At 46.4% G+C, this 72,089-nt stretch overlaps 1 protein-coding gene across 1 annotated transcript; it reads right to left on the reverse strand.

Annotated features, from left to right (window-relative positions):
• Nucleotides 1-12,975: 12,975 nt before the first annotated feature.
• On the reverse strand, nucleotides 12,976-40,585 carry MXRA5 (matrix remodeling associated 5; the record flags this gene model as incomplete). Its single annotated transcript, XM_079726937.1, has 7 exons — nucleotides 12,976-14,884; nucleotides 18,599-19,499; nucleotides 22,836-27,827; nucleotides 31,965-32,355; nucleotides 32,599-32,728; nucleotides 37,866-38,081; nucleotides 40,539-40,585. 7 exons carry the CDS (start codon nucleotides 40,583-40,585, stop codon nucleotides 12,976-12,978), a joined length of 8,586 nt encoding a protein of 2,861 aa, XP_079583063.1.
• Nucleotides 40,586-72,089: the final 31,504 nt, after the last annotated feature.

The following is a 72,089-nucleotide window of genomic DNA, read 5'->3' on the forward strand; positions in this document are numbered from 1 at the left end:
TTATCATGTCCCCATTAACTTTCTTGAAGCTTCTTAGCAGTCAAAGAATCTACGGTATGTCGTCAAAAACAAACAAAACCCCTAGGACTATTCCATATCGACTGTTCCATTCATCCTATCATGGACAATTCGTCATAACACAGCACAACGGGCATACTCAGCTTCCTCTTATACCCTACACTCCGTGAACCTCAGCCCTAAGCTAAATCGAACCATTCACTGTTACTCAGAGACCCAGGTATGCACATCCTTGTGTCTTCCTCAATATCATTTTCTTCCAAGGATGTTTGTCTGCCATCTGTGCTTGATCAAATCGTAGCCCTCCTTGACTGATGCTTCTTCTAAGACCCTTTTCTCATCCAGTTGTATACCCTCTTTAAAACTCTTTCAACTACCCCTGTTAATGAGCATTTAGTTGGTGGTCTATTCTGTCCTTGGGGTCACTGGGTTATCTCATTCATTTTTCTCCACCGAATTGTGAATCGATGATCAATAGTAGGTCTTCACTAAATATGAGAAGACATAAAGCAATGTCACTGATACATACGTAAGGACATGGAATTATCATATCTCTCTAAGAAGTCCATGTAAATCTGACTGCCCGTGGACCTCTATAGCTAAGAATAAAGGTTGGATCTCAAAAGGAAACTCAATTCGTAAACAAGTTGGCACGCCATTTTATCAGCTATTTTAATAGCAAACACAATAAAAATGGCACTTCTGTCACATAAAGCTAACATAAACAACAATTGATAGGGCAAAACCTATTGCTACCTTGTACTGCTTATAAACCCAAGACACAGAGTCAGGGGGGAAAGAAACGTTTCCAAGTTCCTAAACACAGACACATGCAGAATTGGGCAGTAAGTGAGAGAATATGAAGTATTCCAAGTTATGCTTTTATTATTTTGCTTCTTTTCAAGCCATGTGGAACTCATTAGATTTCTTTTCCATGCAGCACTCTGCTACACAGAGACAATAATGTATCTGGGAACCCAAAGGACCAGAACTGGTGGTAGGTTAATGTGTGAGAATTAGACCTGGGAAGCTTTGACCTGGAGGATCTTTCAGGAAACATGGTGGGTTCTGAGGATCTCCTGTGGAGTCCTCTATAAATGCTCTATCCCGTCCTTTGATCTCAGATCTCTCCCATATGAGTGAATCTTTATTATTCAATTTTGAGGCTTGGATTGCATACTGAGGCGGGTTCTGTTTATTGTGGTAAGCTGTTTTTTAAAAAGTGGTCTCTCTGCGTTTGATGTAGGGAATTCCAGTCAGAAAAGAATTGTTTATGTATTTATGAAGTCCAGAGTCCTGGTGAGTAACTCGGTCAAAGCCGAGGCGCCATGTCCTCGGGGAACACTTGGGAGCTCAGGTTTGTCGAGATACCTGCTTTACAAACTCTGATCGCGTCCTGTTCTTCTTTATGAGATGTATCACGACTGTGTTTATCCATGGATTACTGTGTAGTTATTCCTTAAATTTTTGCCTCCATTTTTGACGTTTTTATTATGCTCTTTTCACCTTGTTTGGCACATAAGATATGCTCAAAAATATGCATTTAATGAATGCATGAAGGAGATAAGCTATGTAATAAGTGGTATGTGAAGTGGACTGTCTTTCAAACACATGCACTCAGATTTGTAGAGCTTGACAATTTCCATGGTGTAAATACTCCACTAGAGTTGAGGCCAAGCTATCCATGGTTGACCAGATGGCTCTCAGAATTCCTGGATGTTCGACTTGGCTTCTTAGAGCCAAGGTGAGCCACTGCATACACAGTTCATCCACAGTGTGTGAGAAAGGTCTTTGGGGCATGGAAACACCCCTTCTCAACAAAAGAACATGGTTAGTAACTCAGGGTCAGAACGATTCTTCTTGATTTAATTTTTTAATTGGAGTATAGTAGATTTACAATGTTGTGTTAATTTCTGCTATATAGCAAGGGGATTCAGGTATACATATATAAGCACTCTTTTTAAAAATATTCTTTTCCATTATGGTTTATCACAGGATATTGAATATAGTTCCCTGTGCTCTACAGTAGGACCTTGTTGTTTATCCATCCTATATATAATTTGCATCTGCTAACCCCAAACTCCCAATCCATCCCTCCCTCCCCCCTTCCCCTTGGCAACCACAAGTCTGTTCTCTATGTCTTTTCTTTCTTTTTTTTTTTTTTTGCGGTACACGGGCCTCCCACTGCTGTGGCCTCTCCCGTTGCGGAGCACAGGCTCCGGACGCGCAGGCCCAGCGGCCATGGCTCACAGGCCCAGCCGCTCCGCGGCACGTGGGATCTTCCTGGACCAGGGGCACGAACCCGTGTCCCCTGCATTGGCAAGCGGACTCTCAACCACTGTGCCACCAGCGAAGCCCCTGTTCTCTATGTCTTTGAGTCTGTTTCTCTTTCGTAGATCAGTTCATTTGTGTCATATTTTAGAGTCCACGTACAAGTTACATAATATTTATCTTTCTCTTTCTGACTTACTTCACTCAATATGATAATCTCTAGTTGCATCATGTTGCTGCAAATGACATGATTTCATTCATTTTTATGACTGAGTAATATTCCATTATCTATATATATATATATAGATAGATAGATATAGATATAGATATATCTCACATGTTCTTTATCCATTTATCTGTCGATGGACATTTATGTGGTTTCCATGTCTTGGCTATTGTAAATAATACTGCTATGAAAATAGGGGTGCATTTATCTTTTTGAATTAGTGTTTTGTCTGGATATATGCCCAGGAGTGGGATTGCTGGATTATATGGTAGTTATATTTTTAGTTTTTTGAGGACCCTTCATACTGTTCTCCACCAACTTACATTCCCACCAACAGTGTAGGAGGGTTCCATTTTATCCACACCCTCTCCAGCATTTATTATTTGTAGACTTTTTTTTTTTTTTAAATATAAGTGTTTATTTTTACTTGTTGACAGTTTGCTTTATTTATTTATTTATTTATTTATTTATTTATTTATTTTTGGCTGTGTTGGGTCTTCGTTTCTGTGCGAGGGCTTTCTCTAGTTGTGGAGAGCTGGGGCCACTCTTCATCGCGGTGCGCGGGCCTCTCACTATCGCGGCCTCTCTTGTTGCGGAGCACAGGCTCCAGACGCGCAAGCTCAGTAATTTTGGCTCACGGGCCCAGTTGCTCCGCGGCATGTGGGGTCTTCCCAGACCGGGACAGGAACCCGTGTCCCCTGCATCGGCAGGCAGACTCTCAACCACTGCGCCACCAGGGAAGCCCCTGTAGACTTTTTAATCATGGCCATTCTGACCGGTGTGAGGTGATACCTCATTGTGGTTTTGATTTGCATTTCTCTAATAATTAGTGATGGTGAGCATCTTTTCATGTGCCTATTGGCCATTTGTATTTCTAGAAAGATTCTTCTTAGATAAATATTTGCTTTGTGTTGCCTGATGCAGATTTTCTTAAGTAGAAAGCCCTTGTTTCTTTTTTAGAGCATCTGTCAGAACCAGAGTTTTGAGCTTTACCTAAGAAATGCTGCTCCAGACACATTGTCCTTCTGTTAACAATCAGAAATGTTGTCAACCGGTGGCTTTGGGATGTATAGTCAATAGAACAGAACAAGAAACATAAATAAGAGATCTAGCAATTGGGGAAGAGAATAAGCTATATTTTTTCACAGACAATGTGATCAATTAAGTAGCTCTGCTGAAAATGATATATGTAAAAAAGACCTCCATGAGAAGATTTAGCAAAAGTATTCAAGACTTCCATGAAAAAAAGATCACAGCTTTTCTGGTGGATATATAAAGCAGCTTATTAACAGGAACAATTCATGTCCTTGTGTGGGAAGACTCAATCTCATAAAATACAAATATTGCAAAACTACTTCATATTTTTAAAAAATTCCAATTGAAATGTCGATGACTTTTTGTTATAAAATCTTGGAACATAAAATTTATCTCAAGGCAAAATTGGGCCAGAATACAGATGGCAATATGGGATATACTAAGAAACTAGCCCTGTCATGTTAAAATATGATATAGAATACCCTGCAATAAGCCAGAGAACCAAAACCCACAGGGGTTTTAAATGTGAGGGAAACTTCTGATTACTGGGAAAATAACACATCAATACATGATATTAGAAAAATTGGCTTAATGAGTCAAAAAAGTTAGTTTTTTTCATCTCATACCATAGAGCCAAGTGAGTTACAAATGTTTTGAGTTTTGATATTTAAAAATGAGAAATATTTTAACAGTATGTAGGAGAATACCTAATCTCAGAATGAAGAAGGACTTTCTAAACATACAAAAGGATTAACAAAAAAAGGGGGGGGTTCCCTGGTGGCGCAGTGGCTGAGAGTCCGCCTGCCGATGCAGGGGACACGGGTTCGTGCCCCGGTCCAGGAAGATCCCACATGCCGCGGAGCGGCTGGGCCCGTGAGCCATGGCCGCTGAGCCTGCGCGTCCGGAGCCTGTGCTCTGCAACGGGAGAGGCCACAACAGTGAGAGGCCCGTGTACCGAAAAAAAAAAAAAGTATGAAAGACAGAAAATACAGAGCCACCTTTGAGTATAAAATTAGGAATTGTTAAAGTGAGAGCAGTTCTGAGGCATTAAGGGTGGAAAGATAGCATCCTTACATGCCAGTACGGTGGCCACGGGAAGTGGAAAGCCTTTTAAGGTTTTCGACAGCACTTCCAAAACGGTTTGCAAGAGCCTTAAAAATGTTCACACCCTTCACTGTTGCAATGATACATCTCAGAATTCAAAGATTTATGGGACTGTCTTTGCAGAGACAGCCAAAAATGAAAAACAATGTAGATATCCAACAAGATAGGATTAAATACTTAATGGCACATCCATTGAATGGGGTATTCGCTTGACTAATGACATGGGGAGATGCAAATCATATTGTTACGTGGAAAATAAATGGACTTAAAACCATATAGTTTGGCTTATAAATAGAATATATATATATAGAATATATATATATATTTTTTCACAAAATCTGAACATGTTCAGAGAGTTTATCCTTGGGTAATGGGATTGTGAATTTCTGTGTATGAATAATTTCCATTTGTTCCTATATTTCTATATTCTTTTTAGTTATTTATAAAATTTATACTATAAAATAAGGGTTTAAATCTCAGTAGAGTACAAGCTTGCTACGTGACAACATTAGAAACTTGGTCTTTTCCTCCCAAAAGGCCCCCAACTCCCAGATCCACCTTCTTTCTGGCCAATTCTCACTGTCCCGTCAGCAACCTGGCCTCAAGGTGGGTGGCCTTGTGTGCACTTTTCTGGTTTCTGCTGGAAAGACGTCAGGAAAGATTATTTTCCTCCATTTTGAAACGTACTCAATGTGGTATTTTCTGCAGGAAAAATCTGTGGTTATTTTTTTTTTAATTAGTAGCTTAAATCCCAGCTTTGACAAAATGTCTCATTTTCCAGAATCAACAATAAGAAAATGAAAAAGCAGTGGATACTAATCCAGTTCTCTGAAAATTGTGTTTTTAATCTCTTCCTTTAACTATTGATTTAAAATAGACCTCCAGCTCCTGCCATCGTTCAGAAAGAAAAATAGAAAGAGAGCTTTTATACAGAATCTATTTTTATAATCATTCAGAGCCAAGGAAGTCCATAAACTCCAATTCTTCATCCTGACCCAGAAAATGTATCATTGAATTATTTTGACGTATTTCATAGATGCTATACAACACAAAATAGTAAAAAGAGACTGCATGAACCTTCATGGTACACATGAATTCTCTTAGATGTGCTTGTTTGTGTTTTTTTATCATTGTTTTTCAATGCACGTTGCCAGACATTAATGGAAAATTGCCTTGTTTTTTCCTTCCAAAAGCAGCATGTCCACATTTTTAAAAATTTATTTTATTTTTTTTTTTGCGGTACATGGGCCTCTTGCTGTTGTGGCCTCTCCCGTTGCGGAGCACAGGCTCTGGATGCACAGGCTCAGCGGCCATGGCTCACGGGCCCAGCCGCTCCACGGCATGTGGGATCTTCCCGGACCGGGGCACGAACCCGTATCCCCTGCATCAGCAGGTGGACTCTCAACCACTGCGCCACCAGGGAAGCCCAGGACCAAGATTTTTAAAATTCATTTTTGGGGGTTGAAAATGTCCCCTAAGTTATGTGTTCCCTCCTCTGTGTGACTTTTTGGATTATCCAACTCTACAGTTGGAATCCCATCTGTTTACTTCTCCATGTGTCACTACAGACACTCCAAAGACAAAGAGAAAAGACATTTAAAATAAGAAATAACTTTTAAGATGATGTTAGGACGTGTGAAAGGGCCTGGATACTATGAAGGATTGTGGCATTCTCTTCTATGGATGGAAGAGTTTTTGTAAACAGATGAGAAGCTGTAACTGGGACAAATGGATCCTGTATGATATTTTTATGGTGTGTGGACCAGGCCCAGGCGGGCAGTGGTGAGCAGAATGTGAGATTTATGTGAATATTTTGTGTAGTAAACAATTCGGCCGGTAATTTAAAATTGATTGTATAGCATGCTTAAATGTGAGTCCTTGAATCTTGAATTCCAATACATATTCACATATACAATTTTATATTAATTTGTATATACTGTATACATTTATATATTATATACTATACCTGTCTACCTATATCTATCTGTCACCTATCTATCAATGTATCTATCTGTGTCTATGTAAGTATGTATGTATGTGTCTGTGTAACTATCTCTATCTATGTATCTATCGTCTATTATCAATCTATCAATGTAACTATCATCTATTTATCATCTCTCTCTCTCTATTCTGATTTCCTGTTTGTGTCCTCACTACTTTGCCCTCTATCTCAACTTCCTTCTGACAGTCCAGCCTTGGGAAACTTTTTACATAATCTAAAAGTGTCCTAGCGAGTTTTCTAAAACAAAAACATATCTTTCCGATGATTTATGCTATCCTACTTGGGGGGGGCATAGCTGTGGGATTTTTTAAAATATGACTTTTGATCTTTGTTCCACCATCCATATGTTATCTCAGTGGTTTTCCCAGTAATCCTATAAAGTGAGCGGTATCATTGCCATTGGACACATACAGAAATGGAAGTTCATGGAGATGACATGAACTTCCCACAGCTGTTAAGGGACAGAACCTAAATTCCAGCCCACTTCTCAGCTACTCAAAGTTTCGTTGGTTCTGCCATAAACTTCTAATCAGCCTCATGGTTGAGCAGAGCCCAGCACAGTACACAGGTTGGTTCTGATTCTGATTCTGGTTCTGCAACACGGCTTTGGATGGACAAGTCACAGCCAATGTCGCATGGTGTAGGATCGAACCATATCATCTCTAGGAACCTTTCCCCAGAAATCAACTCTTCCAAGAGCAGTGGTGAAGCTTCACTGGAATACAGTGTGAAAGTGTTCTGGAAACCATAGCTATATATTTTAAACCCTGGAGAAAGATAGCAAGCATCATGGAAATAGCAATGCATACTAAGAACAGGCAATGGATCGGGCTGTGTTCTAAGCACCTCATTCTCTACCTTCACAATGACCCTGTGAGGTGGCTGTGCAGTAATTCATCTTTCTCAGAAGTCTGGAAACAGAAGCATAGAGAGCTTAAGCAACACACACCAAGCTTCTGATTTCTGGATGGAGAGGGGTCCTACAGTATGGTGGAAATGAGCACATTAGAATGTCCCATGGAGCATTCAACCATGAAGAAATGCAGTGGATCCTGGTACAGATTTGCCAAACCATTGCCAGGATCCCAGCACTAAAACCTCCACACGTTCATCTCAGCCTCGATGAACATATATTATTGCTGGGGCTTCTCTCTCAAAGATTCTGGTCTAGTTAGTCGGGTAAACAGTGGACTCCCAAAAGATATGTCCACATCCTAATCCCTGGAAACTGAATAGGGTTTTACTTTGGAAAAGGATTTTTGCCAATGTAATTAACTTAAGGATCTTGAGATGAGGTCCTCCTGGATGAGGGTGGCCCTGAATCCAATGACAGGGTCCTTCTAAGAGACAGAAGAGGAGAGACACAGACACAGAGGAGAAGCCCTGTGAAGACAGAGGCAGAGACAGGAAGGATGTGGCCACAAGCCCAGGGATGCCTGGAGCCCCCAGAAGCTGGAAGAGGTGGGAAGGACCCTCCCCTGGAGTCTCCGGAGGGAGTATGGACCTGGGACACCTTGACCTCAGACGTCTGGTTTCCAGGATGGGGGAGGATGAATTTCAATGGTTTTGAGCCACCTGGTTTGTGGTCATTTGTTCCAGGAGCTGCAGGAAATGAACACACCAGGGCATGAGAAATTTTTAATGTCCTTAGGTGGTTATAACAGGAAGCCAAGGAGAACCACTAGCTTGCCACGTCATAACAAGATTAACATACAGTAGAGTCTCTTAGGAAGGAGGCTGAATAGCCAGACGCTCAGGATGGAGCTAAAAGGACCTTTGGGCTCCCCCCACCCCCCGACATACCCCCCATAACCTCAGGTCCTCTTGGGATTCAGGAACTCACCACGCTACCCATCCTCAGTCTGGTCTTACACGATTAAAAGTGCAGAAAAATCTCCTGCAGCGCTCGGCATCTTGCAGTGTGAATTCCGTAGCAGGTCACCCCTCACCAGGACTCAAGTCCTGTCCAGATTCTTCAGAATGAGAGCTGCATTTGCAATTACACACCAAATCTTAAAGAGTGGGTTTAAACGCCTGGTTTGGGTTTTGTTTTTCACTGAGGACCTGGGAACAGTCGAAGAGTGACCATTGACTGCTAACCGAGGATTTGTGCATGTGCACACAGATTTACAAGCACATATACCAGATGTGAGAAGTCGGTCATGTGGGAGGAAAAAAAACCCCTATCTTTTAGTTAGTATATTATTTACACATCACAACAGAACCATATGTGATTGCAATGAATGATCTCAAACCACATACACCTCCATTCTGAGCAAACTATTTAAAAAGACTCTTAGGATGACTAAATCTCAAAGTACTTGAGTACCTCTCATTGTGACTGTCTCTACTAGAAAATTTTTAAGATTTGTGTTTGTTTCTCACGGATGCTATAACCAATTATATCAAACAGGTTGTCTTAAAACAAAAGGGATTCATCCTCTCTCAGTCCTGGAGATCAAAAGTCTAAGATCAAGGAGTCATCAGGGTCAGTTCCTTCTGGAGGCTCCAGGGGAGGGTCCTTCCCGTCTCTTCCAGCTTCTGGGGGCTCTAGGCATCCCTGGGCTTGTGGACTCATCCCTCCCATCTCTGCCTGTGTCTTCACAGGGCTTCTCCTCTGTGTGTCTCTCCTCTTCTGTGTCTTACAAGGACCCTGTCATTGGATGTAGGGCCACCCTCATCCAGGAGGACCTCATCTCAGACCGTTCACTTCATCATGTCTGCAAAGACCCTATTTCCATGTAAGGTCTCATTCTGACATTCCAGGCAGACATGGATTTTTGGAGAACATTATTCAACCAACTACGATATCATAGCATTTTCAACCAAAAAGGAAACGCTTATTTAAACTCTAGTCCAAATATGCCTATTACTTTATATCTGTTGCTCAACCCGAGGTCACCTTGCTGGAGGCTGGAACTTTCTTCGAAATGTTTTTGCTGCAGGGTGAGCACTCCTTCCCTCCTATGTATGTTACCCTGCCCAGACATCCCTCTTTCTTAGCCCAGTAAAAATGGCTTCTCCATCAAATAACTACCCCTTAGACTTCCATATGACGTGGCCTTTTGAGTCCCCTGGGACAGGAACACCCCCTAGAACCACCATTAATGCTTCTGAGTGTCTCAGCCTTGTAGCAATCTGACTTGTAGTCTTATGTCTTTTGAGAAGATGGAGAGTGTAGACCACCATGTACCTCTTCATGTCATGCTACCTCACCTACATCAGGACAAGGCAAGTCCTTAAGAATGTATGTTGAAGAAATACCTGGCAGTCCAGTGGTTAGGACTTCATGCTTCCAACGCAGGGGGCGCAGGTTCCATCCCTGGTCGGGGAACTAAGATCTTGCCAGCCACACAGCGCGGCCAAAAAAAAAAGAAGAAGAATGTATGTTGAGTTCACCCACAGAAGTTTAACACCAGTTCTTAACCTTATGTGAACCCAGAATGATGGGACAGTGAGATGCTTTACCATTTTCTTTCTAGGTGATGTGTATGTAGCAGCCTATGCCTTGGTTGCTGTACCATCCTGGGTCTCATTTTCTGAGGCAGTCAGTCCACATGAATCTGTTTCCAAAATTCCTTGCTGCATTTATTTCTCTAGCACAGTGGTTTCCAACCAGGAGTGATTCTGCAACTCAGAGGGCATGTGGCAACGTTTGGAGACATTTTTGGCTGTCCGTCTCGGGGAGAGGAGGGTGGAACGTGATACTGGTACCTAGTCGGTGGAGCCCAGGGATGCTGTTCACAGCCCACAGTGAAGGACAGTCCCCACCATGGAGGATGATTCAGTCCCAGAGAGCAAGAGTGATGAGGTTTGGAGACTGCCTTAGCATGAGAGACTCAATCTGTCGGTCTGTCTCTCTCTACGCACCTATCCATCCATCCATTTGTCATCTATCTTCCCTATCTATATATCTATCATCTATCTAATCTATCATCACCACCATCATCTAGCTATTATCTATCTACTATCTACTGATGTATCTATCAGTCACCTATCTACCTATCATCAGTCTATGTATCATGTATGTCATGTATCTATCTACAATCTATCTTCATCATCTAGCTAGCTATTATCTATCTACTATATATTTACATATCTATCAATCATCTATCCATCCATCCATATATATATTTATCTCTATCATCTATCTCATGTATCTTATCTATTGTCTACCTATCAATCATATCATCTATATTTATGTACATATCTATCAATCATCTATCCATCCATCCACACACCTATTTATCTCATCTATCTATCGTTTATGTCTTATCTATCTACCTATTTTCTTCCTATCAATCATCTATCTATCTACCTATCTATCAAATTGTATCTAGATCTACGATGGTGGTTCTCAACTAAGGGTGATGAGGGGGACATTGAAAATATCTGGAGCCATTCTTTGATTGTCAGCCCTGGAGGGGAGGATGCTAGTGGCATCTCGTGGATATAGCCTACAGATGCCACTAAAAACGCTACAGTGCACAGGACAGCCCTCACCCCAGAAAATGATCCAGCCCCAAATGTCTGTAGCGCTAGTGTTGAGAAACCCTGTCCTGGATGAAGGGTTTGTCTACAGAGGATGAACTCTTCAAGCAGGATGTGTTTCCTACACATCAGGGTACCCTGGTGCCCACCCTGGTACCTGGCACACCCCAAGGGGCTGTGTAGTTATCCTTAAGCAAATAAATGGATTCATGAGAGAGACAGTGTCCGTGCTTCCCACACTCCTGAAAAGCCAGGCTCTCTTTCATTTCAATGACTGCCATCCTTTCCAGATTGGCAGCATGGTCAAAAGCCACATTCTTCCCAAATATTTATCTTGAGTTTGCTCTTTTCCTTCCTCTCGGGGGAAGCCAAAGAATGCATATTTGAGGAATACTGCTACATGCACCCAAGAGGTCTCTTCCCTAGAGAAAACTGGCTGCAGGATTGCTGTGGCACCCTTTCTTCAGCCTCAAATTATCCTGCTTCCTACTGGAGCTGGTCCCACCTTACCTTCCTGTCAAAGGCTCTGCTGGAGTGGCCACCTTGGACTTAAGTTTCCTTGCTGGTGAAATACAGAGAATAGAATAATTCCAATGTGGTGGATCAAAGCAGTTTTTCAACCAATCTGATCTAAGCGCAAACTCACTTGAAGTGCCTTTGCCTTTGAAAATATCACTGTCATGATCGCCTGGTTCTTTGGAAAATATTATTTTATTATCCAATGTACATTATTTTGACCTTAAAAATACAGTAAAGCAGTCATGGAAATAACAGATCTATTTTTCGTGGACACAAACTGACAGGAGGAAAGATATTTCTGGGCTTCTCTGGAAGGCTCTGGGTTTATTCTGTGCGGTCACAACTTAGCTTTTTCCTCCCTCTCCTGTCGTCTCCCCGGTCCCGCACCGCTCTCTCCGGATAAATTTTATCATCAACAAGGAAATCCAATATCTCAGCATCCCCTACCGGAGGGTCGCTGGGAAAGGTACTATAACAGTGGTTTACGAATTTGAAGGAAGTCGGGAAGGAAACTGGTTTTAATTGCATTTCCGTGCCTGCTCTAATGTATACAAGCCTTGTAAAGACCAATAATTTATTATTTTTAATGAGACAGAAAGTATGTCTTTGTCTTTCTACTCTCATCGTCTGATCAGAAAGAAAAAATATATATATATATATATAAAACACTATATAAAAAGTGAGTTCCAGGGAGAAAGCATTCTTTCCTATAAAATGGGAGCTGTACTGTAGGACACTTGTACACGAAACACAAACAAACAATCCTTCTGGTTCTCAGCCCTTGTTGGGCAAACTGGAGTTCTGAAGTGACAGAAGACATAACGGAAAGACGGATACTCATTCTAGAACGTTCTATCATGTTAAAACGGCAGCGGGTTAACTAGGTAATGCATCTTCCGTGGGGGTAGCAAGGCACTGTGAATCTCTACAGCTTCTCTGCAGTGAATGCTCCTTAGATATCCTACAGACGCCCGTTCAAGCATCAGGATGGTGCCAGCAACACAGAATTTGTAATTTGCGCCCAAGTCCTGTGAAATGCAAGGCAAGCACATATGGCATCCTGTAAACATGAAAGAAAGTCCCCCAGAGAGGCGGACACCGGCTTCCCGTGTCTGCGTTGCTTCCTTTCGTCAACAAGCACAGGTCGAGGTCGACGTGAGCCTCAAACCCAAAGCCGGAGGGGGTCACCGTGCCCTGGGACAAATCCTTTTAGAGCCCTGACTCTCCGGCCCCAGCTGTGAACCCAAAGGAGGCTTTGTTCTAACTTCCGAAGCAGCGGCCGTGGAGTCCACGGTGTCCTCCCGGGGTTTCAGTAGACGTGGACGTAGGTTGTTTTTGAGTCACGGCCCAGGAGGTTTTTGGCAGTGCACTTGTAGAAGCCCGCGTCCCTCTGGGTGGCCTGCTGGATGATTAACGACCCCTGTGGGTGAAGAAACCTGTTCCCGTAGAGACGGGGCTGCGTCCCCGCGGTCAGATGCGATTTGTCCGGCAGCTCCCAGCTGACCTCGGCTTTGGGAATGCCCATGGCCATGCAGTTCATCTTCACGGTGCTCCCGGGCCGGGTGTAGATGACAGGCGTGGGTTCACTGGTGATCCGGGGAGGGTAGGCAATGACGATCACCGGGACATTCACGATGGAAGCTCCGTACTCTGTGTCCGCCTTGCACACGTAGGTGCCCCTGTCGAAGACGGATGCGTCTCGCACGGTGAGGGTACCGTTTTCCTGAAGGGTGAAGCGTCCCCGGACCTGGGGACCCTCCAACACCATGCCGTTGGGCAGCGTCCAGGAGAGGCGGGTCTGCCGGGCCCCCGGAAGGATGCAGGACAGCTGCAGGGTCTCCCCGTTGATGATGCTGACCAGGTTGTGGTACTGGTTGCTCGTCTCGGGTTTCAGCCCCACCTTCAGAGACACCAGCCTCTCCGTGTAGCCCGCCGAGTTCCTGGCCACGCAGCGGTATGCCCCGGCGTCCACGGAGGAAAGGCCGCTGATGTGTAGCATCCCGTCGCCCTTGTGGTAGAACCTCTGCAGCTGGTGGCCACTCTGCAGCTCCGTCCCGTTGGGAAGGACCCACAGCAGCGTGGGCGTCGGGGTCCCGGCTGCCGAGCAGTTGAGACTGATGGTGTGGCCGGCCATGGCAGTGATCTTCTCGTTGACCGGGTCGTGGAAGACGGGCTTCTCCGCGGGCTCCAAGACCGTAAGTTGGACAATGAGTCTGGCTTCCCCACCTTCGTTACGTCCAATGCATGCCAGATGGACAGAGTCGCTCTTCCTCAGACTCTTGATGTCCAGGGTACCATTGCGATGGATGGTGATGCGGTTGCCATAGTAAGGGGCCGGCAGGACCACGCCCTCGGGAAAGGCCCACAGCACTCTTGGCGTGGGGACGCCTTCCGCCTTGCAGTCGATGAGTTTGCGACTCCCTCCTGGGGCAATCTCCCGCACCGTGGTGATGGCATTGGGGTGCCCGTTTATCTTGGGCGACTGGACGTTGACGTGAATCCAGACCATCTTCCTGTCCTCCCCGGCGCTGTTCCTGACCACGCAGGTGTAGTTGCCGCTGTCTGAGCGCTGGGCTTTCTGGATGAGGAGAGTGCCGTCCTGATATATCTGGTACTTGTCAGAGGAGGTGGGGATTAGCCTGTTGGCTGGAGAAAGCCAGGTCACCCTGGGCGTGGGTTCCCCTTTGGCCTCACAAGCCACGGTGACCACATCCCCGTAGGGGACCTGGACCACGGAGTACGTCTTATTCCGGATGACAGCGGGCTCAGTCACTACCTTGACACGCACCCTCATCTCGTCCTTGCCGACCTGATTTTCGGCAAAGCAGGTGTAGTCACCTTCCTCTCGCAACCCGACCTCGTTGAAGTAGAGGGTTCCGTTGTTGAAAACGACGTAGCGCTTGGTCCGTCCACCGCTGTCGTCGGACTGCATGAAAGAGTTGACCAGGCTGCCGTCCGGGAGGCCCCAGGAGATCTCGGGGTTGGGGAGCCCGGTGGCCATGCAGTCCACTTTGAGGTCGCCCCCGTAAAAGACCCTGTGGTCATTCTCCTCCTTGCGCTCGATCTTGGCTGGCTTCATGACCACATTTACCTTGAGCATGACGAAGTCATCACCAACCTTATTCCGGGCGACGCACAGGTAATCGCCCGCATCTCTGTCCGTGACGGATTTCACCACCAGGGTCCCGTTGGCAAATGCCTTGATCCTGGTGTCAAAGCTGACCGAGAGAAAGAAAACAGAATAAGATGTCAGTCTCCCGAACGCTCTCTCGCCCGGCTTGAGGTCTCACCAGAACGAAGCAAAAATTTGTGGTTCTCAGAACTATCGGTGCACAGGGCTGCTGCTCAAAAATGTTAGATGGATTCTGCAGCCCAGAGGGGACAGCCATCCAAATGCAGAAGTGATTTATTTACCACAATTAAGAACTCCCCAGTGGAGCCTGACCTCTGGCTGGCCTGGCCACTGATTCGAAGATGTGAAATGCAGTCTAAGACGTCAGCCCAGTTTGTGTGGGTGTGCGTGGATCAAATATTTGCCTGGTTGTCAGTGTGGAGCTTGTTGTAATGATAAAATCAGATAAAATTCTAGAGTCCTGGACAGAATGAATATGCATTAACCTTAGGAAGAGGTGAAGTTTTTCCTAAAAGTTTTATACACAGTTTTTACACTTGACAATTTTTATGATGTTGGTCCCATTATGAGGCAAACAGGCAGCAAAGTAGCTACAGTATGGATCACATAGCTGTGGTTATACCCAGCGTTTTGATGCTACAATTGGATTCTTCAGAACTTGGTGCTATTGGTGTAAACGCTTCTTCCCTAGAATCTGTAACGAAAGCTTCATGACCCTCACCAGCTCGTAGCCTCCTGCTGACATTCCATGTCTCCACGTGGTAGACCTAAACTCACACACTGCTGAGTTAATATTTGAGAAAGATTTTTCAGTTTAAAAAGGCAACATGGAAAGAGAGACAGAAATATGTTCACTAGGCGTGTGACATTTTTATCAATATATATCGGTATGGCCTCCAGCAATGCAGAACTAATGTTTTGAACAACAGGGCAAAGAGATTTGGGAGGTTCCTACTTTAAGCGTGTCCAGATTGAAAATCTCAATTACTTATAAATTATAATTCTGGCATCTGCAGGGAGAGCTTGCCTATTATCCTTCAATATTTCCTGCACACTGTGTCATTCTAATAGCACGTCTGGAACTGTGCCACTGATTTAAAAAAAAGAAGTGTCTGCCTCTGATGGAATTCAACCTGATTATTGTTCATCAAAGCACCTACGAACAAGGACCACGGAACGTGTTCTGTTGGCCATGAGTGAGCATCAAGTCAACCTGAATTAGTAGGTCATTCGATAGGCATGGAGCAGACCAAGGTATTTTAATGAGTCTTGGAGTTAGAATCCAAAAATGTATATAGTAGCACGTCTGTAAACATTTAGAAACTTCTATAGCAGCAAATCCTAACCTTGATCATTATCTGAATCAACAGAGCAACTCTGAAAAAGATGCATGGCTACACGTTACAGGAGACTTAGCTTCGAGACATGAAAGTCCAGTATCTCTGTTTTAAAACAGTCCCAGTGTGTAGGCAGGGCAAACAGCCCGTTCTTTTAAAAAACTCACATGGGCTGTTTAATTACACTTTTCTAAGAATGTAATTAACCAGAATCTAGGAATAATGAAGCCATAGAGACTGTGGCTTATGATTTATAGCGAGATACTAGTAGAATGGCCACCCCAATTCACACTGGAACTACATTCTTTCACTCCAGTGTTCAGTCAGCACTGCCTCAGCCTCGCCAATATCAATGGAAAACAATCCTCTGCATGGCAGGACACTGGCTCGGCTGGAAGATACTGTGGGGAAAATTGGGTATGTGGTATTCTGGATCGATTGTGCAGGGTTCACTTGGCACCACCCAGCCATCTGAAGTTAAAATACGGGCTGTGAGAAGGCGACTTGGCCCTTTTCCTGCATTGGAAGGAGACTGGGCAGACCAGACATAGCTGCGCAGAGCCTTGGATGCTGCTTTTGATCACAGCCTGGGGAGGAACCCGTGCGGAGGTGGGTTCCTGTCTGAGCTGCCAGGCTGTGTGGGCTGAAGACACACCATCAGCCAGGGGGTTTCCAACATGGCGCCACTGATGTGTCTTTGCTTCCATGTTGCCAATCATTGTCTCTTTCCTCTGCATCTTGAAACACTTATTAAAGAGACAATGGCTTTTTGGGAATCTACCTCAGGGTTTCTCAGCCTCGGCACTTCTGATCTCAGGGGCTGGATGACTCTCTGTGGGGAGGCATCCTGTGCATGGTGGGGTTTTGAGCAGCATCCCGGGTCTCCACTAATTAAAGAGTAGCAACCGTTCCCCACAAGTTGTGACAACTAAAAATATGTCCAGACATTGATGAGTGCCCCCTGGTAGACAGGACTGTCTAGTTGAGAACCACTTCCATAGGTAGACAGGTGATAGACAGAGGATTAGAGATAGATAAAGATAGATCATAGAATAGATAAATGACCGATATACAGATACAGAGAATACATGATAGAGACAAATGGAAAGATACTATATAGATAAATAATACATATCAGATAGGTGATGACAGATAGATAAAAATAAAAGATAGATAGACACAGATGACAGAGAGAGAGAGGTAAGGTGGATGGATAGGTAGGTAGATAGAGCTAGAGATAGATGAAGATAGATGATAAGATAGATAAATGACACATGATATATATAGATACATAGAATAGATGACAGGCAGATGGAAAGATACTAGATAAACGATAGATATCAGATAGGTGATGTTAGATATAGAAAAATAGATGATTGGTAAATAGGTAAAGAGTTTGAGCTAGATATAGAAAGGTGAGGGATGACAGATAGATACATAGAATAGAGGATAGATAGGCAGATGGAAAGATACTAGATAGATGAATGATAGATATCAGATAGGCGATGATAGATAGATAAAAATAAATGATAGATAGATAAATAGATAGATAGATAGTTTTCCTTGCTAAGACAGTATCTTGCAGCCTCAGCACTACTGATATGTGGGGCTAGACGACTCACTGACGTGGGGCTGTGCTGTGCACCGTGGGGTGTTGAGCAGCGTCTCTGGTCTGTACACACCACATGCCAGGAGCATCCCCTTCTCATTCCCCAAGTCTCATCAACCAAAAATGTCTCCAAAATCTGCTCAATGTCCCCTGGGGACAAAATACCGCTTGGCTGAGACCCACTGTTCTAGATTCATACATCTGCGAATTGAAGACGGGGCAAGGCAAGCTGCTTTTTTTCCTAGCCTAGATGAACTTTTAGAATTGCAGATGTGCTACCTTTGTGTTGCCATATGCGTTTAATTTTTTTGTTTTACCTCCTTTCCTTCTATTGCTAACACATTTTAAGATACGATCTGCAGCTCCTATGTGTTTTCTTGAGATTAGAATGAGAAGACAAGAAATTGTTTTATCTAATTATTTAAATACAGTTAAAACTATGAGCATGAACACAAAAGCTATTGCTTTATCTTTCTTTGGAGGCGGGGAGAGGCGAGGTGTTTGCTCTGCATCTCAATTGATAAAGACAAGATTGGGACTGCCCTGTCGGTCCAGTGGTCAACACTCTGCGTCCCCAGTGCCAGGGGCAAGGGTTCGATCCCTGGGCGGGGAACGAAGATCCCACATGCCGCCCGGGCGGGGCGGGAAACAAAGAAAAAAGACAAGATTTCATCGAGTGACAAAGAAATGCCCCCCACCCGGCCCACACAGGAAGCAACGTCTGTGCGTCAGCACTGCCAACAAGGAGTCATTCCTTTTTCTGCTCGACCCCATGAGGAGGTTTCCCCAGCACCCAGAGTGGAGACAGGCTCAGGAGCCCCGGGACCGCTGGCGAGGCGGGAGCGCCACGTACCTGAAGAGCGCGTCTATCATCCTCTTGGACGGCAGTCTCCAGAGGATGCGCGGCCAGGGGTCTCCGGAGGCGCTGCAGTCCAGCTGGAGGGTCCCCCCATAGCGGACGTTGGTCCTGTGCGGGGAGGTGCCGGTGATGCGCGCGTTGGCGGTGGCGCGCTGCACGGTGAGCTGCACGGTCCTGCGCGCCGAGCCCACCAGGTTGGCGGCTACGCACTCGTAGCGTCCGCTGTCCTTGGGCGCCAGGTTGCGGATGTAGAGGGTCCCGTTGGGGAAGACGAAGAGGTTGTCGCGGATGAACTGCGACGGGCGGATCTGCGTGCCGTCCCAGAGCGCCCAGCGCACGCTGGGCAGGGGCGCGGCCTTGGCGGTGCAGTGGATGTGGATGCTGAGGCCGGGGGGCAGCGAGATGTTCTCCAGCTTCTCCTGGTGGATGACCGGTGGGAGGGCCGCCACGTGCAGGCGGATGGCCAGGCTGTCCGCACCGGCTGCGTTGCTGGCCACGCACTTGTACACACCTCTGTCTGAGAAGGACGCCTCCTTGATGGACAGGGTCCGGTTTTCGTGCAGCGTGATCCTGCCCTCGACGGGGGAGACGGTCTGCCACACCCTCCTGTCGGGGAAGATCCAGGAGATCTGGGGAGCTGGGGTCCCCTTAGCCAGACACTCCATGGCGATGGTGTCGCCCAGGTAGACGGTGACATCCTTGTAGTGGGCAGCTAGGATCTGAGGCTGCTGCACCGTGACTGAGAGCAGGACCACCATCCTGTCTGCCCCGTGCAGGTTTTTGGCCGTGCACAGGTACTGGCCGCGGTCCTGCACCTGTACGTTTCGGATGATGAAGGTGCCGTTCTTCAGGACTTCAAACCGCTGTACTCTGGTGTTGGGGGTCATGAGAGCCCCTGGAAACCAAAAACAAGCACCATCAGGTTCAGTGTAAACACGGTCTTTCCAAAGGGACGAAACAAGGATTATGAGTTCATCTGATTCTCCTCTTTATGTCCAGACAGTGAAAGCAAAAGACCCACCACCCAGGTCCTCTGATATTCTGCTTGACTCTTACACTAATCCCCAAATCAGGGCATATGCCACCTTCAGGCCAAGACAGCAGGTATGGATTTCAGAGAGGGTTCTGGAAGCCGTCATGAACCCCAGCGTCTCCCAGGGTGGCCTCTTCATTTACTTTAGATACTGGAGAGGCAGCCCCACTTTGCTCAGCCTCTGCCTAGTTGCGTGGAGGCTGTCCTCCTGAGGTCCCCAGGTCGGCTGCAGGGATGCCCCAGGTTCGCAGTCACTGTCCGCCTCTGTCCGGCCAGGCTCCTGAGAGCGACATGGGGCTGGTGATTCTGTGCCCCGTCTGGTTGAGTTGCGCTCTGACTCAGGCTTCGTGACGGTGCCTGAGAGCCCCACCTCTACAGTCAGGGGACACACACCCGTCCTTCTCCCCACTGTCTATACTCTCTGTATTTTATAGCCCATCTCTCAGGACGCTGCCACAGTCAGGGTCTGTAATAATCAAGTGTTTCTGATGCTTTGACATGTTGGGGTCTTGCTGACCTTCCAGAGATGGCCAATTCCTAGAGATAGCAAAGGACCCACCTTCCAAATGCAAACTGACCCATCCAGAGCCTACCCCCCACTCCCTGCTCTGAGAGGCTCCCATACTCTGGGCCACCATCCACCTGCCCTCATCCCCCCAGGACAGGGGGCAGCCCTTGCACCCAGGACCTGCTGGAATTATTCACGCCAGCCCGTCCTAACCCCGCTCACCCTGGCTCACCTCTTCCTTCCTGCGAAAATCACAACAAAGGCTCTTGTCTGGTTTCCCCCTCCCTCTGCTTCCTGACCGACCCTGGTGCTTCCCCGTGTAACCCTGCATGCTGTGCTGTGCCCCCTCCTCTTGGCAACCGTGAGTGACCAAGTGTCTTTTCAATGGCAGTCATCTCCTGACCCGTTAGCCTTGCCATACCTGAATAATAACAAATCCTATATTGAAAAACTAGAAAGCCCCAGAAAACCCTGACTTTCAGTCCTCCCACCCTATCCCATGCTGCTTGGTTCCTGGGTCTATGCGCCCATCAATGGGCTATTCATTTTAGTCTTGACAAACTTCTCTGCTTCTTTTCCTAATAATTGTCTCAAAGCTGGGAGTCCCGCCTTTGCATGGAACCTTGGAACCCTGGACGCTGTCCCCAGCCCCAGTGCTGAGGATTCATGTCCTCGACCTCGTAAGTGACCTGAAACTTCCCACGACAAGGCTTTCCGCCATGCATGGGGTATTGCAGGTGAGTCTTCCCAGACCACCTGGTCATAGGGAAACAGGTGGTGGTTGATGACAGTATAACCTCCCTGCCTTCGAGGTGATGCAGGTCCTCCTGCTCCGGGTCCAAGCCCTCCTGAATGACAGGTGACGGTGGGCGTGGAAAGCCTCCTGCTGGCCCTTAACCACTTCCCCATTGAGGGATTTTATGATGCAGAGATCCCAAAGTGCTTGTCTATTTCACTGGGTTTCAGGTGGGAGGGAAGGCCCACGAAAACCTCCTGCAGACCATGATGGGCAGGTACAAGGTGGCCTCCTATTAGCACTCAATGAGATGATTTCGTTTACTGGGTAGAAAAGGTTCAATAAAATAAGAGCCGTCGTGCAGCTCCAGGACCACAGAAAACAATGCTGGCTGGATGGGAGACTGTCTGGTTTGGGCATGAAATGAGGAAGAACTTTCTAAAAACTGGAGCTAGCTAACAAAGGAGAAGCCAGCAGTAGAAGCAGATTCCTGGTCAGGTAGAGGAAGGTGCATGAATGTCTAGAGAGGGGGCATGGTCCAGGGATGCTCTAAAATGGCACAAGGTATAGAAGACCCTAAGGATGAATGCAAATGGGATCTCCCAGGGGAGGAATGTGCCTTCCTTCAAAGGCACAATCCTTCTAGAATGAAACCCCCGTGGTGTTCCCTGTTTGCTATTTCAAGCAAGTTCCTTATTAGATCATTACGAAAGCGTTTGCTGTCAAATGCTGAGCTGATCAAAGATGTTGGTAATTTCCCTACGCTCAGTGCTCTCTGCTCACCACTGGGACACAACCAACATGTGTGAGATGAGCAGAGAATGTACAGCTCGCTCTAGTGATATCAGCACTTGTCATTTCCTGGATTATCTAAATGGTAACCGAAAAAAAATCCAACCCTCTGAATAGGATGCGAGCCTGACGGACACAGCCATGTTGAGAGAGAAGGGAAGAGAAAGGGGAAAAGGGAGGTCCATTCGTGGAGGCTGTAGGTCCTCCGCTATTACTTTCTTCCGTCACCTAGAATCTCTTTCGCCATCGGGAAAGCCGATGGTCATTTTATGAAGCAAAGTGGTCTCTGGGCATCCCAGCCTGCCAAGTAGAGACCACCGTATAGAGCCTTGTTACGGACTGAATTGTGTTCCCACGACAATTCATACGTTCACGCCCTGACCCCCAGGACCTCAGAATGCGGATGTATTTGGAGTTGGGGGTCTTTGAAGAGGGGGTGAAGGTAAAATGAGGTCATTAGGGTGGGTCCTGATCCCATAGGACAGGTGTCCTTATAAGAAGACGGGATTAGGACACAGACACAGACAGAGGGAGGACCCTGTGAGGACACAGGGAGGAGATGGCTGTCTACACACCCAGGAGAACGGCCTCAGGAGGAACCAGCCTCGGTGACACCTGGATCTTGGACTTCAACCTCCCCAAACTGAAAGAAAATAAATTTGCGGTTCCAGCCGCACCATCTGTTCTGGTGCTTTGCGATGGCAGCCCGAGCGGACTCATACGATCGTATCTCTAGGTTCAAGTCAAAGCAATGCCTGATGAGCTCACGCCAAGCTGCACCGACCTTTCAAGCCAGTGCGAGGACCAGAGGGATTTGCACAATTCCCCTCACGCCCCTCTGCACTCCGACATGGCTTGTGGCTGACTTCTGTACTGGACCTCTTGGGGCAAGAGTGGGACAGTCCTGAGCCTCGGTTAGGGATCCAAAGAACCTCGTACGTGTTTCCGTGACTCCATTAAAACCTGACACCCATTTTAATTCCTTACTTCCTGTCCCCGTAAAGGAACACACCTGTCGGTCGGCAGATTCTCAGATGTCCTTTCCCATCCCATTTACCTGTCCCTCTGCCCAGAATCTCAGGTCCTACCTGCACTCAGAGACTCCAGTAAGCCCCTCCCCTACACAAGCCCTGGTTAAAATGCAGATGTGTAAACACCCTACCTGTGGACAGCTTTGTCCAAGTCACGAAAGGCTTGGGTTTCCCCATAGCCTCACACGGGAACATGACATCTGTCTCGGCAGTGACGGACACGGTCTGGGGCGATTTGGTGATAATTTGGGGCTTTTCCCCAAGCGTCCAGAATTTGGATGCAGGTGGTCCTCCGGAAGAGAAAAGCTTTGAGCCGCTCTGATGGAAGCTTCTGGAAGGCTGGGCAGAAGGTGTTACGAAAGGGATGGAGCTCCGGGTGGAGTAGACCGGAGGGATGTTTCTTAAGTTTGTTGAGGGTGGCGCCGTGGTCCGGGCAAGGTGCAGTACAGGAGGTGCTGGGGGACCAAAGTCCACATGGACGATGCTCTGAGAATGTATCCTATTGTAGGGACCTGGGTTGACTTTTCTCCCTCTCATCCCTGGGGCAGGAGAGGTGGGGACCTGAGGCTTCGGAGTGACTGCCAACTGTGGAAAAGAGAGGGTCCTGTTGAAAAAGAAAGGGAATCTTCCATCGGGATAATGAGGAACTCTCGAATTTGGAAGCTTGCCACCTGGGTCTCTTGGATCAGGGATGTTATTGTCTCCAAACAATTTGGAGCTGCCGTTGAATGGGTCAGTTCCCTGGTCAGTCGACTTACTAAGAATGCTAGGTTTGGACCTAGGCAACGGAACCACAGGAGCTGTTGAACTTGGTAATTTTGCAGTCGTAAAGTGCTTATTCTCTGGCGGATGCCTCGATGGATATGCAGTGATTTCCAGTTTGCTGGTCAGGTGGGGCTGGAGAGTGACAACGTATCTAAAGGAGCTTTCTGTGGCCGTGTGTGGTGGCCTCATGGTTCCTCTCGGGGGGACCGGTGTGGCAGCAACTCTGGCTGGTTGGTGGAAACCTTGGACCCCCCAAGCCTCATGGTGACTATGTGGACCCCTTGGAGGGCTGTTTTTGGTTGGACCATCAAAGGCTTCCTTTCGCAACTCCTGCTTTGGAGGGAAGGTAAATTTGTCCTGGTGGGAAGAGGGAGTGGATAATTCGTTTGGCCTCGATACATGCTGAATTCCTTCGTTATTCACTGAAGGTGCTCTGGTTGCTGGGGTCCCCCCAGCATAATGGAAGAAAATGTTTTGTTTGGAAGCGTTTGACGTTGGCAGTGTTTCTGACGTAAGAGGTGTGGGCTTTGTGGTGGTTTCTGCCAGAGACACACGAGTTGTGGGTGGGAATGGGGTTGCTGGCTCCCCCACCAGGGCACGTGTGGAGACTTCATTCTGGTGTCTAATTGCAGAACGGATAACGGCTGGAGTGGTTTCACGATGACTCTGACCACTGAGGGTGGTTTCTGCCTGACTTGAAGATGCCTCTACTTGTATGATGGCGAGAGTAGTTGAAGGGACCACTTCTTCCTGTTGCAAGAGCATAGAGACTGCAGCAGAAGGTGAAAACTCAGAAGGAAAACCTAGGTCCTCCAACTCTTTTAAAAAGGGTGAGTCTGTAAGAGCTTCTGAAGAGCTGGTAACAGGTGGGTCTGTCTGTAGCCACTCAGGCTGGGCTGCCCTTGGAGGAGTCCACCTTGCACTTCCTGGAAAGCCAGAAGGAGGGGATGCCTCCTTAAATACTCCCGCAGTGGAGACCTCGGCCTCAGAAGGTGATGCCACATGAGTGACTGACTCGCCAGGGACTAGACGGTCGGTTTTATAGTCCTTGATGTTTGTGACCTTGTAATCCTTAACTTCCTTTCCGTCTGATACAGGCTCGTATGTGACTGGAATTGTCTCTTGGAATTTATCAGGAGATAAATGTGTTTTGGTGGTGGTTGTCGTATAATCTTCCACTCTGATTATCTCACGTGGGTCTCCAGTTGTGAGAGAAACGGTGGTAGGTGAAAGTACAACTTCTGAACTGGGGGTGACAGTGTTTTTATATTTATTTTCTGGGGAAGGGCTGGGCTTGGACACAGACGCTATAGAGCTCACGGTAGAGGTAATGTATCGAAGTTTCTTTGGCCTCTTCCCATGTTTCCTGCGTGGGGTTCCCTTGGATACTGGTTCTGCATGCTTCTCCATGTCCATCTGCTTTGGAGTACCAACTGTGTTATCAACCCAAGATGTAGGAACCAGCAAGCTTTCCGCTTGGCTTGGAGTCTTCACTTCAGGTACCTGAGTCAGTGGAGTCAAAAAAGTGGCCGCTGGGGCAAAAGTCGTGGGTGGGGTTTGTTTATGCCGGTGCCGGAATCGATGGGGGCGTAATCGCCTCCTCCCGTTGGGTCTCCTTCGGGAAGGATGAGTGGTCAGTGCTGATGGGGAAGCGGCCTTTTGGGTTGGCATCATCGCTACCGTGCTGGTGTCCTTGTCAAGCAGAACGCCAAGTGTGGTTTCCTTGGGATGCTTCAAGGCAGTGATGCTCGTCATGGCTTCCAGCGCTAAGTCAAGCAGAGTGGTAGATTCGATGCCTTGCCTCTTACTCTCAGGACTTCTGGAGCTTTTGGGGTCTCTCTCTAGCAGACCTCCTTCCTGTAGTGTCTGAGAACTCTCCTCTGTGCCCTTGGGAATCAGTGGGTGGCTCTGAGTGCTGAAACCACTTTTCACAAGCTTCGGGCTCTCTGTTTGCTCTTGTAGAGCTGTTTGTGCTGAGACTTTGGGGTCCCCTAAAATGGGATCTGCAAATGGCTCAGAGGTCCTGGCATTAGCAGCCCACAGGGCAGGCACCGCAGTAATGTGTGTGGAGGTCTGTTCTTTCATCGTATTTTCACCTGGTTGTGAATTTGTCTCCAGATCTTGGTAAAAGTATGGCAGGGTCTCAGACTCAGCCAAGGAGATGGCATCCAATGGAGACTCATACTCACTGGATGTAGACCCTGGCATGGATCCAGCATCTAGTGTAGACCAGCCCTCTGTGGCTATGTTTTTGTTAGTGGGCTCTGCGCGGACCATCTCCAGGGTCTGTAGAGTTGAAGATTCATAAGGCACAGATAGCAGTGTCATGGCTGTAGCCCAATTCGAGTCAACTACAGTGGGAGCTGCAGCCTTGGTCTTCTCAGAGAACTCATCATCAATCAATTCTTCCAGGTGTGTGCTTGTCACTTTGGGGTCAGCAAGAATTACTCCATCGTGGCCAGATTGGACCAGAACCATCCTGGTTGAGGAAACAGTGCTAGAAACCTGCTCTTCCTCACCAAATAAAGACACATCTCCTGAGGCTTCTTCTGCACTGGTTGTGGTTTGCACAGGTGATACTGAGCGGGGAGGAACAGCAGGCAAAAGGGGTGTCACTTCTAGACTCTCCAATGGAGGAGTGTTGGTTTTAATGACCTGGGGTACTTCTGTTCCCTTAGGTAGATTTCTCCCACGTACTCTGGCTAAAATATCTGCCCAGTGCTCTGGATTGATCTGTTTGTTTGCCATGTTGATCCTGCGTCTGGACTCAAACACTCTGCGACCTTCTGCGATGTTTGTCTCTGGTTCCTTTTCGGAAGTCTTCCAGTGTTTCAGTTTTCGGCGTCCTTTCTTGGTTTTCTGACCTCCAGGGATGGCATAGTCCTTTGCTTTGATGAACATCTCTTGGTCCTTTGGATGGAGAACTCTCCTCATTGTGTTACCTTCATCTCCTATGCCAGATCCGCCCCCTTCATCCTCCACGACATCTCCTCTTCCTCTGGAAAGGGTCTTCCCACCTGGGCGTCTGCCTCTTTTCGATGACCTGGCAGATCCCTTCTTACTCACCGTGATCCCCACCGTAAAATGATCTGCCCCTTGCTGGTTGACAGCCACGCATGTGTAGTAACCACTGTCGCTACCTTGGACCTTTGGGATGGAAAGAGTTCCATCGGCCAACATGTATGTGTGTGACGTGTTAGCCATATCATTAATTAGCCTTCTGTTTGGAAGGATCCAGCTAATCTCGGCTTCAGGTACGGCCAGTGCCTTGCAAGGCAGCGTCACCAGCTCCCCTGGGCTCTTGTGAATGGTCACTGTGTGTCCATCAAGGGGCTGAGTGATAGGTGGTTGCACAAGGACCCTATATACCATTTGATCCATTTCATCCCTCACCCGAGCGATGCACTGGTACAAACCAGCGTCTGACTGCTCCGTGGATTTGATCTTCAGCCAGCCGCTGGTGAGGATGGAGAATCTACCGTCCTTGTCTTCCATTGGTGCTTTCAGGACAGAGCCATCTGGGAGCACCCAGGAGATGGATGGGCTCTCAGAAGCCTTCACGTTGCAGCTCAGCTGGCACGGACTCCCTTCCAAGACAGTCTGGGCTCTCTGCACCGCTCTGCTAGGCTCAATCATTACCCAGCTTCTGCTCCGAGACGGCCTCGCGTCTTTGGCAGACACGGTGAGAGCATGTTGAGAGGAATAAGACAGCAGCACTGTTTTGGCCGTACTCTGACGCCGATCGAGTTGGAGGTCTATGGACGGCTGCGTGACCCACTCTGGCTCTGCCAGGATGTGGGCTCTGACGCCCGTGTAGTAGAGGGTCTCATCGTCGGCGTGTTGCCTGTACTGGTAGCCGAGTCGGGGGTCTTTGCTGAGCGTGAGTTCTCGGTGTAGCTTCACAGGGACCTCGCTGTAATAGGCAATCAGCTTCCAGAGTTTCTCATAGTTTTCTCGAGTCATCGGACACTCAAAATCCAAGGCGACTGTGGCATTTATCTCTATCTCTTGAGGGTCTGTTTGGTTCAAGTGTAGCTGGTACACGTGCATGGGCTTCTTGATGTCACAGACCAAGTTCACTGTATTCCCGTGCTCGTCGCTCATATTCAGAGAGACGTTCCATACAGGATACTGGAAGCCCTGCAGGGAGAACGGGTTGTCACCATCCTCCTCTTGACCCTGATCTTCCTCGCTACTCCAGCTCCTGTTCTGTCTCAGAGGGGACTCGATAGCAGGCTTCTCACAAGTGACGTCCTTCAGCTTCTGAATCTCTTGTTTGCGCAGCTTCCTGGGACTGAAGCACATGGAGCACAGCTGACCCCCTTCATAGGCTTTGTCCTTCTTACACTTCAGAATCCCTGAAACATGCAATCAAACAAACATGCTATAAGTCAATGACCCAAAGAATGGTCAGAGGGTAAAGCCTTTGTTTGCATCTTTATCACCTGGGTGCACTTCCACAATGATTTAAGACCTCACCCCTCTTGCCTCTGTGACGTCACCTCTGACTTTAAGTCAGTTTAGCACAGTGCATGGTAACTAACCAGGGTTTTGGAACTTCTGGACGGTGAGTAATGAGTACTTTTTTAAAAGGTATTTTTAAGTTAAAAAAGAACGTCTATTCATACGTATCATACAAGTCACCTTTTATGAGGGTCCAGGAGAATCTACGTTAAGTCACTGCAACCCATGAATATATTTCCAGGTTACAGGATCAACAGTGGGCATGAATCGTATCATGTCTACCTTTTATAATTATGTTTTCTCTTGCTAGAATTATTCATTTCAGGCAGTGTTTACTTTTTGGATTCACATTCTACTCTTGGCTTCCCGGACATTAAATCCTCCAGAATTTTCTCCTTCTCTGGCCAACACTGACTCTTTCACTGTTTCCTCCTTCTCTGCCCAACTCATTATGGATGATGTGTTCCTTGAGTCGGTCTCAACCCTTTCCCTTCCTCCTCTGAGGTCGTAGATGGCCTCACCCACGTGCATGGTTTCAGTTACCGTTCACTCGCCAATGATGAATTCCATCTGTGCTTCTCCAGCCCAAACTCATTCTTATGAGTCCCACACCCAATGCTCTACTTGACACGTCTATTAAATGGCACAAAATTTCCTTGAACTGACACCTATAGAACCAAATGGTGTTTTCTCCCTGCTAGACGTCTCGTGGCTTTTATGTATTCGTAACTGGGGAGACTAGAAAACTAGGATGCTTTTTGACAGTCTTCTCGGCATGTGTCCACTTCTTTCCATTCGCGCTGGGAATAAAACAGCCAAGCTGCCATCACCTGGAGTATTACAAACCTTCCAACCAATGTCAATATGTCTACTTTTGCATCTCTGAATGCAGTTTTCTATTCGAGTTTCAAAGTAAAAATCTCAAGATGCAAATAGGATGGTTTCACATACCTCCCCAAACACACATGCACACAAATACAAGACATACCACACAGACACACATATGGACACACACAAACATATACAGACATAATGCATACATAGGAGCACACTAAGGCACAGGCATGTATCTCCAGAATGGCTGCGGTGGCTCTCTACCCCCAAAAGCTTCATGATTCCACCACCATCGTGTAGTGTTTCTGCTGGGAAATGACGGTTTTCAGCCTGTCTTGGACCCACTGGGGTTTGGGCATTGAAATACGAACAGAGGTGACATGTGTCTTTTCTGATTAAGAAAATTAAGAGGTCAGTATACCTGTCCTTCCTCATCCTTTGCCTGATTTAGCAAATCTGATGCCAAATGTGAAGTGGAGCCATCGATGAAAGAACCTGAATCTCACCGTCTCCATGGAGGAAAGACACCTGGCCACTGCAAGTACCTACATTAAACTGTGGCAAACCAAATCAAACCAAAACTGCAATGAGGTACCAACTCACACCAGTCAGAATGGCCATCATTAAAAAGTCTAAAAACAGATGGGCTTCCCTCGTAGCGCAGTGGTTGAGAGTCCGCCTGCCGATGCAGGGGACACGGGTTCATGCCCTGGTCCGGGAAGATCCCACATGCCGCGGAGCGGCTGGGTCCGTGAGCCATGGCCGCTGAGCCTGCGCGTCTGGAGCCTGTGCTCCACAACGGGAGAGGCCACAACAGTGAGAGGCCCGCATACCGCCAAAAAAAAAAAAAGTCTACAAACAATAAATGCTGGAGAGAGTATAGAGAAAAGGGAACCCTCCTGCACTGTTGGTGTGAATGTAAGTTGATACAGCTACTATGGAGAACAGTATGGAGGTTCCTTAAAAAACTAAAACTAGAGCTACCATATGACCCAGCAATCCTGCTTCTGGGCATATATCTGGAGAAAACCATAATCCGAAAAGATACATGCTCCCCAATGTTCACAGCAGCGCTATTTACAATAGCCAAGACATGGAAACAACCCAAATGCCCATCGACAGATGAATGGATAAAGAAGATGTGACACATGTATACAATGGAATATTAGCCATAAAGAAGAATGAAATAATGCCATTTGCAGCAACATGGATGGACCTACAGATGACCATACTAAGTGAAGTAAGTCAGAAAGAGAAAGAGAAATATCATATGATATCGCTTGTATATGGAGTCTAAACAAATGATACAAAAGAACTTATTTATAAAACAGAAGCAGACTCACAGACATAGAAAACAAACTTACAGTTGCCAAAGGGGAAAGCGGGGAGAGGGTACATTAGGAGTTTGGTATTAACAGATGCACAGGACCATATATAAACTAGATAAACAGCAAGGACCTACTGTATAGCACAGGGAACTATACTCAATAAGTAACCTACAATGGAAAAGAATCTGAAAAAGAATATATATATATATGTAAAAAATATACATATATATGTGTGAAAACAAAATTTTGACATGTATAAATGAAAACAAAATTGTGACATAAGGTGTGTGGGCTGGAAGTTCCTCGATGGCCACAGGCTGAGAGGCTAAGCCGAAATTAAGGATAGCAAGACCTCTCAGAGGAGGAGAGCTTTCCGTGAAGATGTGAACGCTGAAAAGAAGCCAGACCCTTGAACATCTAGCAGAAGAGTCTTCTTGGTAGATGATGACCAGGTCCAATAGACGCTGAGCTACAAATAGGTTCAGACGGCGCACGGAACAGAAAGCAGCACGGTGTGGCTACAGCAGAGTGAGCACAGGGGACGGTGGGGCCAGCCCATTGCAGGAGGTAGGCAGTGAGTGGGAGCACCACTATAGGAACTATGGTAAGAAGTGTGGGCTTTATCCTAAGAGCAGCAGGAGACCAGTGGAGATGGACGCAGCGGTGAGGCATGAGCAGGTGTTTACTCTGAAAACGTGTCTGACAACTGCTCTGTGGGAAGTTGATTGAAGCAGGGTAACCAACCAAGGCTGCAGAAAGACCTACTCAGGACTTCCCTGGTGGCGCAGTGGTTAAGAATCTGCCTGACAATGCAGGGAACACGGGTTCAAGCCCTGGTCTGGGAAGATCCCACATGCCGCGGAGCCACTAAGTCCGTGCACCACAACTACTGAGCCTGCGCTCTAGAGCCCACGCGCCACAACTACTGAGCCCACGAGCCACAACTACTGAGCCCGTGCTCTAGAGCCCATGCGCCACAACTACTGAAGCCTGCACAGCTAGAGCCCGTGCTCCGCAGCAAGAGAAGCCGCCGCAATGAGAAGCCCGAGCATCGCAACGAAGAGCAGCCCCCGCTCGCCACAACTAGAGAAAAGCCCATGTGCAGCAACAAAGACCCAACGCAGCCAAACATAAATAAATAAATTAAAAATAATAATAATAAAGTAAGAAATGTTTTTAAAAAAAGAAAATAAAAAGACCTACTCAGAGCACTCCATTTGCCTCCTTAGAGACAGCAGAAAGGAGTTAGACCCAGGCTGGTGGCTGTAAGGATGGAGATGAGCTAAGAGACTCAGGTAGGATAAGCTCAATGGGCTCTGAGGGTGGGTTCCAACGTGGGGCTTGGGGAAGGAGGTGTAAAAGAAAAAGGAAGAAAATATTTCTTATTTTGATGCAAAATCTACTTTCTTGCAACTTCTACCAATCAATCCTGTTTCCCGCCCCCCGCCGCCGGTTCAATACAGAACACCTGTATCCCCCATCACAAAAGAATAATCACATAGCCAGCCCAGTGTTCTCTTTTCCGAGCGTCCTTGAATACTTCCTGTAGGACGAGGATGCACGGAAAATCCAACCTTTAGCTGCGACCCAAGGTCGAAAAGAATACTCCAAACATCCATGCTATGGCAACCAGAGTCAACTGTCTATAACTGATTAACTGATAATTCCTGTACATTTCGATAAAGGATACATGCATTTGAATTATGCCATGGAGATGTCTTGACATTTCAGTTATATCATTTCCTGCCTCACTGGTTTGAGGATGTGATTTCACCCGACCTAAGATGAAGCAACGGTGCAGAAAGTAATTTGTCCAGAGAGGTAAAGGTTGCGCAGCTAAGAGTCACACAGCCGCTCTCCTGTCCTTACCTCTGGATTTTGCATCCCATTCCAGAAACCACTTCATCTCACAACCACAGGACCACGGATTCCCGTGCAGGTAAAGATTCTCCAGAAGCGGCATGTTCTGGAGCATGCCGGTGGGAAGGGTTCTAATCATGTTCTCGGCTAAGTAGAGGTGTCTTACGGTGGAGAGTCTGAAATAATCCAGAAACGTGAACGTGGAGAACGTGGCGGGGTGTAGCTGGTGAAGCATGTTTCCCTCTAAGTGGAGGAGCCTTAGGGACGTTAAGCCACTGAACGCGTGTGGGTGGATAAATTCGATCTTGTTGTGGTCCATGTGGAGTCTTATTAAGCTCCAGAGCCCCCGCAGGGTCTCTCCTGTGATCACTCGAAGCTTATTGTAGCTGAACTTGAAAACCTACAAAGACAGGGAGGATGGAAAATCCTGTGTAAGATTAAATAAAAAACCAAAAGACAAACCAACCCACAACCAGGAACAGAAACCAGAACAAAGGGCAGTAAAGTAATGACATTAAGTTCGTTTCTTTTGTTTAAAAAAATGGCCATTTTAATCATCGTTAGGGAGCGCTCTCTAGTTTCCCCTCTTCACGACTGGTCCTAGAGGCTGCTATGCGTGCTGTTCACAAATGCCCGGGTTCACCTGGAGAGAAATGAGGTCTCTCAAAGCCCCGTCGGGGATGCTGGGGATGTCATTGCCGTGAATCATAAGTAGCTCCAACTTGGTCAGTCCCGCAAACGAGGTTTCCGACAAAGCCTGTATGCTATTAAACCTAGAAAATAAGTAACTGGAATGAGGAACAGTGAAGTTAAATCCCATCAGGGGAGGATGTCCCAGCCCACCCAGGGGCAACTTAGCAAAATGTTGATTCTAAGGTTGTACCAGTGTCATTCCCAAAGCATAATCCTCTCTCTCTGTGCCCTTGTCTATTTCTAAGGTTGCAAAGAAACTGACACATGTTTATTAGCCTTCGTTCAGTGAAGGCACGATCGCTGGGAATTCTGACTCGGAGTACACTTACGTGGTCACAGGCTATTTGGGGAGATACAGAAGATTGAGACCTTTAAACGCAGCTGGTCGAAAGGGCCCCTCATTGGAAATCATAACAAAGAACCGTGGCCAGCATGAATGGAAAACAAAAAACCCAAAACCAAAAAGACAGCTTTGGAAGTGGCTTTGCCTATAGTAAGACAAGGACATTCTCTGAACTAAAGGACCAAATGAAACAGACACCCTTATTTCGCAAAGACAAGCTCCCATTTCTGATGGGTGATGGAAGTGATCTGTAAACATTCTGGTGCGTTTGGGGTGTTGTTTTTGCATAGAGATTGGTAAAGACGCTTCCTTGACCGGTCTGGAAATTCCTCACTGCTCCGTTGTGACACCAGGGAATCCCCAAAGTGAATCCCTGGAGAACCAATTATAAGATGAACAGAGACTCCTGTACCTTGCTGTGTTGTAGGCCAGGAACCCGGGGTCAGGGCTTCTGCGGAAATCAAACACATCTATCCTGACATTATTTCTGTATTTCCCCTTGTCACCTCAACAAAAGGAAATGCATCTCTAGAGAAGGCTGGTAGAGAGCTCAGAGCTAACCCAGCAGATGATATAGCCAGTCCCAGATTTCTCCGGAAACACATACATGCCCCACACCTTGGTGATCACAGCCTCTAGGGAGGTGAGGTCCACCCCGTCGCTCAACTTCCTGCAATGCACAGGCCAGCCCCGATGACGAGGAACCATGGTATCCAAAACGGTAAGAGGGCCCCAAATGTCAAACGTGTTGAAGTGGAGAGTCCCTGCCTTAACCCAGGTTGGACAGTATGGGGGGCTGATGTGCTGCCTCATTTGCTCATCATTATTTAGGATTCTACCAAGAAATCTGCCTGAGATGGTAAACACCCAAGAGGGGATGAATATCAACCTGTAAACTCTTTTCCATTCCTTGTTGCCTGAGGCTCGTCTGGAAACAGTTAGTGGGAGACTAGCATCAGGGGAAGTGGGTGAGGCTGGCAGGGACCAGGTGATCTCAGAATTGGGAGGATGTAGAAAGGAAAGCGCTTCCTTTGTTCCAAGTCCACCAGGAAGTCAATAGAGGGCTTTCAGGAAGGCTGTGACATGAAGAAGTTTACGTGGTAAAACAACAAAGCTCCACTCCGCGCAGAATGGGTCAGAGACAGACAAGGCGGGGATGAGGAGACCACGTGAACCCCGGGGTGGGACGCCGGTGTGTCTGCGGGCAGGGCGGGAGCCGTGGAGATAAACGTACATGGGAAGTTTCCAGACTGCTTAGAGGGAGAGGCCACAGGCGTGGCTGAGGGATGGAATTGCAAATAAGGGAAAGCCTGCGGGGGCAACACTTCCAAGTTATATCTGCCATGGGATGCAGAAGAGGCTTGTCAGATGCCACGGCGAGGGTGGGACTCAGGAGGCACATCAAGACCTGAGATGTGCACGTGCAGGAAGCATTCCCGAACGGACGCGTGGACTAAGGACTTGGGAGGAGGTGAGACCACCTGCGAAGACCCCAGATGTAAAGAAGAGTAGAGAGGCCAGAGGGAAGAGACAGGTCTTGACTTGGAGGCAGCGGTGGGGTAAGTCAGAGGCTCCATCTCTCAGACGAGTCAGAAAGAGCGTGATGTTTCGCAGCATGTTTTCGTTCAAGGCTGTGCTAGGCTCGCCAGTGTCTCCTCTCCTGGCACTTTTTTGTCTCCCCAAAGCCTCACTTCCAACTTGACATCCAGCTACAACGGTGGAAGCTGCGGCGGGGAGAAGATGAAGGAGAGGAAGATGTCCGGGTGCCGAGGATCACCGTTGTCTGGATTCCGTCCCCACCTGAGTAAATCCCCTCAAAGTCCTGGATGGGGGGCATGTCAGCTCAGGAATCCTCCTTCCTGCATCACCTTCCTGGTGCTTGCTTTTAAGAGAGTGACAGATGCAAGTGCTGCTGGTGTCAAGGTTACGAAGGCGGGGGGTGGGGGGGTGGGGGTGACATTTCCGGGACAGACAAGAGACAAGGGAATCACCTGAACGGCCAGTGCAGGAAGCATGGTATTCACTCTGCACACCCAAGGGGTGTGGGTGAATTCCCTCTGCATCTGTCTAAAAGCCAGCGGAGAGACGGGGAAACTCACGTGGCAGTCAGGAAAAGAATTTGACCGACAGACTGAAATGACCTGGTATAGAGTCCCATTCTTTAACTGATGAGCTACCCAGCCTTCTCCCCAAAGTATCTTCCTCACCTGTTGACGGGCAATAACTGACTACATAACCAGCTAAATGGAATGATTTTTTATATCAGAAACATAGGATCGCTTTGCAATATATACACATATCAAATCATTATGTGGCACACCCAAAACTCATATCATGGTGTCAATGATATCGCAATCAAAAAGAAAGAAAAACAAATATATGTAAAATTCCTTCACAGATACCTGTTAGGATCCCAAAGCAAAATTTAAAATGAAAAAGAGCAGTATGGGCATTGGAGAAATTTCAGAAACATGTCATCAAAACTCATCTTTTAATCAAAGGGGGAAAAAATCTTTAAAGGTCTATAAATCAGACATTTAACTGGATGGTATTTTCTTACTCAGAAATATTTGGAAAGTGATTTCTGAAAAAGCTTTGGGGCTGTCCAAACAGGAAACAGCAGATCTTCCTTTCAGTGCTGAGTGAGAACCCTAAAAACATCTGTGTGGGAATGAAAATTTTTCATGACTGCTCTGCCAATAATCCCATTCCTTGAGAGTTTTAAACCCTTTCCAGACCGCTAATAGAAAACTCAGACCCTGAGTTCTATCTGTATTAGACATTGCTATTGTTTTTTGGGTTTTTTTTCCCCAAGAAAAGGCACAATACCAGCCTCGTTATCTGCTTTGAGACTGGTTTCCAGAAATAGTGCTGTGATATTTTAAGAGTGATTTTTAAAATGTGGCACATTGAATAATGTTACAAATTAAGCCAGATGGAAGTAATATATGTGGGTGCAGTGAAGCTATTCCTTACTTTTTTTTCCTTTATCTTTAATATCACACAAAACCATCTCAAGATCTTATTGGAGACGGTAGGAAAAAGAATCATTTTGATATGTGTCTTTCATTCTAGTGGCAAAGCCTTTAGGACACTGTAATTCATTGTCTTCACCATTAATTGTTTAAAACGAAACCACCAAGAACTATGTTTCATTGAGATGGGACATAGGTTCCACGCTTACAAAACACGTCATTTTAAAGATGGGTGGAAGAAAACCATCCTGGAAACTGTGAATGAGATGCAAACAGCTCCACACACAAAAAAAATAGTTTATAGGTCTTGCAAGTCTCAAGCTATCACACAGCTAACTTTTGGGGGAGGATACATGCAGTTTCTTCCCCAAACCCCTAGCCAACCTGACAGCCCAGACCCTCAACACACGACAGGTGAGGGATTCGGGGATCCTACACAGGAAGCACAGCAGAAAACAGTCCCCCTGTGCCTTCAATCCCACACTGTCTAGGGGGCTCCCCTAAGGCCTAACGGTAGCCCCGATTCTATGCCCTGACAAGGGGTCAGCCTTGAGGGGTTAGGTAGTTAACCCAGCAAGAGGGACACTATGCTGAAAATGGCTCATGAAAGGAGCGATCCCTAGACAGAGCTATTTTGCACCCCAGGAGGTGTAAGAAAGAAGAGAAATCAGAGATAAGCTCTATTTTCCTTTCTACAAACTAGCACAGCCCATCCTACCCTGACTCAAAGCAGCTCCAGTTCCTCTTCTGAATGAATTGTAAGATTGTGAAAAGGAAACTGGTTTTAAAATTGTAAAATGATTTAAAGATGGTAACAAGGAAACTGTTACTATTCTCTCTCCTGGCAAAGCCAAATTGTTTTCCCCATGGAACAGTCATCATTGTGGTTAGATTTTTCAGAACATCAAATCGTAAAGTTTGCCAAGCTTTTTTGGAGGAAGCTATTTAATGGTCTATTGCTATGGATTCACAAAGTGTTTTTCTTATTGTCTTAACTTCCCGTCCTTTTATTCTACTACTGGACTTTATAATCAATAAATGCAAGAATGGTTGAAGCTCTGTACTCAGAGACGTCTAGGCATGTTTCCAATTTTTTGTTCGTTGCCTCAGGTTAGGCCATTTCATCTTATTAAAATGTCCCCACAGTGGCTATTCATCAAACCCTAAATAATTTTGTTGTTTTATGGGTGGTAGAAAGTAGCTAATATGTTTTGTTGAAGAAGTCCAAATGATTGTTTACTATTGAAGTTGTACATTGTTTAATACGAAAATTGTACATGAGTACCTATAATTCATAGCAATGTACACTAATGTATAGAAAGCATATATGGGTATAAAAGGAAACTAAAAATATAAAAATTCTACCTTGAAACGCTGCATTAAAATATGTTTAAAAGATATTAATATTTTAAATAGGCAAAATCTGAAAGAACTCTTATTTCCTCAGTCACAACTGCATCATGCAGATAACTTACAAAATGTCACAGATGTCTCACTTATTCTTTTTATTATTCTGTAATAGTTCCCGAAGTCTACTTAGAATACTATTAGTATATTTATGTGTGTGTCATATGCTTTCATATCTGCAATATATTAAATAACTGTTTTCAAAGGAGCCTTATCAAGGAACTGAAGCTGTCCGAGATGGTTCTTTATTAAGCCTTGTGCTAGAAGCTTCCGGCGATGGATCAATTCAGATAACAGCCCCAAAGGACCACATTTAGTATAGTTACAAATGCCCCCTCGATTCAGCCCATATAGAAGCACATAACGCAAGACACAGTGACACATAAAGGAATATATATTCGCAGTTACATAAACGCACACACACGTAACGAACCACCAAATCAACACGCACGCGAGGAGGCCGAGATTGCTCAGAAAGAACGTGGTACAAACCCCAGATTGATTCTTTCCACATGTTTCGAAATCCCAGCGGGCACGGAAGCCAAGGAGCGAAACGTGCAGTGGACCTCGCTGGGAACATAACAGGCGCAAGGATACGGACAGGCCAGCGCGGCGCGCGGGTGTCCCCAGAGCAGAATCAGCACCACGGAGAGTGCTTGCCACTGCGCCCGCGTTGGCATCTTGTCGGGGTGGGTCATCCCAGGACACCTGTCGTGGAACCACAAAACCAGAGGTCAGGTAGCGCTTCCGTATTTCCAGCGGATTTTACTTGAATTGTGCGCCATGGGGGTAAGCTTCTCAAGACATCACACGATATATTTTAGTGACACAAAACACGTGCATCAAGAAACACAAAATTGATTTTTTAAAATCTTTCGCTGTTCACTTGAATCGTTACTATAGAATATAACCTTCCCTCCTGACTTTGAGATGACTTGGAAATCTCACTATGCTGTGAAGGAGGGTACGGAATACACATGCCCACATAGACGCCCATAAATATCCTTACATACACATGTGCGTGTATAAATGTATACATACACACGTATATATTTGTATAAATGTGTATATATATTTGTCCTTATAGATACAGAGAGAGGATACATTCATGTTTCTATAATAAAATAAATAATAAAAGTAAATGTTATGCGTCCACCTCCAACGTTGTTGCCAAGCCGTTACTTAGTGTATATATCTGAATAAAAAGCTTCTCAGGAAGGCCATTATTATCAGAAGGGTTTCCTTCTTTTAATGACATTCCTTAAAGCTTTAATTATATCTTCTTCAAGTGCTTACAGAGGCATTCACTAAAGCGAAATATGTTCCATTATATGTGGTTTTGTTTACGATCCTTAATTTTCTTTTTCCTTGGAAAAGCCAAAATATTGAGATGGCGCAGCATCATAGTTTACCGGAGAGGAAATTTGGGGCAAACCTCTGAAAAATCTGCCATTAGAGAAAGAGGAAAGGAATTATTTCCTGATGAAGAATCTTGAGGCAAACAAAAAAGATCAGTAAGACAAAAGAAAAAAAAAAAAGGAAGAAGGAGAAAGAGAGAAGAAGGAAGGAAGCAAGGAAGGGAGGGAGGGAAGGAAAGAAACGGTCAGATAAATATTAGGTTGCGGGCTTCCCTGGTGGCGCAGTAGTTGAGAGTCCGCCTGCCGATGCAGAGACACGGGTTCGTGCCCCGGTCCGGGAAAATCCCACATGCCGCGGAGCGGCTGGGCCCGTGAGCCATGGCGGCTGGACCTGCGCGTCCGGAGCCTGTGCTCCGCAGCGGGAGAGGCCACAACAGTAAGAGGCCCGCGTACCGCAAAAAACAAAAAAATTAGGTTGCATCCGCTACCTCATTTAGAATGTCCGTGATTATTTTTTCATGCATCGTCATGCCTTCCTTCATCGACTCATATTCTGTCAACTCTTGCATGAAGTTTATTTGCAAATAAGTAACACACATGGAAAGTAAAAAGCACATAAGAGAAGCGCGCCTGTCGGTTCGCCCCTGCTCTGGGCAAGCCCTCACTTCTGATCATAAACTCTCCCTCCGCTGACACGCGGTAGGGACACCCCGAGGCCGCAGCTCTTCCATCCGTTACAGGACCTCCAGAGAGACGCTCTCTAAAATCCGGACGCGTCTCGCCTTTCAGCTGCCCCTCCAGAGCTGACGGTGCAGGCGGCCGCGCAACAGCCAAGCGCAGCTTCCTCCGCTGCGCCCTGGAACGAACGGGCTCGTGCAGCTTTGCGGAGGGCAGCCAGCTGGCTCCGCCGAGCCCAGGCCTCCCCCGCTCCCACCCGCGCCCTTGACCTCCGCCCTGGCGTTCTGCCAACGGCCTCCCGATGCCCCTCCCCAGACGCGCCCCGCGTCCTGCCTTCCAGCCGGCTCCCCCCGGAGGACCGCAGGAACGCTCCCCAGGGAACCCCCATCCCGAGGTCTCGAGGGAAAGCGCCCTGAGCCTGCAGGACCTCCCGGCACGCCCGGAGAACCCCGGGAGGCTGGCCTCGGGACACCAGGCGGCGGACAACCTGGAGGGGCCGGGCGCGCGGCCCTGCGCCCCTGGCCGGCTTCCAGCGCGGCGGCGCGGTGAACGCCGAGCTTGGCTCGGGTGGCCCCGCGGGTCTCCGAGTCCTGGCACCCGGGCAGCAAAGACCGTCTCTCCCAGACGGTGACTTCCCCAGCTCCCGCGCGGCTCAGCCCCCGGCTGAGGGGGGCTTCGCGTCTCCCCCTTTCCAGGGGAAGACGAGGGGGTTGGAGGACGAGAGTCTTAGCCCCCGGAGCCGGAGGATTTGCGAGGCGGCCCTGCAGCTGCGGTTTCCCCCGCCAACGCAAGAGCGCAATCGCTTACGCTGGGGGATCCGCTTGGTGGCTCCCTGGAAACCAGGGAGGGATGGGTGAGAGGTCGCAAGGGGGACGGAGGAGAAGAGAAAGGCTCGGGGGTTCCTTAGACCTGCTCAGCGCATCTTCCCGGAGGATTCCATCAGCCTCTCGCCTGGACGGAAGCCGGCCCCTCGGCCCCTGCACTGCAGTGCCAGGAAACCGTCCAACACGTCTGCTTGCCCTCGGCCCCCGCGACACAGGTCCGTCCCGCACTCTCGTCACCCGCCCCCCCACCATTGGCAGACAGAGCCGGCTCCCCGCCGCGCGCCCCGGCCACCCTCGGGCCTCACCTGTCCTTCGGAAGCCGCGGCATACGGGAGCGCTGCGCCCAGAGCATCCGCGGGGCCGGCGCGCGCGCGTCACCGCCGGGGGTCCGCCGGGGCCATGCCCTTCCCGGGGCCGGGGGCGAGGCGGCGCGGCTTCCCAGCGCGGCGCGGCGCGGCGAGCCGGCGCCCTTTTATGCGCGTCGCGCAGAGACTTCCCCGAGTGCACGCCTCGGCCCACCCCCGCCCTGCCCCACCCCGGGGAGACGGGGCGCGGGCCCCGGCGCAGGGACCCTGGCCGCGCCGCTCTGCGCTCAGCCCTCCTCTCGGCTGTTCATGGCGCCGCGTCCCGAGTGGGCACGCCTCGTCCACGCCGCCGGGTGGAACGGCAGGGGCCAAGCGCACACGGCTTTGGGAAGGAGGGCGGCGGGTCCGAGACGAGCTCCGGGGACCCGAGGGAGCGGCCGAGGCCCGGAGCGCGGTGCGAGCTGCAGCCCGAAGTCCGCACCCGGAGCGCCCTTCCCAGCGGAGTTGGAGAGGGTCTCCTGCTTTCCGCGGAGGAGAGAGGGAACAGGGTTTGCACTCCCCTGGGCGGGCCGGAGTGTCCTCTGGCCGCGCCTCCGAACCCGGGGGCTGGCAAGAGACGGCTGCGCCCGCCGGCATCCCCCGCTCCGCCCGCGCCACGAGGGGCCGGCGCGGCGGCCACGTGAGCCCCGCGGCCACGCCCTCCCGCCTCTGCTGCGGCTCCTGGCCTCCAGCCTCCCTCCCCCTGCCAGAATCCTCCTGCCAAAAAGGTGGAATGCTCTCGTCCCGTTTGGAGAGCCCGGGGCCGGCATTCTGGGGAGCCCGGTGGTACTTGCTGGGGCAAGTGAGAACCGCCTGTGGACAGGGCGAAATAACGGAGGTTGGAGAGGACCGGGCGTCCGCAACGCAGAAGGGGAAGGGAGACAAGGAGGTATCCTGGTTCCCAGGAGGAATCAGATCTGGAGAAAGGGACCAAGGGATCACGTGAGGACTGTCATCAGCACAGCCCCCCTGGGCAGAGCTGGGACAAGAGCACCCACTGTGAAGAGAAGAAAACAGGGGTGTCCCAGGGCCGGCATCCAGGAGGGGAACATTCCAGCTGTCCTGAGTGAGCCTGCTGCATGCCTGGTACCTGTCCAAGAGCTGCTAGGAGGTGTCCAGAAATGAACCTTAAGATGAGTTGCTTCTGATGCACCGAGTATGGACTGGCTTAGTTTCTCCTGAAAAGTGTGCAGGAGGGACTTCCCTGGTGGCACAGTGAATAAGACTCTATGGTCCCAGTGCAAGGAGCCTGGGTTGGATTCCACGTGCACGCCGCAACTAAGACCCACTGCAACCAAAAACAACAACAAAAAAGTGTCTAGGAATTCTTCACTGCCCCTTGCCCGAGGTGGCGGGCATCCACCAGGTAGATCAGGGGCCAGTTCATAAGTGGGTCCATTCACTGCGTCCAGAGCAATAATGTGTGTTGACATATTTCCAGGGACTGGTTTTAGGGATCCTCTTTCTTGAAATGCCCCAAACCCTTTAATTACATTTATTAAAAACCTGTCCCCAGAACATCTCCTTAGCTTTCTTTCGTGGCTTTGCCATCCACCTACTCAGCTAAACTGGAAACTCAAGTCACGGTCCCCGTGTGCCTCTCCTCTAGGACCTTGAAGTCAACTGGTGGCCAAGTCTAGTGGATTGTGACTCCTAAGAATTGCTGAGCCCAACGGCCTTTCCCCCTCGGTACTGTAGTCTGGTGCTCAAGTCTGAGCTCCTGCCTGCCTCTTCCTGCATCAATTGTTTCTTTGTCCCACCACCAGCGGGTCACCCAAACCTGGAGGGCTGCCCCACGCTCAAAACAAGTTCTGAAGTTGTCCACGGTGACACATGACACGGCAGGGTCTTGCCAGCCTGTCCAGGGACCTTGTATCTGCTGATGTTCGGGCTTTGAAGAAATGGTAGCAGACCCCTCCCTTTTTCTTCTTCTTCTCCTCCTCCTCTTCCTCCTTATGTCCACGCATGTTCTCATCTTGAGGTACGTATTTCAGTCCCTTCCCTGCCGCTGTTTGATGATCTCTTCCTCAGCCTCCATCTCATAGCACTTTCCAGCATTCCTGCCCATCCATGTGGCCCTTTGCTTGTCTTATGGCCAATTACTTGCCCTTGTCTAATTCTATGGTTACGTTTCGAAACCTGGAAACTAGCACAGAGCTTAGCACACACTAGGTGCTCAATCAAATGCATGAATAAGTGAGTGAGGAAATGAATGAGGTTCAATCCTACTAAGAAATGTGTAGATTTTAAAAGTCACAGTACATAACGGATATGACAAATCCATGAATATAGCATTACGGATTCTCCATAATTAAAAAAAAATCAATAGTTTGGTGTATTTATTCCTTTTGTTTTGACATTTGTTCTGCTCCCTCGGTGGTTAGCTCCAGAAGCCATGTTTGATTTACTGTTGGATCACCAGAAGTGCCAACAGAATTCCTTGAATACAGAGGGCTTTAAATACATGTTGGTTGAATTAAATTTACCTGTTTCCCCACAGTTCCACAAGGTGGGGGCTGAGGAGGGTTGAGGGTATAAGGGACAGGTCAGTAAGTTAGGACAGCGCGTAACGTGCTTTCTGAGGAAAGGAGTGATTTGACCTCCACAGTGACAAGAGGTTGGAGTCCTCCAGAGTAACCAAACACCATGTGATTTGGTGGATGGCAGCTCCTTGCATGGTGCACCCAACGATTTTATCAGCAATTGCTTCTCCATCTTTCTAATTTTAGCAGCATCTGTCTTCTTGAAGAATTTTGTCTGCATCACCATAAGAGCCCTCCCATCCACTCTTCTCATTGGACCCCCTTAACAGCAGAGCCATTGGTAAAGAGTACAGACAGCTGGGCTTACGCCCCACTGCTTTCCTCCTTCCCATTCTTTCTTGGCTGGGCAGAAACCTTCCCTAAAATCAGCTTCCCCAAATGTAACATAAAGACAATGATGCCCATCTTTCAGGGCTGTTGTGACCACAGCATGCAATCCTGTAGACAAAGACCTGAACACAGTACCTGTGTCGTACCTGTGGTTAATACACAGCATCTGTGGAACCTACACTCCTTTATTTTTTACTCCTTTCTTGTATCTTTCATCCTCTTACTTGATTTCTCCCCAAGACAGGATCTCTGGGGATATAGTGGCTGTTTCTTGCTTGAGCTGGAGCTCTGAATCTTGAATGGGTGAGTTTCATGTTCCAGGGGAGGCTGTGCATGACCACGGGATTATATGGTTTTTTGCTTAACAGGGATTGTAAAAGTAAATCCTGCATCACCGGCTGCTACCCAGCCTCCATAATCAGATGAAGGACTGACCCTGAATATTCTAGGATGACTGGAAAGAAAGGAGAAAAAAAAGTCTGCACAGGAAATGTCTACTCGCATGACTGGGAAATCCCAGGGGTGGACTAATAGCTAGTGGGGATGTATCTTTACTTGAGCAGAAACAGACTTTCAGGAATGTTGCATGTGAAACTTGCCCCCGGTCTGTCTAGGGTAAGCCTTAAATGAGAATACAAGCTACTGGCAACCTCTCTGAAAATGACGGGGTATTTTTGTTTTGCTTCGTTCCTTCATACCACAGTCAGTGGAAGTCTCCCATTCTGCTGCATGTACTAAAATGCTTCCAGATTTTTCTCAACAGCAAATTTTTTTTTTTTTTTTTTTTTGGTACGCGGGCCTCTCACTGTTGTGGCCTCTCCCGTTGCGGAGCACAGGCTCCGGACGCGCAGGCTCGGCGGCCATGGCTCACGGGCCCAGCCGCTCCGCGGCATGTGGGATCCTCCCAGACCGGGGCACGAACCCGTGTCCCCTGCATCGGTAGGCGGACTCTCAACCACTGCACCACCAGGGAAGCCCTCAACAGCAAATTTTTAAACAGAACAAAAAATAAGAAGTACACATCAGAGGAACTCCCCAGATCTCCCAAGCACAGTTGGATTATATCTGCAAAATGGGCTGGAGCGAATTTTGCTCAGCGGGGAGGGTAGACATCTACAGAAAAAGCATCAGGTACAGTCGTGAACTCAGTCCAACCCACCATGGGGGACGCGCTGATGGGAATTGCTCAGCAAACTGGAAGCTATTTCTCCATCCCTCCTCCTTATCTGAGCCAGAAGCATCTAGAACAAGTCACAGACACAGGCTCTTCCACTCTGGGTCTCCAAAGTCTGCTGGGTAGGAAACCAAGGGCAGGGGGATAAGATAATGGAATTTCAGCTGTCTCCTCCATACCACGGGATAACATGCAGACGGGTAAGCAGCCCACGCCAAGGCAGCCATTCAAAGACCTCAGCTCTGGATGGCAACGTGTCAGAAACCAAGATCGGTCTTCCTTTTCGAAATAAAAGTTACCAGCGGTCTCTACCTCAATGTGAAATTATTCACTTCAGAGAGATGTCCTGTGATGGTGACTATTCAACGTTCTATGGAGTGTCAAGACTTGTGGTTTTTGGTGTGGGTTTTTTTTTTTTTGACAAAGCATTTTGGCCTGCATTTATGCTGATTTTACGTCCTGCCTCTAGGAATACAAATCAAGTAGCTTCTACGGGATTTCATACGGTAGGTGCACGAAAGGCTGGAATGAAAGATCATTAAAAGCTACTTCTGGGACTTCCCTGGCGATCCAGTGGTTAAGACTCCGTGCTTCCACTGCAGGGGGTGAGGGTTTGATCCCTGGCCCTTCCGTGGGTCTCATAAGGATAGATCCCAGGGTATTTCTGTCACCTGTGGATGCATTCAAGACACCGGGCAAGGTCCCTTATGCTTTGGGAACATGCCTCTTTCACGAATTGGGATGGGCAGCCTCAGTTATGGACAACAGATGACTTATGCAGAGAATTTAAGTCATTCTGAAAACAGACAAGCGGGAAGACATTCTTGTGTCTGGCGACCGTCAGTTCTCCCAGCACATCACGGAAGAGAAACACAGATTTGCCGAATTGTCAGTGGCATGGGCACTGCCAACACACAGGCAAGTGTTGTAAGCAGAATAGCTTAGACAGGCACCCAAACGCAAAATGAGTTCAAAGAAGTATCAACAGGCTGTGGGACATGGTCTTTAAAGATGCAAAGAGAATTTACTTAGGAATAAAGTGGAAGGAACACATGACTCAAAACAGTTAGAAAGTGTGGAGCAGAAAATGATGTGCCTGGATGTTCTGTTCATGGTTTTCCAAAGAAGAAAAAGGCAAAGAAAATACTTAGCTGAAACGGAAACTGCATGGCGTGGTTATGACTCCTAATTAGGCTTCAAACTTGGATCGTACCTATATGAGTTTTCAGTGGCTGCTGTAATGAACTACCATAAATTTTGTGGTTTAAAACAACAGAAATCTGACGGCTCTCTGCTCTGAAGACCAGACGTTTGAGGTCAAGGTATCTCAGGGCCGCGCTCCCTCCAGAGCCTCCAGGGGAGGGTCCTTCCCACCTCTTCCAGCTTCTGGGGGCTCCAGGCGTCCCTGGGCTTGTGGCCACATCCCTCCCGTCTCTGCCTCTGTCTTCCCGGGGCTTCTCTGTGTCTGGGTCTCTCCTCTTCTGTGTCTTAGAAGGACCCTGTCATTGGATGTAGGGCCACCCTCCTCCAGGAGGACCTCATCTCAGACCCTTCACTGCATCACGTCTGCAAAGACCCTGTTTGCAAATAAGGTCCCATTCTGAGATCACAGTTGGACGTGAATTTTGAGGGGCTACTGTTTGCCTTACGGCACTACCTGTTTGCGCTGTAAGAGGGTAAAATGTGTCACATTGACATCGACCATAGAAGCAATAAATCAGCCCCTAACAACCTTAAAATGTCATGTTTTTAAAGTAATGACAGAAATATTGCAATAGAGGAATAGATAGGGTTCTATTGAACCCTATCATGTTGCCTACCTGAAAATGTAGGTCCCTGGTATGGGGTACATTGATATAGGATGGATTTTTTTTTCTTGTTCCAGCATCCAGAACCTCCAGACCCAGCAAAAACACAATCCTTCTTGGCATTGTTCTTCTCTGAGTCCTAAACTGGGTTCAAGTGGGATTGGCCAGGTTCATGTCATCCTACAATGCTGGGCCATGATTGGCTGGCACCAAGGTGAACCATCGCTGATGGACCTTCTGCACCAATCAAAATGCCTGGCTCCTGGAAACAAATGATTGGTGCATGGGTGAGCACATGACCCAGGCCAGGCCAGTCACGGTCCATGCCCAGAATTTCTCAAACAGAGAGGGAGATGCAGTTTCTGGTGATGCCCAGTGGGCAGGTGTGAAGACCCATAGCCGCCATATTTCTTGTCATGGTGAGGAAGGCTGTTCAAGAAAGTGAGGTCAACATTTTAGAGAACCAGAAAGGGGAGATGGAGCAGAAAGCACTTGCCTCCTTCTTTTTTTTTTTCCTTTCTTTTTTGGCCTCGCTGTGCAGCTTGGGGCATCTAACTATCCCGACCAGGGATTGAACCCGCAGCCTCAGCAGTGAGAATGCACAGTACTAATCACTGGACCACCAGGGACTTCCCACCTTTGCTTCCTTCTCAAGGTTCATGTGGGTTCCAGTAACCTCCCTGTCTTGCCTGAGTGGGTTCAGCTGAGTTGATAGCTTTTCCTGTTATGGATCAAAGCAGAAATGCCCACTGGATGGTGTTCCACCCCAAGCCCCATAAAGACAGATGTTCTGCCCTCAGATGTGTTGGTTTGTTGTGGGGAACTACAGATTAACTATCACAAAAGACGCTGCCTCAGGACCTTTGCACTGACTGTGTCTGCTACCTGGAATGCTCTTTCCCCAGACTCCCCCACGCCTTCCTCTGGACCTTCTCCTGGTCTTTGCTCAGGGGGGTCCCTTTCAGCAAGTCCTTCTCTGACCACTCCCCCTATACTTTTTTTGTTGTTGTTGTTGTGGTACGCGGGCCTCTCACTGCCGTGGCCTCTCCCATTGCGGAGCACAGGCTCCGGACGCGCAGGCTCAGCGGCCATGGCTCACGGGCCCAGCCGCTCCGCGGCATGCGAGATCCTCCCGGACCGGGGCACGAACCCATGTCCCCTGCATCGGCAGGCGGACTCTCAACCACAGTGCCACCAGGGAAGCCCTGCTTGAAATTTTTGAGTCTGATGATTTCTTCTTAAATAAAATAATAATAAACTGCATTCCACATTAAAAAAAAAAAGAGAGATCCTGCTTTCAATTCTTTTGAATATATACCCAGAAGTGGAATTGTTGGATCATATGGTGCTTTTATGTTTAATTTTTTGTGAAACTTCCATAATGTGTTCTCTACCAACTGTGCTATTTTACATTCCCACCAACAATTCTGATTTTTCAACATCTTCACCAACACTTGTCGTTTTCTGTTTGTGTGCTTGTATTTTTTGTTTGTTTGTTCATTTTTATAGTAAGCACCCTAATGAGTGTGAGGTGCTACCTCACTGTAGTTTTGATTTGCATTTCCCTGATGATTGGCGATGTTGAGCATCTTTTCATGTGCCTGTTGGCCATCTGTATGTCTTCTTTGGAGAAATGTCTATTCAAGTCCTTGGCTTGTTTTTTAATTGGGTATTTTGAGTCAAAATCACCAATTTGGAGTCCTCTGCCATTGTTTTGTTGCTGTTGTTGAGTTTTAGAAATTTGATATATACTATGGATATGCATCCCTTATCAAGTATTTAATTTGAAAATGTTTTCTCCCATGGTGAGAGTTGCCTTTTTATCTGTTGATATTGTCTTTTGATGCACAAAATTTCTTAATTTTCATGAGGTCCACTCTATGTTTCCTTTTGTTGCCTGTGCCTCTGGTACGCTGTCCAGGAAATCATTGCTAAATCTAGTGTTGTAAAGCTTTGCCCTTTACTTGCTTCTCCCCATATAATTTAATTACACCAACTTATCAACCCTGGTGATGATTTACCACCTGGACACTCTTCTAACCTAAGGATCACACTGTCAAGAGGACAACATAAATCTAATGATGCTAGTTTCCAGTTTCCCAAGTTTCCCCTCAAACCTTCTTTCTTTAAAAGTGCTTACTGAGCCATGCACTGCAAATAAGATTCGATCATTGAATCGTTAAACGCGACATGAATTTAAGAACATCCTTTGAGTTCCTCCTTCAGCCGGTCCTGGAAACAAGTGCTAAGCGCATGTGAATTGGAATCTTGAAATAGGAGGTCTGCGTTCTAAATGGACCACCCACCTTCTCCCCACGCGTCACTCAAGGTATCTGAGAGAAGCTGCTTTTGTTTACTTAGCCAAATATCCTGTATCCTTAAGTGACACACGTCGTGCACGGACATTATATAACAGTGCTTCCAAGAGAGACTAAACATTTCATGACTGTTAAGGAAGGAAGAAGCAAGTAACATGTTCATACGTAAAGTTCAACCCTGGGGCCAACACACCTATTAAACGCCTGGAAAATTATATACATATATATATATATATATATATATATATATATATATATATATATATATATACTGTATATACTGCATATATATATATATATATATATATATATATACTGTATATTTTTTGAAGGAATAGATACAGTTTAGCTACTTTCCACGTATGGAAATGATAGTCTGTGTATATAATCTAGGGAGCTAAGTTAATTGCAAAGGAATACACTGCTGCAATACCAAGTATAATCTTGATTGGGGCGGGAAATGGGTTCAGATCCGGAGGAAGTCATGACCTAGATCCTTCTTTAATTTTAGTGGTTAGGAGACCTATAAAGAGAGGGAAATAATAGCCCATGGACTTAACTCAGGATGCCTGTTTCAGAAAAAAGTGAGAGAACAGATAAGTGTACTTCAAAAGGAAAAACTTCAATAGAGGGCAGTTTCCTATTTGTTTATATAGTTCCCATCTGATTTTATCACCCCATTAATGGCTAAAGTAATTCCATACCATCCTTGCCAAGCTCCTAAATGAGTTGACTGCCTCCAATGATGGGGGCTTGATTCTTTTAGAGGCATGCCAAAATCTATCACATTCAACCCCAAATCCATCTCTTTGTAACTTTCATGGGTCACAGGTATGCCCCAAGTGGACATCTAAGATATCTGGGGTATTTCATCTCCATGGCAGCCCTTTAAAAGTTAAAAAAAAAAATCCCTGTGCTTCCCGTGTTTTATTTCCTTTAGAATACATACATGTCCGTGCACGTCCTGGTTAAAAGCCCTTGTACCAGGCTTCGCTTTTCTATATTCTTTCAAAATAAGAGTACTCTTCGCTCATGGGTATCCAGGTGGGGCTAGGTAGGGACAAGGGCTGTATCTACACTTCAGCTGATGGAGCTGAGTGTCATAGTATGGTGTTGGCCAAAAAGTTCATTCGGGTTTTTCTGTAACGTCTTATGGAAAAACCCAAACTTTTTGGCCAACCCAAAATACATCATCTGATCTGGGAAGGTGTTTCTTATGACCAATTCTCATTGAATCCATTGTAGATTTTTGTAAAAGCTTTCAGAGGCATTTAGAAATCTTGATACCGAGCAGGGTGCTGTGGGGCTCTTGGGCACAAAAGCCTTTCTGTGTCCCCCGTTTCTTGATTATAGGAAGTAGGCTTCCTTTGAGTTCCAAAGGGCAGGTTCAGACAGATGCTAATCAGGGAAGAGAAGGGATGCAGAGACAAGGGAGGAACCGTGAAGAAACAACAGTTCAGCCTGGGGACAGGGTCCTGGTTCCCCCTCCAGGGATACACAGAACAATATCTTTGAGCTGTTTTGCAGATACTGAAACCTCCATGGGGCAGGAGAGGTTAACTGCATGCTGCCCACTAGCACGCAGACCTCAGACGCTTGGAACCAGGTTGATGATGCCGACTCCCACTTACCTCCCCACCCGCCAATCAGAAGAAGGTCCGCGAGCTGACCACGCCCCCTTTGAACCATGACTGTAAAACTCCTCCCTAACCTCCTCCAAGTCAGGGCACAAAGTTTTGAGGGTATGAGCCCACGGTGGCCCCCTTTGCCTGGCAAAGCAAGAAAGCTATTCTCTTCTGCTTCACCCCAAAGCTCTGTCTCCGAGAATTAATTCAGTGTTGGGGTAACAGAGGCTGGATTCAGCTTCAGTCTCTGCCCATCGGGTGTGGCGATAACAGGTGCTGCTGTGCAGAGTGGGGGCATGTGTCTTCTCCACGTGGGCCCTACGTCATCACAGGGGTCCTTGGAAAAGGGAGGCCAGAGGCTCAAAGCTTGAAAAGGACATGTGATCTGAGAAACAGGTTGGATTGATGTGACGAAGGGGCCGTGAGCCAAGGAATTCAGACAGAGTTTTGTGGTTTTTTTTGGCTATGCGGCATGTGGGATCTCAGTTCCCCGACCAGATATCGACCCTGTGTCCCCTGCATTGGAAGCGCGGTCTTAACAGCCCGACCAGCAGGGAAATCCCTGGACAGAATTTACAAGCTGGAAAGATAAGAAACAGGTTCTCTCTTGGTGCCTCCAAAATGAACCAACCCTGCCCACACTTTGATTTCAGAACTGCGGTGTCCAGAACGCTAAGAGAATACATCTGTGTTGTTCTGAGCTGCTAAGTGGTGGCAGTTTGTTACAGCAGCCCTAGGAGACAATAGATTTAAATCCTGTCCGGTCAAGCTACAGCACAAGATAGATCCCTGTCAGGCCCTTTAAACCTACTGGAAGCCTCTTTCTCCAAATGCTGAATGGTTTATTAAGATACCGTCTCTTCAAAGTGGTTCTCCTGCTTTCCTTTGTTCCAGAATAAGCTTCCTCCCTCCTTGTGGCCTGATGGACTTTTGGAAACAGTCGTAAATACTTGGATGTGGTATTTATTGCAGCGTCTCTAATCGCTCCCCCTGGAACATGAGGTCAACAGGATCGTCAGCATTCTCACTGCATTTTTCTAAGAAAGTGCCTGGAACCAACAGTATATATTGGAGGAAGAAATGGGCGTACCCAGGTTTAGGGGGTGGTGTGCTGAATGAGTCCAAAGTATCGTCTCAGGAAGGAGGGAAAAGATATTAGGTTTAATCACGGATTGAGAGAGCCATGGGGTTTCTTACAAAGGGAACAGAAGCACATCTATTGGAAACCAGAATCAGAGGACACCCATGTACCAGATGTGTCGCCTTGGTTCTGAGACCCTGGCTGTAGGGTGAAGCTCCTTCAAGGCATGGTTCTCAGACTCAGCTGCACAGGGCAATCACCATGAGCTTCAGAAAATACCCATGTCTGTGGTCCTTCCCAGAGATTCTGACTTAGTTGTTCGTGACTGTGGGATGGTAGATGTATCCAGGTGATTGGAACATCCCATGTATGGATGGGGTGATACCCAGATCCCAAGAGAAAAACAAAATTACGGGGGATGTTAGCTTAGCTCAGTATGTAGGAGGGGGCACCACAAGGAATCAGGGAAGAAGAGAAATCGTGAAAAAGTAGATCTTTAATATCAAGGTGGTTGGGACCTCCCAAGTGGCACAGGGGTTAAGCATCCGCCTGCAAATGCAGGGGACACGGGTTCAAGCCCTGGTCCGGGAAGATCCCACATGCCGTGGAGCAACTAAGCCCATGCGCCACAACTACTGAGCCTGCACTCTAGAGCCCGTGAGCCACAGCTACTGAAGCCCATGCACCTAGAGCCCGTGCTCCTCAACAAGACAAGCCACTGCAATGAGAAGCCCATGCACTGCAGCGAAGAGTAGCTCCCGCTCACCACAACTAGAGAAAGCCCATGCGCAGCAACAAAGACCCAACGCAGCCAATAAATAAATAAATTAATTTAAAAAAATCAAGGTGGTCATATTTTCCTTCTACAGGGTAAAAAGAACTCAATTTTTAACCCGAGTTAGAGTGTGTGTGCATGTGTGTGCATGTGTGTGTGTTTATCCCTTAAGGACCTGAATCATTATACTATCAATTTATATTTCTGAAATTGTTTTATTTCACAGTGTTTTATACCCAGTGCCCTAGAGGAAAAAAGGTAATTTGCTCTGATTTGAAGCCAATCCCATTTTTTGGCTTTGGTTCAGACATAAGGGGGACTGACAGAATTTTAATTGTCTGAGATTGTGGGAATGCACGTAAATTGAAATTTATAAAGGGAAACAGTGTGTAGGCAGTGTTTGCCTATTAGCTCCCAAAGAGACAGTAAATATTTTTTTTCCATGTAATTCCATCCTAAGGAATGCCTTGTTTCATTCCCAGAAGCCACCTAGAAAATCAGGGTACACCCAAAGAGATGCCAGCAAGAGTTTTTTTTTTTTTTTTTTTTTTTTTTTTTTTTTTTTTTTTTTTTTGCGGTACGCGGGCCTCTCACTGTTGTGGCCTCTCCCGTTGCGGAGCACAGGCTCTGGATGCGCAGGCTCAGCGGCCATGGCTCACGGGCCCAGCCGCTCCGCGGCATATGGGATCCTCCCAGACCGGGGCACGAACCCGTATCCCCTGCATCAGCAGGCGGACTCTCAACCACTGCGCCACCAGGGAGGCCCCCAGCAAGAGTTTTGACCCTAAACAGAGGAAGCTAGTGTCTCCACCCGATGACCTACACCATTCAAGGACAGAGAAGTAATACTGTATGAAGGGAGAGCTACCATATGACCCAGCAATCCCACTACTGGGCATATATCTGGAGAAAAACATGTACCCCAAAGTTCATAGCAGCACTATATACAATAGCCAGGACATGGAAGCAACCTAAATGTCCATTGACAGAGGAATGGATGAAGAAGATGTGGTTCATATATACAATGGAATATTACTCAGCCATGAAAAGAATGAAATAATGCCATTTGCAGCAACATGGATGGACCTAGAGATGATCAATACTAAATGAAGTAAGTCAGACAGAGAAAGACAAATACCATATGACATTGCTTATATGTGGAATCTAAAATATAACACAAATGAACCTACCTATGAAACAGAAACAGACTCACAGACATAGAGAACAGAGCAGTGATTGCCAAGGGGGAGGAGGGTGGGGTAGGGAAGGATTGGGAGATTGGGATTGACATATACACACTATTATATTTAAAACAGATAACTAATAAGGACCTACTGTAGAGCACAGGGAACTCTGCTCAGTATTATGTAACAACCTAAATGGGAATAGAATCTGAAAAAGAATAGATACATGTATATGGATAACCAAATCTTTTTGCTGTGCACCTGAAAACTAACACAACATTGTAAATCAACTATACTCCAATATAAAATAAAAATTAAAAAAATGATCCATTGTTGATCTGAAACTCACCTTTCACTGGAATCCTCTAAACCTGGCAACCCTACCACTGGCCATTTGGAGTTTGAGAAATAAAAGATAAGTGGCTTGATATTAGACCAAATATTGGACCCTTTGGCATCAATAGAGTAGTAATAATTATTATTACTATTCTATTGCATCAGTATTATGTACAGAATAATTACTATAAGTAACTTTTATAGAGGAATTATTCTATAAAAATTATTATTCTATTGATTGCTTATAATACATAAAGCAATATATCAATAACAATAATAATTATTATTATTTTATTGTTGTCTTTCGGTGGAAGAATTTCTCCGTTTGCCTCAAATCCCGCTGTGTTAGGAATTGTCCTAATGCCCATCCAAAGTCAAACCTGCGTGCTGACTCTTGTTTGCCATTTCTTCTCACATCTCCGGGTCAGGATACTAAGAGGCAAAGACAAATCATTAAGCCCACAGGAAACGGAGGCTTTTCTTTGAAAGTAGAAATGCGGACCGAATGTATTTTATTTTGTATGTATTTTTTATTTTTATTTATTTTTTTTTAAAAGAAGATGTTGGGGGTAGGAGTTTATTAATTAATTTATTTATTTTTGCTGTGTTGGGTGTTTGTTTCTGTGCGAGGGCTTTCTCTAGTTGCGGCGAGCGGGGGCCACTCTTCATCGCGGTGCGCGGGCCTCTCACTATCGCGGCCTTTCTTGTTGCGGAGCACAGGCTTCAGACACGCGCAGGCTCAGTAGTTGTGGCTCACGGGCCTAGCTGCTCCGTGGCATGTGGGATCCTCCCAGACCAGGGCTCGAACCCATGTTCCCTGCATTAGCAGGCAGATCCTCAACTACTGCGCCACCAGGGAAGCCCCTATTTTTTAAATTTTTAAAAACTTTTAATTTATTTATTTATTTTAACTAACCCGAATGTGTTTTACAAATTCATCTCCATATCTGATACGAACGTATTCATCCTATCCTTCTTTGATCATTTTCAGCCACCTGCCTTCTGGGTGTTTTTAAAGGATGTCCTTTGCGGTTGCCAATGGTTACAGGACTAGCATTTGGAAATAAAAGTGAAATCAGTTCAAAACACTGGAACGTCTTCGTTTTGACCCTGGAGTCAGGGGTAACCTTTGATGATCTATAAACCCTTGGAAACTTTAATTCAACTACATGCAAAAGGGGGAAAATGGGCATTTTTAGACATTTTTATTTGAACAGTTCTTAAAGAGACCTAAGCAAAGAAAAAATCTGCCATGATTTTACTCTACGAGAATATGTCACAAATCCAAACATAACATATCTTCACTAAATAATGCATACGGTGAATATTCATTACAAGCAAAAGACAGATTAATAGAATAGACCATGACCTATAGCATGTCAGTGTCTAAAGAAAAAAATTTTTAACTTAATAAAGCAACTGAATCTCCTTTTACGATTTTGGCAAAGACCTTGAAAATTGCAGCTTTTTAGAGCAAATGCACATTTTCACGGTCACTAAGCAGGTAGATGTAAAGAAAGGAAAAGTGGTGGTCAAAAAAAATAATAATATGATCAGAGGAGTACCAAATTGAATAAAGCAGATGGCAAGTGGCCATCCGTTAACTCGCTCCACATCTTGGAAGACAAATTCAAAAAGGAAGCCAATTTCCAAATTAAAAAATAAAGCCATTGCTGAAAGAACGGTTCCTTTTTTCAAGTTTTTCTTTATTCTTTGTAAGTTGTGCCTACCTTCCCGGTTATCGGTCATCTGGGACTTTGTGGTCGCAAATTGTTAACATATAACTTGTTTCTAAGAGTCCACATGGTGCCCTGGAATTGGAGTCAATGCTCTTTGGGGGTTTAGCTTTGGTTTAGAAAAAAAATGATGAGCCATCAAAAGATTCTTTCTCAATATTGTTTACTTTGAAAGAGATTTAAGGTTCCTTTCTGGCTCTTAATTTATCCTGCTTTAAATTAAAGGGTTGTGAGGACAGGCATCTATTAAAGCAATCTAAAAATAAAAATGCAGATGTAATATCTATAAAACATGTGAAGAGGGTGCTGGGGGAATGTGTTTCATGGGTGGACTGCCTGTTAAGAGCTTCTTAAAATACAGTCAGTGCTTCCTAAGTTTAGGAGATACGGTATCATGTGTAACGCTTTGCAAGAAGAAAACCCCATAATGTACGGATCTGAGAAATCTTCCTAGACCTGTGCTTCTAAAGTTTTAATGTGCTTTTGAATCACCCAGGGATCTTGTTACAATGCAGATTCTGGTTTGGTACATCTGGGGTAGGGGCCCCAAATTCTGCATTTCAGACTCTCCCAGGTGATGCTGATGCTATGGGTCCATGGACCACACTCTTGAGTAGCAGATCCATTAGAGCAGAATCTCTTGGCCCAGAACCTAGCACTGGATTTGTTCTTCAAATTCCCAGGTCACATTAATATGCGGTCAGGATCGAAAAACCCAGATTGACCCCGACTCCTTGGTTTTCCAGAAGAGGAAACATAAGACCTAGTGTTCTTAGGACTTGGCCGTGTTCCCATGACAACAAGGAGGAATCATGGCAACCACAGCCCACTTCCCTGATTCCCAGGTGTTGGCATCTATTCTGTACCACCTTAGCATCCGTGATCTGAAGAACTTTGATGGATGAGAACACAAAGCATGTACTCATGTCTCAAAGGCTACAGCTAAGAGATTGGAGGAAAAAATTCAGTCACAAACATTTTCTTTCCTTCTTTGGTGGTGTTCTCACTTGCCAGTTGGGATGGGGTCAATCCCCATCCTTGATGAAAGTAGTTGGATGAGATAGGATGGGGAGACAGGTGGCAATAGGGACAATAAGGGAGAGGAAAAGGAAGATATACAGATGGTGGCAACAGAAGCCTTTGGTCAGGGCTGCCCTGGGCTCACGCCTACATAAGAGACACCTCTGCAGAGTCATAGTTTCCACGGGGACGTTGCACCCATTCCTAGTCCACCCATCTGCATTCCCTGACATACCCCCTTGCATCATCTGAAACACATTATTACTACTAGTGCTAGATAATTTTTTTTCAAAAGAAATTTCCTGAAGAGCTGCTAGAGCCAACCTTGCCTGAAGTCCAGCTGTCACCAACCACACAATGAGAACGGCCTGAACACGTCTTGCTGGTGAGGGTGATTTCAAGAGGCAGACAGTTTCTCCCAGCTCAGAGTTATGGAAATGTGAAACAAACAGGGGTAAAGAGCAGGGAATACAGAGCTTCAGCTGGTCTTATCCATTTGCAGCTAAACAGAGCAGGGAAAAAGGCAGGGCCGTCCACAAGTCTGTACTTCTTGAAAGAGATGATTTCTTTTTCACAGCTACGAGGGCTTCAGGGGAACATAAGAAACAGATTGGCACAGATTCTCTTGTTGAGAGAGTTCACATTGAGAAATATCCTTTGGCACCTCCTAGAAACCACAAGGGAAGCACACCTGCAGATTCAAAACCAAGGAGGGTGGTTAGGCATGGTTTCTCCTATGGCCTCACTCCTGGTTTATGTTGGAACAAAACTGCAAGTCTTGTCCATATCGTCTCCCCCATCATAAGCTATTCTTACTTGAATCACCATTTTTTTTCCTTCAGTTACAGTCTTCTGCTTGGAGGGAGATGAAATAGGAAAAGCAAAGAAAAAAAAAAGAATTTCTAGCAAAAAGTTTCTGTTTCACAGACACCCAAAATCCACATTTATTTGTGTGTTGAAAGAACTCCAAGGTCCTGATGTGAAAAGGAAAAAAAAAAAAACCACATATAATGATTATGCTGAGCTCTGAAATGCTCTGTTGTGTAGACTCGTGGTTAGGAACTCAGAGACAGAAGCCAAACCCTGAGTTCAGATTCCAGCTCCCAACTGGATAATAAGTGTCCTGACTCACAAAGATAATGTCTGTGAAGCCATTAGCCCAAGACCAAGCGCACACAGAGGCCATTCAGTTGATAGTATCATGATGATGATTCTATAACACTTTCAGAAGTCGGTTCACTGCGGTCTTCATTTATCACCAATCCTACAATTAGCTCTTTCTTTGCTTCTTTCTCTTCCAGACATGCTATGGACCGACAAGATGCTGAGGTAATATAAGATTTGTGTGCTGAGGAGATGGGCCATTAGGATGTGAAAACATCCCTGGAGAATTGCAGAATAACACATGCAAAAAAAAAAAATGACCAGCAATAGGAAGCGTAGAAAATAATGATTTATTAGAGTCCATGACTCTGGCCAAAAATGATCTCAGTGAGCAACCCTTTAGGTAAGTAATGTGTGGGAGGTTCTTAATCACATATATCCAGTGTATCTATTGGGTTCCAGAAGGCAAATTCGTGGCATGGACGCCATTTCTCTGAGACAACAGAGCTGTCCCCAGGTTTTGTGGTTGAGGAGCTCTGGTCGACAGGGCCAGCCTACTCTGTGTGCATGAGGAGAGCAGAACTCAGTGTCTAGGCATGAAGATAATCTTCTGATTAGACCCAAGCATGGCGTCTTTGTAGGGATGCCAGCTGCAAACGTAAGCCACCAGATGCTGTCTGCCATAGCTCACCTCCAGTAGACACAGGAAAAATAACTTAGCATGGCTTCTTTTGAAGCCAGGAACATTATTCCATTGCAGGGATATTTCATATGCCTCCTCAGTCTTTCAGGATTGTGTGTGTGTGTGTGTGTGTGTGTGTGTGTGTGTGTGTGTGTGTCATCTTATTTGCCAGCTCTGTTGTTCTAGCCCTATTAAACACTTCACCATCTATTGGTGTTGGCTGTATTGGACAAAAATGCAAACCTACTCAGGGCTTGACCTCAGTTGATTTTGTACTTTATTACGATGCTCTAAAAATACCAATTCATCCACGTGCAGTTTTCCTTGTGTTTCACAACATGTTGGTGACGTATGAATTTCCTCAACCCTAATCAAGAGGGTCAACTTTCCCATTGAAACTCTCTGAGTTATTCTTGCATCCTTGAATGGACTGGACATTTGCTATGACTAAGAATTGCTTCAATCAGTATTTCTGACACATTACTAATGAATGGCAGCCTTTATTGTTAATGGGAAGAGAGATGAGCAAAATATATTAATCCCTAAAAGTTGAAACTCATTGCCACAAACACGTTGTGTGAAACTCTCAAAACTCTATGACCCATATTGTTTTAAAATAAGCCTTGAAATGATTTAAAGATAATGAATCTAAGTTGAAAATGGGAAAAAAAAAAAACAACCACCATGAACCAAATACCTTGAGGTAAGCAGCCTTGGTTCTCATCAGCATTGTAAACGCCTGGGGAGAGAGAAACAGTATCCAGCTCAGGTATGCAGACTACCTGGACAGGTATGGCCAGTGCATGGGTGCATTCGTGTCCTGTGGATGCCATAGCATAGTGCCATGGATGGGGTGGGTTAAACAACAGACATTTATTCTCTCCCGTCCTGGAGGCTGGAAATTGAAAATCAAGGTGTCTGCAGGGCTGGTCCCTCCTGAGGCCTCTCTCCTGGGCGTGTAGACGGCCATCTCCTCCCTGTGTCCTCACAGGGTCGTCCCTCTGTGTGTGTCTGTGTCCTGATCTCCTCGTCTTATAAGGACACCAGTCCTATGGGATCAGGACCCCACTAATGACCTCATTTTACTTTCATCTCCTCTTTAAAGACCTCATCTCCAAATCCAACCACATTCTGAAGTCCTGGGGGCTAGGACTTCAACATATGAATTGGGGGCAGGGGCGAAGATACAATTCAGCCCATAACAGAACTGCTGGGTCATATAGTAATTCTTTGATTAATATTTTTAAAAATTTATTTATTTTATTTATTACTTTTGGCTGTGTTGGGTCTTCATTGCTGTGTGCAGGCTTTCTCTAGTTGCGGCGAACGGGGGCTACTCTTTGTTGCGGTGCACGGGCTTCTCATTGCGGTGGCTTCTCTTGTTGCGGAGCATGGGCTCTAGGCGCATGGGTTTCAGTAGTTGTGGCACGTGGGCTCAGTAGTTGTGGCACACGGGCTCTAGAGCGCAGGCTCAGTAGTTGTAGTGCACAGGCTTAGCTACTCCACAGCATGTGGGATCTTCCTGGACCAGGGCTTGAACCCGTGTCCCCTGCATTGGCAGGCAGATTCTTAACCACTGCGCCACTGGGAAAGCCCTTTGATGAACATTTTGAAGAACCTGCACTGTTCACTTTTTTACTTCCATGTAGCCTTAACCATGAACCAGAAACTGTGCACGACTGTATCCTTATAATAAAAGGAACTTAGGACACATACAGAGGGATGACCAAGTGAGGACACAGGGAGGAGAGGGCCGTCTACACACCAAGCAGAGAGGCCTCAGGAGGGACCAGCCCTGCTGACACCTGGATCCCAGATTCCAGCCTCTAGGGCTGGAGACAATATATGTCTGTTGTTTAAGCTCCCCAGTCTATGGTGCTTCATTATGGCAGCTCTAGGGAACAAATACACACATGGAATTTGGAGTTCAGAGTTGTGTCCTAGAGCACTAAGATCCGTTGGGCATAGAGTTAAGTTCCCCGCACAATGCCTGTTGCTCTATCTGGGTTCGTCACTTAACCTTCACCACCCTTTACTGACCTGCAGAAACATACATACACAGCTCATGGTAAAACCCTGTCCAACACTTGTCAGCATCACATGAAGCCAGCTGTGGGTCTGGGAGAATTTGAGGACTGCCTTCCCGGCTTGCTAAAAAGCTTCTCCAGATCGACAGAGCCTCTTCACCTGCCTGTCACATCTTGAAACTTCCCCAGGGAAGAATCCTCTCTGTTGGCAGTGTTTTACAGTCTTGTACTTAAAGGAAATGTGCCCCTGAAGAGACTAAGGGATAAAGGAGAAGCAGTTGTTGGCTAGCTGGAAGCAGAGTCATTTTCTGAGAGCGGAGAAGAGAGGTGGATGAGGAAAAAGGATGGAAAGGGCAGACAGGGACCAAGGATGCTACAGGGCAGAGGAGACATGAGTGGGTCGAACAGGGAAAGCGGGGAGGAACCCCACGAGACTTTGACTATAGCGTTTCTGTTCCTGCTGCCGGACTTCTTGAGTTTCCTCAGCCCATTCCAGGAGCTTCTGATTTGCTCCCTTCTGTGCTTTATCCACTGCGTGGGAGACCCGTTTCCTCCCCAGAAACATGGTCCCTTTGGCAGTCACCAGATTCCCACCTGAAACATTCCCTGTGGCCTCCAAGAGACCACAATGTAAAAATCACATCCGCTCTGAGTTCTTTCAGGGAATAGGAATCTACCACCTCCTTCTTGGGATTTCCCTGGCTGGTGATGAATGCAGACGCCTCATCCTCCCCAGCCCCCCTGCACCCCCCGACCTGCCAGGCCATGGCATCTGTCTCTTTTCCTCCCCAGGAAGACTGGCTGCTGACCACACAAGAGGACGGCCTGAACCATCTGGACAAGAGGTCCTTCAAAGTGGTCCAGCCTCGTCACCAGGCTCGTAGGGGAAATCACATGGGCAGCTCAGCGCCTGTGCAAAGAATTGCTGACCCAAGCAGTTTCATGTGGGGAAACAGAACTGCTTCCCACTGAACGGATTTTTGGGGGCAGAAAAGACCTTCCTCCTGACTTCTTCTGGAATGTACAATACTTTACTGAAAGTGTGAACACATTTCCAGGAATGGTCTTCTCCTTTTCATAGACTTGGTGACTTTTGGAACATTCCCCCCCAAAAAACACGCTGCCTTTTGGCAATTGGCCATGCCATTAAATGGAAGACATGTACTTTTGCATATTCATGATTTCAGTTCCGGGCTTTAAAATATATTATTTTCCAGGGGAGATAAGAGACATACAGATTGCACTTCCTTCAGTGAAATAGAATCTACAGTTTCTTGCTGAATTGAAACCCTATGCACTAGTAAGAGAAATAGCAGGAGACCTAGTTTCTAATGAGATAAGATGATTAATGTATTGTACTTTACACGTAGGTGATATAAGAAGAAGTGGAAGGGACTCCCCTGGTGGTGCAGTGGTTGGGAGTCCGCCTGCCAATGCAGGGGACACGGGTTCAAGCCCTCGTCCGGGAGGATCCCACATGCCACAGAGCAACTAAGCCCGTGTGCCACAACTACTGACCCTGCGCTCTAGAGCCCGTGAGCCACAACGACTGAGCCCACGCGCCACAATTACTGAAGGCTGCGTGCCTAGAGCCCGTGCTCTGCAACAAGAGAAGCCACTGCAATGAGAAGCCCGTTCCCTCTCGCCACAACTAGAGAAAGCCCGCGTGCAGCAACGAAGACCCAATGCAGCCAAACATAAATAAATAAATTTATATAAAAAAAAAGAAGTGGAAGCCTCACTAAATGAGTATAGTGAACCATATTCTTTGAGTTGTTGATATTGAAAGTCCTATTTCTTCATCCTCAGATATAATCTGAAATTTACCCTTAGCTCTCAGTGAGTACATGATAACGAATTTCACTAACCCCAAAGGATGCATTTGACCTTCTCCATTCTTCCTCAAGGGTCTCTCCTGGACTATTTTCTCTTATTCGACTCACTTTTGCTCAGTTTTATCATCAGACGCCCTTGGTGTCCGTCACCACTCTAGACTTTCCAACATTCCAAATGTGTGGTGTAGCCTAGATTCTGTTTACACCCTCCAGACCCCTATATTTCATCTCCAACACCTCAATGGTCGTTAAAGTCATCAAGACCAAAGATCAAACTTGCCTTGCAGCCTTGCAGGTCCAGGCCCACAAGTCAGGAACCTAGGAGTCTTCATTCCTCCTTGTTTTATCCATCAGCAGCGCTCATGGACAGCTCTCCTTGACCTGCATCTCTCTGTGCCCATCAGCACCACTAGGAAACCCTCATCTGTCACCTGGACACTTTGCTTCCTGAATGGCCACCCTATGGACTGGCTCTGTTCTATATTCTCCATCCTTCAGGCGGTGACTTTTCCAAAACTCCCTTGTGCTCGAGGCAGCCTTCCTTCCTTAAAGCTTTCACAGCTTGCCATGGCTCTTACAATGAATGATATAGTTGGCTTGATGTCCAAGATCCTAAATCCCGGTCCTTCCTTCCCTCCCCAGTTTCATTTCTCACCTCTCTCCCCTTTCCACCCGCCCTCCCGTCACACTGCTTTTCTTCACTCTCAGCTCCGTTTGATGGAGACCTTTGGACATACTGCGTCTTCGGTGGAAGGTCCATCTCTGACCTGCTGGACTAACCCACTCTGTCTGTTAGGCGTTCTCCTCGCATCCTGTTTATTTCCATTGTGGCACCTACCACAGTCTATAAATGTCCACTCATCTGATTTTTAAATTACCGTTCGCTTCCAGTACTCTGGTTGTGCTCACTTCTTAACCCCCATAACCTAGCAGGCATGCAACAAAAACACACGAATCAATGGATACAAGTAATGCACTCCAGAGCTATTTAAGGAGTTCGCTACCAGGAAGCCTGTCTTGGACGAGAAAGTTAAACAGGAAACTCTGTCCCTTGGGAGTTGTTCTCTGGCTCCTTTCAATGATTCTGAAAAGCAAAGAATGTGCTCGGGTAGCTCAGACCGCACAGTTCATGACCACGTCTAAAGCGGTTTCTTATTCCACTCACGGGAACATATTATATTTAATACCTCTACGATGTTAGGTTTGTTTCTCATCTAAACATTGGAATTCTGAGCATAAGGACTCTTCTTGATGCTGTTCTTGTCTCAAATCTTATTAATCCTAATAACTGCTTGATTCCGTTTATGCCTCAGACTGAGAAGCACGTCAGGATCCATCTTCTCAAGCTGTCAGCAGTCAGGTTCAAGATGCCAAGGAGGACACGAGGTCGTTAATGAACACTAAATATTCTTTCTCACCTTGGATGGAATGATTAATTTTTTTGTTTTATTTTTTTAGATTTTTTAAATTGGGTATAATTGATTTATAATGTTGTATTAGTTTCAGGTGTACAGCAAAGTGATTCACATATATATATATATTCTTTTTCAGATTCTTTGAAAAGGAAAATAACTTTGATCCACCATGGCCTTCTGGTTATATCCCAAAGTCATGGGTTCCTATTATTCTATTTTCCCAATGGCTTCAACAGCAGTATTTTAGAGACTCTGGTAAGCCGTAGCAGATGAAGAAGGAGGTGGTGTGTATATGTCTACTTGCATATGGAATTCCATCAACATTAGGGGACATGTGTGTTTCTATATTTGGTTTGGATCTAACACCATGATGTGAGAATGGATTCATTTCATCCAGCGAGAGGCACCATCTCAAACCCCAGGGAACACAAATAGGAAGATAACTCGTATACAACCTTGGAGCCAAGTCCTTGCCCTATAGCATCTTACTGAATCCCGTCCATAACCCAACAAGGTCCAAAGATATGGAATAAAAATACTTGCTCAAGAATTGAAGTCAAGCAGACTGCAAACCTTTGCTTTATCTGGTAGACATTGATCCCGTAATCTGTAATCCCAAGGAGCTCACTGGTAAGCAGAGCAGAAGTAGCGAGAAGGTTGAACAATTCACCCAGAGAAGTATATAGTAAGTTGATAACCTAGTGCTTGGGATCTAAGTCAGCTGAGTTTGGGATTAACAAACATGCACTACTATATAAAAAAATAGATAAACAACAAGGACCTACTGTGCAGCACAGGGAAATATACTCAATGCCTTTTTAAAAAATTGAAATATAGTTGATTTACAATGTTGTCTTTAATTACTGCTATACAGCAGAGCGATTCAGTTATACATATATATATATATATATATCCATTCTTTTTAAATATTCTTTTCCATTACAGTTTATCATAGGATATTGAATACAGTTCTCTGTGCTATACAGTAGGACCTTATTGTCTATCCTTCAATGTCTTGTAATAACCTGTAATGGAAGAGAATCTGAAAAATCTGAAAGATGTAAAACAGAATCACTTTGCTGTACATCTGAATCTAACACAACATCGTAAATCAACTATACTTCAATTAAAATGGAAAAAGTTAAAAATAATTAAAACACAAAGAAACCCCCAAAGAGTCAAATTTGAAAAAAAGTAATTGAAAAGCACAATTCTTTCTTCAGCTATTATTTCTAAGGTCATTACAAATGGAGAAAAATATTGAATTTGCATGAGGCTAATTAGCTCTTTTTTTTCAAGACTTTTTTTTTTCCTCTAGAGCAGTTTTAGATTCACAGCAAAACTGAGGGGAAGGTACAGAGATTTCCTACAGCCCCTTTCTCTCCGACCCCTGCCCACAGGCTCCTTCACTGTCCATATCCGCCACCAGACAGAACGTCTGTTATCACTGATGAACCTACACTGACAGTCATCATCACCCAAAGCCCATAGTTTACATTAGGGAACCCTTTTAGTGTTGTACATTCTATGGGTTTTAGCAAATGTATAATGACATGTCATCTACCATGAATTAACTTTTTTTTTTTTTTTTTTTTTTTTTTAAGCTAATTGGGCCTCTCACTGTTGTGGCCTCTCCCGTTGCGGAGCACAGGCTCCGGACGCGCAGGCTCAGCGGCCATGGCTCACGGGCCCAGCCGCTCCGCGGCATGTGAGATCCTCCCGCATCGGGGCACGAACCCGCGTCCCCTGCATCGGCAGGCGGACTCTCAACCACTGCGCCACCAGGGAAGCCCTAACTTTTTAATTTAAAAAATAATTTAAAAAAATGAATTTCCATGAAGCTAGTATATGAATTAATATGAAAACCTAGATTTAATTTTGTTCCCTAACTATACAAGCATGCCTATAATAAACAATATTATGCTGGTTTGCTTTCCTGATGATGCTTCTGGGGGCATGAGGGAACCGCCTTGTACAAAGATCTCAGGGTGAAGGCCTCAAGGGTAACCCTCCAAACCCAGTCACTTCCAAGTAGGCAACAAGCAGGCACCTTCAAAATGGTTTAATTAATTAATTGATTAGTGGCTTAATACCTGGAGCAGAGAGAATTCCAAACCTTATCCAACCTTGGAATCATCAGGGGATCTTTAAAGATGCCAGTACCCAGGACACCATCCAGATATTCCACTTAACTGATCAGGAATTCATACTGGGCATTAGCATTTTTTTAACTGAAGTATAGTTGATTTACAATACTATATTAGCCTCGGGAGTACAACAGAGTGAATTGATGTTTTATAGATTATACCCCATTTAAAGTAATTATGCAGTATTGGTTCTATCCCCTGTGCTGTATGATATATCCTTGTAGCTTATTTATTTTATACATAGGAGTTTGTACCTCTTAAGCCCCTCCCCCTACTTTGCCCCTCCCTGCTTCCCTCTCCGCACTGGGAACCAATAGTTTGTTCTCTGTATCTGTGAGTCTGCTGCTTTTTTTGTTACATTTGTTCATCTGTTGTATTTTTTAGATTCCACATATAAGTGCAATCATATACTATTTGTCTTTCTCTGTCTGACTTATTTCACTTAGCATAAAACCCTCCAAGTCCATCCCTGCTGCTGCAAATGGCATTATTTCATTCTTTTTTGTGGTTGAGTAATATTCCATTGTATACATGTACCACAACTTCTTTATCCATTCATCTGTTGATGGACAATTCGGTTGCTTCCATGTCTTGGCTACTGTAAATAGTGCTGCAATGAACGTTGAGGTGCATGTCTCTTTTGAAATTAGTGTTTTTGTTTTTCTGAAACATACCCAGGAGTAGAATTGCTGGATCATATGGAAATCCTATTTTTAAATTTTCGAGGAAGCTCCATACTGTTTCTCACAGTGGCCACACCAATGTACAATCCAACCAACACTGTACGAGGGTTCTCTTTTCTCCATATACTTGGGCATTAGGATTTTTGAGAGCTCATCAGGTAATGTGCAGCCAGGTTTGGGTCCCTCTCATCTGTAGAATAGCAGACCAGACAGACCAATAGAAGCTCTGTTTGCAGGTTCTCAAGTCACCGATGACTTGCCATCAGCCCTGGTGAATGTTTGCACTACAGGAATTGACAAGTATTTCACATATTGAGGTTTTTTTGGTTTTTTTTTTGCGGTACGCGGGCCTCTCACTGTTGTGGCCTCTCCCGTTGCGGAGCAAAGGCTCCGGACGTGCAGGCTCAGCAGCCATGGCTCACGGGCCCAGCCACTCCGCGGCATGTGGGATCTTCCCAGGCCGGGGCACGAACCCATGTCCCCTGCATCGGCAGGCAGACTCTCAACCGCTGTGCCACCAGGGAAGCCCCACATATTGAGTCTTGCTGTCATTCCCAGGACTAAGGTCATCAGAATCTTAGGAGCATGGAGTCACTTGGCTCCCTCCAAGCAGATGGAGTGAAGATGAAAAAGTCACCCTGGGAAGTAGTTGACAGCCCTAGGCCGGCCGGGTGGCCTGTGGTAGAGGTCAGAGGGCAAAGGGCCAGTTTTAATTTGCGCCGGGCGGTCCTCATCCCCTGAGGCTGACACCAAACACCCCAGTCACCCAAAGCTCATCGCAAAGCTTCTGCTAACTGGTGGTTCCAGTTAGCAGAGATAAAAGTCAGTTTATAAGAAGGTAAAGATCAGAGGGTTGACACAGTGCTGTACCCCTTTTATTGATTTTTACCCTAAAAACCCAAATGACCCAAGTTTGCTGCTATACCTAGATTGGCCTCACCGAGCTTGTAATTAATTCTAGACCAAAACAGAGCCAAGAAGTGACTGATGATATATCACAACCAAGAAGCGATGTACGATACATGTATGTGTATGTGTGTGTATATATATGTTTACTGGATATCCATTTCCTGCCTTTGATCTATCTGTGTGTATGCTTGATACGTTTTTCACAGGAGAAGAAAATGCGAAGCGTGTACATGTATGAAAAGAAGCAGGCTGTTTAACTTTATTGCACCATTTTTCAACAAAAAGGTCTACCAACAGTAACATGAAAGCTGCAAGCCTTCTCTTGCAAAAGTATCTATTCCAACCTTTGTAAGATGGGAAGAAGCCAAGTGGTTTCATCTTTGTCAACGAGGGATTTTCTTTTTCACGGAGACATCCAACCATTCAAATCAATCATTTGGGAACACAGAACGTCCTTTTAAGGCAAGACAAGTCTTGTTTGTGTTTGATTTCCAGTGTTGTGATTGTGAATTTTTCTTGACAGTCTCTTTGGGCAAAGTACAACTTGGCATATGGTGCCAATAAACGAATGAAATGAATTAATGAGCTCGACCAATGTAAATACATAAATAAATTCATCCAGAAACAGGAAGGTTTCCCAGTGTGATTGGTCTTCAGGTTTTAACAACTGTATGTACATTGGCACCAACCCGGAATTCTTTTTTCTAGGGGAAATTTTGTCCCAGTCAGAGGCATCTTCCAGTGTCTTTCCATGCAAGATTGAGGTGATTTCTACTAGATATACAACAGAGGTCTCTGTTTTTATGAAAAGACACAGTCCTGACTTTACTTGTTTTGTTTGTTCTCAATAGCTAGACTCGGGGTTCTCGCTGGAGATGTCAATTTTGAAGTCTTTACCCTCGGTCTTTTTCAGCATCCCAGGTAAACTATGTTTACTCTGAAAAGATTTCCTGAGGGATATTTAGTCCATTTCTCCTTGTGCAGATCCTAAAGTTTACCCTCGGGTCAATTCAAACCACTGAAAAGTTTTGGAGTTTAAGAGAAGGCAGACGTCACAGCTGGAGTTCAAAGTGCTGGCTTCTCGGGCTTCCCTGGTGGCGCAGTGGTTGAGAGTCCGCCTGCCGATGCAGGGGACACGGGTTCATGCCCCGGTCCAGGAAGATCCCACATGCCGCGGAGCGGCTGGGCCCGTGAGCCATGGCCGCTGAGCCTGCGCGTCCGGAGCCTGTGCTCCGCAACGGGAGAGGCCACAACAGTGAGAGGCCCACAAACCGCAAAAAATAAAAAAAAACCCAGAGCCTGAGCCAGGGACCTGGGTGAGGTCGTTTATTTGGGATGTTGTCCTAAGAAGCTGGTGTTAAGCGAGCTAGGAAGAAAGGGAAAGGCACAAAGGTGACTTTAGTCCCACTGGCAACTCTCTCAGCATCCTTGTAGAATGAGTTATCTGTTGGGATTAACATATACACACTACTGTATATGAAATAGGTAAGTGACAAGGACCTACTGTCGAGCACAGGGAACTCTACGCAGTATCCTGTAATCTTGGGAAAAGAATCTGAAATATTATAATAAGGGAGAAGAATAATAACCTATACGGGAAAAGAATCCAACAAAGAATAGATGTATGTATAACTGATTCACTTTGCTGTCCACCTGAAACTAACACAACATTGTAAATCAACTATACTCCAATAAAAATTTTTTTAAGAAGAATGAGTTATCAGGACCGTGTCCACCCCCAAGGATGGGACATCTATGCCCCAAACCCATCCTTGTTGGTTGTGGATAATACAGGGGGCATTCACGATCAACTCCCCCACCCACAAAAGTTTGAGTTTGCACAAGTCCTGAGACAGAACATCCAGCACAGCAGGCGATGAAGATGGACATGACCCGGGAGAGGGTCCATGGACAGTACACCAACCCTTTGTGACTGTGGGTGTTACCTCGGGTTGCCAAGAGCAGGGAAGGAAAATACAGGCGTTTCAACATGAATACGCTCAGATACTTCTTCCACGTGAGTTGCAGGCAATAGAGAAAAGGCGGGTGGGTTTGATGGAAGGGAGGTGAGGTCGATCTCAGCTGAGAGAACTTCTGTTCCTCTGTAAGACGGAGGTCAAGATCATTCGCTTAGTCTGGGGAAGGCATGTTGAGGTTTTAAGAAAACGGGGAGACATGGAAGACAATATTTTAAAAAGTGGGGAAAGAATTGTACTGGGAGGAAAAGGATACAACAGACAGATGGGCACACTGGTGTGATTTTTCTCCAGCCCACAACTGTTACTGACCAGAGTTCTTGGCCTCCAGAGGCCTGATGAGAAATTCAGGCAAGGCTTTATTGGGACCCCTGCTACAGCATGGGAAAGTAAGAACAAGTAACAGGTTCCCTTGCTCGCTTCCCAAGGGGGGATGAGCTGATTCCTTATATGGGGTGAGGGTAGGTGTGTGTCCAGGGGTCCGGCTGGAGGGGAGGCTTAGGGGGTCTGCCCACCCCTTTGTGGTCTTGTGTGCAAGGGGCATGTGCAGTGCCCTGCTTTTGCTCCCGACCCTCTGCTTTGGCTCCTGGCGCTTCAGAAGTGGCAGTTGGGTTTTTTTGGTCTTTTTGTATCTTTTTGTCTCTAATTTTCCCCAACTGTGCATGCATGCAGTTATTTTTAGTCCTTATAGTTTCTTTGTATCTTGTTGCTTGAGGAGAGGTGTGTCCAGGTGCAAGCCCTGCAGCAAAGGTTTCCAGGTCCCAGCCTGTCTCACACCCAGCTCATGGGAACTGGCAGTCTGGATTTTAGCACGCTTGGTGTTGAATTCTATTGTCCAAGAGCTTTGGGTGTTTGCAAGGCAGTGATTATGGCTCTCAGCCATGAAGTAGACCAGAAGTCATGGAAATACAACCAGACGGGTCCATGTATCGGCGCCCTAGAGATGTGGGAGGACCCTGGAGATGGTGACCCCAGAGTCGGGGTTAGAAAGTGGAGTTCTGGGAACCATTATTTCAGACATGGTGCTGGTGATGACCTTCCTATGTGTGACCCAGAAAAGAAGCATTGGGAGAGGCCAAGGGAAAGATGACCTGGGGCTCATGAGATCAAAGACAACATAGGGGTAGCAGGCGTGAGTTTTACAAACTTCGCAAACAATAGAATTCTAACGACCCAACGTGAATACCACTTGCATTTTAAGTTGGCTCAAAGAAGCCATAAAAATAACTGCACGCATTTCTAAGGTTACCGGAGAGAGAAGAATCTGTTTTCTTCATCCCTCTGGCATGTGAAGTAGGTGTACTTTATTATGATGATGACTGTTAAGGGTATCTTCGTGTGCCAGGGAGAGCATATATTTTTTCTTTGTGGAAATATATAAACTTAAGAGGAAGGCACTGACACTTTAGATTATGAAAATACTTTAGGAACAGAAAACGTTAAATTATTTTCTGTGTGTGCATTTTGGATGTGCCTTCGGAACTAAAAAGGAAAAAAAAAAGGGGGGACGTGAAGCCAAAAGCTGAAAAAAATAGGAGGGAATGCTGAAAATTCAATGTTTGGATTCTGTTCACAATAAACGAATGCACATGCGTTTCGACAAATTTAATTCTCAGAGAAATTCTTTATTTTTTTAGAGTCTCTTTTTTAATCCAGGAAGAGAAAACAGCAGGGGAATCGCAGCCTGGTTTAGTTCTTCTTCCTCTATAAATAGACCCCAAGGTTATGATAACAGCTAGGTCTTTGGCAGCCAAGTGGCTTCAGATGGTATAATCCTAATGAAGTGTTATTAAAAGTTTAATCGCAGTAAATGTTTCCCCCTGGTACATAGTAGCTAAATCTCATCGGGACCAAAAAGGCTGTTTGTGTAGGCAGAGACATGTCCCTCGCAGACAAAGCCTTGGGGTGCTCAGAGAGGTTTAATGGGGAATCCAGCCCATCTGAGGAACTCCACCAGAATCTTCCTCTTCTGCCCACCCTCCATCTACACACCCATACACGGATGGATGCACACCTAGAACCAGCCCAGTAAAAACAGCATCCTGGGTCATGACCCAAATCCGACTCGTGTCTCTAGAGATTTACCACCCGTGGGACTGAGACGTGGACCCCGTGAGTCCAGTGGGAGCTTGAGGCTCTCATCCACATCCAAGTATAGAACGTGTTCTCTCTTGTTCTACACAAGCAAAGCCATCAGATGGAATCCCTGCTGGACCACACACAATGGACCGATGGACAGGGTAGGGTCTACTCAAACTGCCATGACAAAGCTGCACCTCTCGCAAATGGGGATGATAACAAAAGTACGTCCTGGAGTAGTGATAAATGGCAAGCATTTAATGGAGCTTTCAGGACGTCATAAATATTCATTTCAGGTTTGATGACCCTGGGTAAAACAATAATATTATTTTCTGTACATAATCTCAAAAAAGACCTGGTCGGATTGCTACACTGAAGCTGGGATAAGGGATTTTTTTTTCAATACACAGTTTAGTCTGGGGTTTCTGCGATGCTACATTTTGCCATTGTCTGTGGGTGGACGTGACCCGGAGCTGAGAAGCCAAGTGGTGTCAGATAAGAAAAAAAGAGCCATTGTGTTCATGGAATCTTAAAGTGTGCTTTTCATTGGGTGACAAGAGAGAACAATGGGATCCTACCCAAACTGCTAACTGACACTGAGTCTTAGAGTTTCCAGTTTTTACAAGTTCCATGTGGGGAGGATATGAAATATAGGGCACCAATTAGTTCTGCATCATGTCAGCAGGAACTCATGCTAATGAAGGGAAATCTATGAAAATATCCCT

Source organism: Hyperoodon ampullatus (assembly GCF_949752795.1).
Source record: "Hyperoodon ampullatus genome assembly, chromosome: X".
Classification (NCBI taxonomy): Eukaryota; Metazoa; Chordata; class Mammalia; order Artiodactyla; family Ziphiidae; genus Hyperoodon; species Hyperoodon ampullatus.